Source organism: Cucumis melo, chromosome 10 (genome assembly GCF_025177605.1).
Source record: "Cucumis melo cultivar AY chromosome 10, USDA_Cmelo_AY_1.0, whole genome shotgun sequence".
Lineage (NCBI taxonomy): Eukaryota > Viridiplantae > Streptophyta > Magnoliopsida > Cucurbitales > Cucurbitaceae > Cucumis > Cucumis melo.
Window position 1 is genome coordinate 5,690,564 of NC_066866.1, and position 72,089 is coordinate 5,762,652.

Genomic DNA, 72,089 nt, shown 5'->3' on the forward strand with positions numbered 1-72,089 from the left:
CCACCATCGGCCGATCGAGGTACCCTTTGGAAACATGCCCGTGTGGGTAAAGATGGAGAATTTATGAATAAAGAAGTCGAAGAAATTGTAGGGAAATCGTAAGTAAATTCGATTACTAGCATTTTATATGTTTGAGGCATATTTACAACTTGTGACAAATAAATTTTTAATTATTTAAGATAAACTCCAGAAAGATGTCGATAAAACATATAGTGTTTCAGATAATATTTTAACTCAAGCTTTGGGGACACCTGAACATCGAGGACATGTGAGAGGTGTAGGCGGATTGATTACACCTTCGTTCTACTTTCACAAACATATTCCATCAGAACCCAGAGAAACTCATATTACTGTTGATGTAGATGCCAATTGGAAAAAGGAGAAATCACAGATTTTATCAGAATACAGTCAAATGGCAAAAAAAAAAAAAAAAAGCTTAAGTTAAAGTCTTTGAAGAGAACTAGAGAAACAAGCTTAGATGCACACTCTGGATGCAATCAGAATATTAGTGAGAAACAGTTCATCTCGACGTCCATCCATCACACGGAAAAAATCGATCTAGTAAATACTATGTTAATTTCAATTTTATATATTGTATTTCATGATTTATTATTCAACGTTGATGGTAAATTGAGATGTGAATGTAATTTTTCAGGGAAAACCATGTAGTCTTGCTGTTGGAAAGGTTGACAACATTGTTGCAACAGGAACTGTCTTCGAAAGAATAAGTACGAACGAAATAGTATATGGAGTACGACTTGGAGAAGGTGATGTGCGGGTTCTCATTGAACTTGCATGTGATAGTCATTCTCTACTACCCATACCCATTGTTGGAAGCATCTATTCTGTACACGATGCAATTGGTTTACACGTTCCATGGCCAAAAAATATCTTATAGTTATAGAAGAACAGAAAAAGGTAAAGTTTTAATTTCAAAATATGCATTTTTGCATTAGCATGTTCTCATTTTAATTTTTGACATTATTTTGTTAGACATCTAGTAAAAAGTCTTGTGAGTTAGAAGCTTTGAAAGGAACAAAGTCGAAAATGAATGAATTAAAACTACCAACGACAATAAGGTTCGTGTTGAGGCATGTAGAGAAGGATATGAAAGATGAATATCTTACTATCCCTGTCGACACTCAGGAGATTTTTGGATATAGCTTCAATGTGAACGTAATGAAAGATAGCATTAAACAGCTTTGTTTGATGGAGGGATTAGCTATTTCGGTGATATTGAGCTAGATGATGTGAGTGCGCAACTTCAAAATCTTTATTTTTCTTATTTTTTAAGATGCCTATTTCTAATATTAGAAGATTTTTCTTTTAATGTTAGATGCTTATATGAATCTGATCCAAGTATTCTAGAGGAATATGCATTCATGAATCTTGGACAAATTTTAAAAGGTTTGGGTACAGACGAGCATAGAGCTCGACACTTGTGTAATAGATTGGTATAAATCAAGAATAAATTATTGATATGTCCATTTAATTGCGGGTAAGTTAGAATCAAAGTATCATTATTTTTCATATGGTTTTTAATTATAAATATCTTTTACTAAATTGAAACATATGTTTATTATATAGATATCATTGGATATTATTTATTCTCATTACGGGCAAATACGGTGTATGCACTCGATTCGTTAAGACATGGTAGTGTTCGAGACGAGTTGAAATCTATGGTCAACACGTAAGTATTAACTGTAATTTCACATTAAGTGTATATTTATTATGTAAATTGCAGTTTGTTATATTTTCTTTATTCTGTTTAATTCAGAGGCTTAAGAATGTTTTATGCTGAAACAAACACAAGAGCTCGACTTCTTACTTGGGTTTCTGTTAAGGTATGAGTACTTAAATTATAAATAAATGATAATGTGCGTTCAGTTTAAATATTTATTTTTATTTTAACATGTGTTTTGAATATATATGTGCGTATAGTGTGCTCAAAGTTGGGCAGTACAGAATGTGGGTACTACGTGATGCAGTTCATGCAAGACATAGTAAGGCAAAAGAGCATTACAATTACAGATGTGGTATGCATTTTATTGCACCATATCTATTATAGCTATTATTCTTACGCTTAGTACAATCTAGTAATCAAATTACATTTATTTCATTTACAGCTGACGAGACAAGCACCATATACTCAATTTGAATTGGATATGGTGAGAGTGGAATTTTCTAGGATCAATGATGCACCCTGCAAACATAATTTGAAGGACAGTGGCATTTAATGTATACGTAATATATACTACTAAATTACATGATACTATGTATATTTCAATAACTTAATGAGTACTTTAATGTATACGTAATATATACTATTAAATTACATAACACTATGTATATTTCAATAACTTAATGAGTACCTCATAATCATCTTCTACCTCAGCGATTTTTTGTCCTTTTTTTCTCTTCAGTTGATTTCTGAAACAATATTAGTAATATAGATTTTAAATTATAAGATTATTTTTCATCGACAAATAACTGCACTTTACTATACACAAATATTATTTTTCATCGACAGCGATTTTTTTTCCTTTTTATTTGATTTCCTTTCTCTTTTTTTCACATTTGTAGTTCCTTGTTTTTCCACCCATTGTTTCTTATCACTATTTTTTAGTTTCTTACTATTATCCTTCTTCTCTTCCCTTGCTTTGACAACTTTCTCTTCTTAGATACGTACATTTCATATAAACAATAAAAAAGTTATATCAATGTAATGTTAGTTTCTTAGATACCTACATTTCATGTATAAGTGCATTTTTAGTTTGAGTGACCTTCCTTTTCCCCTTCGATACACGTTTGAACAATCTAGCTATTGGTAAATTGTCTTGCAGATAATTGAATATCATTAACGATATTTTCAATTGATACAGAAAACAAAATATCATTTGTACAATAAGCCATTTTCATTGAAAAACATATCATAAATAAACTCCATCAAACTCCGATGAAAAGTTAAGTGGTACTTCAAATGATGTTTATTCTTTACTAATCTACAAACAAATATAATAAAAGCATCAGCAAATAGCATGAAAAATATATACAATGAATATAAAATATACTTACTGGTTTAGATTGTTTTTCTTTGTTGTGTTTTGACATTTTTGCTTCCCGTGTTTCAAAGACCACATCCGATTTCACAAACTTCTGATCCTGGTATACAACATTTTTTTTTAATTTTTTACATTTTTTTGTTATTTGCTTGAGGTGTAAATAGTTTTTTTTATTATTTTTAAAAATCACATTATTATTTGTATAACTTATAATGATTGTTGAAATACATATTTTTCCAATTACAGATTGATTATTTAACAACGGCGTACCATTATAAACTAAAATAAACAATATAAACTAATAAATTAAATAATTTAAATAGCACATAATCAAAATGAATAAAAATTAAATTTTATGGAAATATATTAAATTTGTATAAACATATCTCGAATACAACTATATTATATAAATAACTATTAAACTAAATTATTGAAATAAAATTTAAAAATAGAAAAATGTGCATGGCACATGGTAATACACTAATATTTCATAAGGAGTTTTTGTTTTTTAATATACAACAAACAGGTAAAATATTTACACTGTATAGAATAATTTTAAAAACGAAAAAACTCAGGCCCGCAATGGAAGAATACTTCAGTCAATACACGATTAATCGGTCACACACATGCAAGTAATATTCTTCTAAACGATCGTGCACTACAATCTAAATGAATGATCTCCGATCGTTTAAGTCATGATATATGATCGTGTGGTTCTTTTTAACAATAGGAAAAAAGACTTCAAAATTAAACAATCATGTTGACCATGACAAACAATCTTGTTAATCGTGGAAAACGATTATGTTGATTATGATAAGTGATCGTGTAGTCCAATGTAAAATGATCATTAAAAACTTCAAATCTAACGATCATGTTGACAATGTTAAGCGATCATGTTGATTACGTTCAACAATCATTTATATCATGTTAACACGATCGTGTCGCCCAATATAAATTATCGTTAAAAACTTCAAATCTAACAATTGTGTTAACCGTGCTAATCGTGTTGACTATGGTAAACGATCATTTAGATCATGTCCAACACAATCATGTAGTTCGTTTGAAAAATCGAAAAAAAGACTTCAAATTTAAAATTCAAAATCAATACAATCGTTGATTGTATTGATTATTTAAAATGATATTTAAATGAATCTTTATATTTTCAAATATGATAATGAAGAAGAAGAATATTGAAACAATCGTGAAATGGCTTTAGAGAATCTTGCCAAAAATGATGAATAAGAAATAGGATATTTAAACAGAATAATAAATTAAAAGAAAATCTAGAAGAGGAAATGAAAAAAATCTAGAGAAGAATAAATCAAACGGGAAACTCTTATAAAGGTAACAAAACACCAAACTATTTACGGCCCGTATAACAAAGCCCATAAAGTTAGCCATTTTTTAAATATTTCAAGTTTTCCCTTCCATCTTTCTTTTCTTCCTCGCGATTCGTCTTTATTATGCTATTTTTTTCATCGTCTTCCTCGTGCGATTTCGTTTTTCTTATTTCCTTTTTTTTTCTGCAATTTCTTTCCATCATATTTATTATTTTTCAATTCTTTATTTACGTCATTTAATCTTTCAATCGTTTTTCTTTTTTTTTTTTCCACTTTTCCATCGTCTTTCTACTACTTTCCTCTTTTTCTTTTTTTCGCTGCGATTTATTTTCATCGTCTTTTTTGTTTTCTTTTTTTACATCGTGTACAAAAAAATAGAAAAATCTAAAAGATCGTGTGTAAAAAATCTTGAAAAAAAAAAATCATTTAGATTGGAGTAGCCAAATGTAAACTATCGTGTAAAAAAATAAACAATCGTGTAAAAAAAATAAAAGATTATGTATAAAGAAGCTTTAAAAAAATCATTTAGATTGGAGTAGCCAAATGTAAACGATCGTGTAAAAAAAATAAAAAAATTGTGTATAAAGAATCTTGAAAAAAATCATATATAAACAATCGCGATAAATTGTAGTCATATCTAAATGATCGCGTAGCCATATCTAAACAATTGCGTATCAAACAATAACCAAATCTAAACGATCACAAATATATTACGCGTGTTGTTAACGGCGTAGTTGACAGAACATTTTTTGTATTTTACACAGTAGACCTCTAGGCTTTTTCCGTTTCTGGAATTGTTTTATAGAGTGTAAATATTTTGCCCTTTTTATATTTTTGAAAAGACCCTTAAATCAAATAAATTAACCTAATTTTTATATTTGACTTGACTTTTGTGTTGCAAATAGATTAATATTTTGGGAATGTCAATGAATCAAATCCAAGAATTCTTTGAGTTTTTTTTTCTTTTTAATCTTTGTTATTGTTAGTACATGGCAAGAGTGTTCTAAATTTTTTTAGGATAAAAGGGTTTCGGATTAAGTGTACAGATATTTGTTTATTGTAATGTATTTAGATTATTTTAAATAATAATAAATATCAAATATAAGAGAAAATTTTCATAAACAAATTACTAAAATATTTACGGCCCGTGTAACAAAGATTATAAAGTTAGCAATTTTTTAAATATTTTAGGTTTGCCATTTCGTCTTTCTTCTCCTATTCGCAGCGATTTCTTCTAGTCGTCTTTATTCTTTTCCTTTTCTTTTTTTTTTTCCATTGCGATTTCATTACATCTTCTTTTCTTTTTCTTTTTTTACCCAAATCTAAATGATCGTGTAAAAAAATAGCCAAATATAAACGGTTATGTACCAAATATATTACGCGCATTATTAACGGCGTGGTTGACAGATCATTTTTTGTATTTTCCATTGTGGATCTATGGGCATTTTTCATTTTCGAAATTGTTTTATACAGTATAAATATTTTGTCAGTTTATTATAGTTTTTAAAAGACTAAAAAATAAGTCGTATAAATAAGCATTTAAGTAGCACACTTTTGTAAAAAAGAATTTGGTAGTTTATTACAAATTTTTCTTTCAAGTAATTTTTATACTTTTTACAAATATATAATTTTTTGTAATTAAATAAATGTAAAATACATTCATTAACATTTTTTAAATTTCTAAACTAAAAACATAAACAACTATTTTTCTAAAAAAACAATGAATAAGTATTCCATCATAATATATATTTTTGCCTATTTAATGCATTTGTAAATAAGCTTATGGTTAAACTAAGCAAATAATAATTCTTTTTCAATGGGTGGATTTAAGGTATGTTGACTTTTTATATTTTTTTTTAATTTAAATATTAAATTGTTACATTGAATTCTATTTTTCACGACTTTTTTATATACTAGATTATTAACATGTACATTGCACGTAGTTTTCATTCCGGTAAAGAAACGACGTCAAATATAAAATTATATATTAATCAAACCAAAAATGTAAAATTTTTATATTATTTATAAATAGTTTTGAAAGGTAAAATTCATATAACTTTCACTATGATAAAAATTTTATTATCAACAAATTGTAATGAAAGAAAAAATAAAATTAAGGGTCAAGGTGAACATAACTCATCTCGTGAATTAACGATCAAGAAATAGGTAGTTCGAATCTCTTATTCTACATCTACTAAAAGGATATAATCCAAACATTATTGTGTTGATTTTAATTAGAATGTAAATGTGAAAACCAATATGTTCGTACGTGCGTGTTTAATTTACTTATTTTTTTAATAATTAATATTATTTTATAAAACAATATGATATATTATTATCGATTTAAATTTCTTAAATGTTTTTAAAAGTGTTTAAATAAAAAAATGCAGAATGTACTTTCAAATATAATAAAAATATTAAATTTATTTATAAAAATTAGCAAAACCTACCAAATTTCCTATGCTGATTTAAAGATTTTTTTTTCTTTTCTTTTTGTCTATGTGTAAGGATGGTTTCAACTTTTGTACTTCTCATGCAAATTTATCACAAAAAATTTAGACGAAAAAATTATTGTTAATGTTAACACATGGGAGTGGACAAATACGTCAAATAACTTTTTTTGTTTAATATAATATAATTAATGTTAGGAACATAATATAGTTTTGTGAAAATTAAATTTTGAGTTAATAAATTTCTTACTGCATAAGTTGTAAAATATTAATATTGAGAAAGATGTAATATTGAGAAAGATATAAAATATTAATATTGAGAGAGAAAGAAATTAAAAGATTAATATCGTTGAAATGACAAATTGAATGAGATTGAAATAAAAATGTCAAGTTACAATTGAAGTTGCATAATTTTTCAAAATTAAATTTACATAGCTAACAAACTAAAAAATGAAAACAAAAGTCAACTCTATCCATAGTTAATAATAAAATAAAAATATGTTGGAACCTTGATTTTGACTCTCTTCATCACCTCTATTTTTTAATTTATTTGGTTTTCTTCCACTCAAGCTACAGTAACTCAATCTCGTCATGCTCATCATCGAAGCTCCTCTGCATGCAACTCGATAACGTGACACTTTCGGGCTTTGTCCTTCATTTTTCGATTTTTTCTTCCTAATTATAAAGTCTAAATTAAAAAGAAAAAACTATTTTCATCATTTTTAAAAGTCTTGTAAGAGATTTAGTCTTCATTTTCTTCTTTTTTTTTTTGTGAACAAGCAAATTTCTTATTAATAATCAAATGATTACAATGCTATGAATTCCATAACTGAAAGTATATGAAACACCAAATTTAAGGTATAAATGTTACATTTTAGGTTTTTCTTTTCATCCTTACATTGCTCACTTAGGGTGTTTGCTCTTCCATTCAATTAGAAATTAAATATACTAAAAATAGAAATAGATTATTAGAGAAATTTATGTTTAAATACAAAATTACCATGTAAGTATAAATGAAAATTCTTTTAGTGAATGGTATATTTGGTAAAAAAAAATTCTTCTCATCCATACTTTTATATATGGGGTATATATATTTTAGACCACATGTCAATTATAGAAATAAAAATATATAATATAATTACACTATATTTTGAGTAAAAACGTATAAAATAATTTTAAAAATAAGACTACAATGTAATTTCCACAACAATGCACATTAATGTTATATAGTACTTATCAAATAATATTTTTTTTAATTAAAATAATTCTTAAATAATATTAATGGGTAAACTACAAACATCATGTAACAACCAATACCATGAAAGAGAAAATTATGATATTTGAAATTAAATAATCACATAATATAACAATAGTAATTTTTTAATTTACCTACAATATATATGCTTTAAGTTTGTACCAACCCTAAAATGATGACGTGACTAACAATGATTTATAACCCTTTTATATTTTTAACGTATGACCTATGAGGATTTTGTTTAGGTTTTCACAACAAAATTTTCTAATTTATAAAATGAAATACATTTTATAGAAATGTATTGGGTATATACATCAATTGGTGTTAACAAGGTTCATATAATAACACTAGCCCATTTCAACCCTCTTACTTATAGTTATATTAGCTTAAATTTTTTTAAGTGGTTCAAACTTTTTTTTAAAAGATAGATTTAAAAAATATACTGAAAATAAAAAAGTAGTTATAATTAAAAAAGTGAAAAAAAGGAAAATAAATAATATTAGAAGTGAATATTAATACTTATTTTCTATTTAAATTCTACACCAATTATTATTTTAATTCATATTTTTATATTTTCTTTTGTAAGTATTAATGTTACATAGACATTTTCAAATATAGCATGCTTAACCAAAATATTTACAAAATATAATAAAATTTTATATTATATGAACAATAGAAGCTGATTGACATTGATAGATCAATAAGAGCTAGTACAAACTAATAATGACATTAACTATGACTTTTATCCATTGAGATTTTAGTCAAACTACGCATATGATATTTTTTGTATACCTTTTTTTCATTCTCTTATGTCATTTTCTATTTTTGTAACGCTCCAAGTTTAGGAGACGGACATGAATGAACCAATATCACATTTGAATGAGAGTGATTCTGAGGAGATGAAATGAGGACCTGAAAGTAAGGTTAATAAATACTTAAAATAATTAAAAGTTACTATCTATACTAACAAAGTGCACCGTCTTTTTTGTTTTTTGTTAGTTTGATCATAAGAACTCTAAAGTTAAGTGTATTTAGCTTAGAGTAATTCTATGTTGGATAGCCTCTTGAAAATTTTTCTATGATGCATGTGAGTGAGGACAAAACATACTGAAAAGACTCATGTTGGTTTGTACTTTGAATGGAGAAATTTCACTCTAATAAGTTTTAAAACAGTTGGTTGTATCCAACTTATTCTTGAAATAAACAACTCGCACACACTCCCTTTCAAAAAAAAAAAATCAATACACCAAGCACTACGTTTAGATTTATTGGATTTGTTGCTAAAATATTGGTATTAAATCTGAAACTCTCAGCGGATGGCCAGTAACCCAAAGAAATGAAAGAATTGGCTACATTTTTCATATGATCTCCTTTTGTAGATAAAACTATTTATATATTTTTTTATTTTATTTTATTTTATTAATGTCCTATTTCTATTCGAAATAGAGTAAAAAATATGTTATAAGAATCCTAATAAGTCTTTAAGATAAGTAAGAATGATGTTGCCAGATCGCAAGGAATACAGGGGAATGTCGGGGATCCGAATTTCGAATCCTAGGCTTAGGGCATTACAATTTTCTTCTTCATTTACTTCTTTTCTCATTTTCTCATATATTGTGTTCCAATTAGGATAATGGTAAAGAAAATATCCTAAAAACTCATTCTCTTATGTTATGTTCCAATTACGATATAATGGTAAAAAAAATATCCTAATTACTTATTCCCTATGTTGTGTTCCAATTAGGATATAGTAAAAAAAACATCATAATAACCCATTTTTTTATGTTATGTTCCAATTAAGATAATGGTAAATAAAATATCATAACTCATTATGTTGTTTTCCAATTAGGATAATGGTAAAAAAACATCATAATAACCCTATATTAAAAGAGTGAATTTTGTTCCAATTACGATATCATAATGTCCAGTGAATTTTGTCTTTTATGATTTTTCCATGAATGATAAAGAGTTTTTTTTATATATATTTAAAAAAAACTCTATATTAAAAGCACGAATAATGAAGAGTTTTTTTGTTTCATTTTTGTCCTTAAATTTATTCATAATTCCAATTTTACCCTTGAATCTCTTCGATCCACAACATTCATACTTTTGTCTTTCTCTCACTTTAACCTACAACTCCGAAAAAAAAAAACAATTAAAAAATATATCACATCTTAAGTCACAAACCAAAAACATATTCTCCTAATAACTAAACATTTTTCAAATAGTAACAAAATTTTCTTGTTTTTCTTTCATCCTCTCCATTTTTAAACTTCTATCAAATAGAATTGATTTTAGTTAATTTATTTTAACTTTGTATGTAGTTCATGATTTTTAATTATATCTCTTTCCTCTTTTTTATTTTTTTGAAATTTTTATAAATATGACAAAGTACTAAAACATTTACAGTCCATATAACAAATCTCATAAAATTAGTCATTTTCTAAATATTTCAGGTTTGCCCTTCCATCTTTTTTCTCTTTTTCGCTGCGATTTTTTTCTATCGTCTTTCTTCCTTTCCTTTTTTGTTTCGCTGTGATTTCTTTCCATCGTTTTCTTATTTGAGTAACTAAATCTAATTTATTTCTATCGTCTTTCTTCTTCTTCTTTTTTCTACCATTTCTTTCCATCGTTTTTCTTCTTTTTCTCTTTTTTTTTTTTTAACGTCGTTTAGATTAAGGTAACCAAATCTAAAAGATCGTGTATAAAAAATCTTTAAAAAATCGTTTAGATTGAAATGGCTAAATTTAAAATATCGTATAAAAAAATAAACGATCGTGTACCAAAAAATCTTAAAAAAATAAACGATCGTGTACCAAAAAATCTTGAAAAAATAAATGATCGTGTAAACAAATTTAAACGACCGTATAACCAAATTAAACGATCGTGTAAACAAATCTAAACGATCGTGTAACCAAATTAAACGATAGAATTGAAAAAATAAATTGTTTAGATTTGGTTATCCAAATCCAAACGATTATGTACTAAATACATTACTCGTGTTGTTGACGAGGTATTTTTGGTATTTTCCATTGTGGGCCTCTAATCTTTTTTCGTTTTCATAATTTTTTTATACAGTGTAAATATTTTGTCATTTTATTATATTTTTTAAATACCTCTTTTTTTTGTTAATAATTCTATTGGATTGCTTTTAAGTTAGTTTATTTATTTATTATTTTTTAATTTCAGTAACTCGTTTAGTTTTGTTTAGATATATATATATATACACACGTATGTGTATGTATGAATGAATGTATGTATGTATATTATTCTACATGGAGAAGCATGAAAAACATATAATGCGCATTTTATTACTCGTTTCTTAAATTATGTGATTTTTTTACTCAACTTTTGTTATTTTACTCTATTTGTATCTAATTGCAATGAATGTACATTGTTTTAACTGTTCTTTTTTATTTAGTTGAAATTCATTCGATAGGACGATTAAACCAATAAATTTATTTAATTTATTGATACACATAATGAGAAAAAATTAGTCAATGAGAATGTGTTGGTCAATAGCCTGCAAGTGTAATCCAATCTAGTCTCGTTAAATTTGTTGGTCGCTCTTACATTTGTAATCCAATCTATTGTCTTATCGCTCTTACATAACAAGAACCTAATCTATTTTTATTTCTCATCGGTCTTACATCTCGTTGAACTTGCAGACTATTAACAAAAGAGCAAAGTTCTCGTTTAATCCAATCAATCTATATAAGAGCAATCGGTCTTCTCTTATTGATTCAAACAGAGAAGCCATAACGGAAGCTGTTTTAGAAAAAATAGAATAAGGACCTAATGGTGACACTATTACCATCCAACCAAACTCAGTAAACACCCTCATTTATGCGGCTATTAAGCACTTTATAAGAAGAACCACCCTATACAATGATTAATCAATGAAAGCTCTTCTGGGAATGAAATGTCCCAAAATGAGCGATTTCAAGTGGTATAAAGACACTTTTATGCCATGTCTTTATAACCTTACAACATGCAGAGACGTAGTTTGGAAACATAAATATGTAGGACTACCTAAGTATGTTAGAGAAAGGTTCTATTCCACTATGGTCACTAACAGTGAAGGAACATAAATAGATTGGGAAGGTATCTCTTATGGAGATATCAATTCTACAATTCACAAGGTGTGTTTGGAAATCTGTCAACAACAGAAGCACACTACCAATATTGTAAAAGACTCAAATTATAGAAGAGAACTGGGATCTTTCTGTAAGCAATATAGAATTGACAACACTCCTCCTTTTAGAAAAAAGATTCGATTTAAGAAGGTGTTCAGAAGAAGTAGATTGAATGAATCAAATGGGTACTATAATCGCAAGAGAAAGTACCACAGCAAAAGTAAGAACAGGAAAAACTTTTCTAAAGAAAATATTGGTATGCCAATCGATGCCCCGTTTTAAAAAAAAACTAACCAAATGAAGATTGATGAAAATGAAAAGTAATCTCTGTTGAAGGTTATCAAAACTGAAGAATTATCTTCAGAAAAGAAGAAGAATTCTCTTCTGAGCAAGAGGAGGATTTGCTCAATGCCATCCTCAAAGAATCTTCAGAAGAACCTTCGTCATCCGAAAATGAGTCAGATAACGAAGATGCAATTCCCTGTTCTGGCTGCATTAATGTTCTCACGAGCACCTAGAAAGATCTCTTAGACATTGTCGAAGAAGTCGATGATAATGCAATCAGAAAAAATATACTTTTGAGACTTCGAGGGACCTAGAGACTCCCGATTAAAAGTTTAAAGATCCGATGAATTTTAGGTTTCAAGCTGTGATAAATCAGTTATCAAAAGATCATGATACACCAGTCAAAGTCACAAATCTTCAGCATGAAATCAAGGTTTTGAAAAATCAACGAAAACAGGCAACATATATCTTATCTTGAACGTGCAGACGTTGTAATTCAAGAATAGATAATTTCAAAATAAAGTGTTAAAACTCCAAGTAATGAGATCAACGTTATCAGTAAAATCTTTAATCGGAAGTAGCTAACTAAGGTTCATTGAAGATTAAAGATTATAAGTTCGAATCAACAACCCTAATCGATTCAGGTGCTGATCAAAATGTGATTCAAGAAAGAATTATTCCATCTAAATACTTTGAGATAACCAGAGAAAGTCTCAAAGAAGCTTGTAATAATTATTTGAAAATCAACTACAAGCTATTTAAGGTACATGTTTTGTAAAGACGAAGTGTGTCTAGTGAATTCATTTCTTCGCGTTAAAGGACTTACTAAGGAAGTAATTTTACGTGCTCCATTCTTTACCCAAATTTATCCATTTACAGTTTCTGATAAAGGCTTAACGTTCCAGAAATTTGGAAAATAAATTATTTATGAATTCTGTAAACTAGTAATTCAAAGGTACCTTTATTCAATAAAAAATGAGATTGTACAAAGTCTTAATTTCATTTCAAAGAAGGAAAAGAAGATTGAATTTCTTCACGATGACATAAAAGAACGAAAAATCAGTGAAGAAATCGATAAACGTTCGATTCAAATAAAGATCCAATCTATCCTTAAAAGGATCGATTCTGAGATTTGTTCCAATTTACCTAATGCCTTTTGGGCTAGAAAAAAAGCATATTGTAGACTTTCCCTACGTAGATAATTTTGATGAGACCCAAATTCCTACAAAGACCAGACCCATTCAAATGAGCAAAGATCTAGTTGATACTTGCTTTAAGAAAATATCTGATCTCCAAAAGAATGGATTAATGAGTCCATAAAAAAGCCCATGGTCTTATGCGACCCTTTACGTTAACAATCAAACAGAAAAAGAACAAGGTGTCCCTCGCCTGGTTATTAACTACAAACCACTAAATAAAATACTCAAATGGAAGTACCCAATTCCTAATTGCCAAGACTTACTTAAGTGTATCGCTAATGCAAAGATCTTCTCAAAATTTAACATGAAATCTGAAATTTGGCAAATTCAAATTAACCCAAAAGATAGATATAAAATTGCTTTCAATGTTCCTTTTGGTCAATACGAATGGAATGTTATGTCATTTGGTCTTAAGAATGCTCCATTAGAGTTTCAAAAGATCATGAATTACATTTTCAATAAGCATCAAGACTTCACAATAGTTTACATTGATGATGTTTTGATATTTTCTGAAACTATTGATCAACATTTTAAACATCTAAATATGTTCATCAATATCATTAAAACAAATGGCCTACTTAAGGTTAAGTTGTTTCAAACAAAGGTAAGATTTCTTAGATTTGATATTAATCAAGGAATCATTAAACCTATCCAAAGATCATTAGACTTTGTGGATAAGTTTCCTAATGAAAGTCAAGATAAGACCCAACTACAGAGATTTTTTAGATGTGTCAATTATATTGGAGATTTTATTAAAAACCTCCGGACAATTTGTCTGTCACTTCATGACAGACTAAAGAAGAACCCAAAACCATGGACGACTAAGCATTCTCGAGCAATCTAGTCAATCAAATCCCTGGCCAAAGACATTCCATGCTTATCGTTCGTGGATGAAAAATAAAAATGATCGTCGAAACTGATGCATCTAAGAAAGGATACGGTGGCATTCTCAAACAGGAAATTAACAGAAAATAATCATTAATTTGTTTCCATTTTGGTGTATGGAATAGTGCCCAACAAAACTATTCCACCGTAAAAAAGGAAGTTCTAGCAATAGTACTCTCCATTCAGAACCTTCAGGGAGATCTTATCGACAAAGATTTTCTTGTCAGAACAGATTCAAAAGCAAGGAAACTCATCTTTGAAAAAGATGTAAAAAATCTTGTTTCAAAGCAAATCTTTGCAAGGTGGCAAAGCAATATTATCTTGCTTTGATTTCACAATTGAGCCTATAAAATGCATCAACAACTGCATTACGAATTATCTCTCAAGAGAGCACCTTTCAAAACACAAGCTCTCAAAACCCTCAAGTGCTCCTTAAAATGCTCATAACCTCTGGCCGTCCTCGACCTTCGGGGAGGCCTCCGCCTCCCCTTCCTCCCAATCAGCCTAATCCGCTATTACATAATCAGCTAGCTCTTCTAGAGCAAACTCTTCTAAGGGCAAACACCCTATATCTCAAGCATCTGCACTCACTCCAATGTGTGCAGACAATTATGCCATGGATTTAAGCTTTTAAACGATATCCAGGCATCGTCACAGTTCCTCACAAAGGAATCTAACAATAGGATCAACTCCAGATCCTTTAACAACTTTATTGCATCCAACAAGTGCTGCAACATCAAATAGGTCAGCCTTTAAGTCTCAATCCTATGCCCGAATGGTTAAACCAGCGATGTTTATGCCAAGACCACCGATCACAGGATATCAAACAAAAACAATTTTGGAAGATGTAGTAATTAAGTCGGAATTCGACGAACCTTCAGTTCCAGAAATTTGTTCCCAGCTATACCCCTATGGGTTCGATTTCTTTTTGAAAGATATCAAGAAAACAAGAAAATTTTACGAGTTCATTTTGGTCGACATAGTCTTTTTCGAAATCACTTATATTACATATCAGAATAACCCAGAGAAAATTGTTTATTCCAAGCTAAAAAATTTTAGGATTCTAACACCATCTCATTGGCCTTAAGGGATGTTTATTCCCTGAAATTTTTTAAAACCGTTTAATCCTCAATCGTACACGTACCGAGCTACATGGAAGCTTGGTACAAGGTACTTCCTGGTTTATTACGTTTTGTAAGAAATCTTACAAAATTGGTTTCAAAAGTGGTAGAGCTATTTCGGCCTAACTCCGAAAATCTTTCCAGTTAAGGTCCAATGAGCCTACCACCACTTCTCAACAAGCATCTATTCGTCTGCATTTTTGCTGACGTATAAATTCTCACTTTATTTTCAAGTGCCCTAGATATTCTGTTAAAGTCACCAGCTTTCATCCAAAGCAAAGTTAAAACTCTTGGGAAAGATTTTGCGTGTCAAATTGTGGGATAAGTATGACTATTCCCATATGAACGAAGAACAAATAGCGAAATGGTTCAAAACCAACTCATCTCTCTTGTGAAGAAGAAAACCAATTTCTTCTTGCAAAGAACTCAATAATGATCTCCATTGCCGGAGCAAAGTCTGAAGTAGACCTCCAGACAGTCATGGAAGCAGTGGTCAACAATACTTCTGACGACAACAAACAAGATAAACCTTAAGATATCGCAAATCTCTCAGATTCATCCGTCAATGATATCGGTTATGATAATGATCCTTATTACAACTTCAATATTTTCGACCCCTATTTGGATTCCCAACCGGGATGAAAAATAGATTTTTACTTTTGTATTATTATTAAAATAATACAAAAGTACATAAATAAATTGTCCTTGTAAATTTTTTATGTTTCCAGTCTGCAAGTGCAATCGTCGATTTGGGTAATCTCCGATTGAAGGGAAGGTGATGGAGATGACAGGTAATTGAGGCGGCATGACCAACCGCAGGCCAGCGCAGTTAGTGAGGATTGTTTTCGGTTAGGAATTCTTACCGCGACCAGCAAATTCAATGAGGCTAGGATGCTTGGGCAGTTGATGGTGGAGAAGCCGAGAGTAAGTCCTTGGATGTATTCTATCTCATAGAATTTGCAGTTGTCGCATGGTGAGACCAATCCCGACCATTCAGATAAAGTCGGGTGACATCACCTTCTTCAAAGAAGAAATTACCAAAAGAGACTTGAAGATACTGACAGACATATCATTTCAGTTTTTCTTTGTTTGTATAATTGTATTTTGTCCATTTGTAATTGTGCTTTGTTTGTTTGTATTTTAGCTTTTACAAGTATCTTTTCAGATTACAAAGAGATAAGGATAAGTGGGGGTCCTGTCCCACCCAAATTTTATCGTAATCTTTTATTTTCAAAAAGAAAGATTCTAAAGAGATCATATGTCATACAAGGGTTCTGTCCTGTCGACCACTCTTTTGTCTATCTACTTTTATAAATTATTGTTGACACATGTTATAACCTGTATGGATAAATGATATCTCGGTGGGAGATATATCTATCTATATAAGGGCACACCCCTCAACCCTTAATGGTATCGTTAAAGACTAGTCCCTCATTTGAATTTCCAAAGAGAAAAATTAATTTGGATGCGATATATTGTTGATGAGAAATAAAAATAATAATTTTAAAAAGATTGCAAAAATCCATTGAAACAAAAAAGAAGAAATAAATGGCATGTGCTCGATTCATCATCATTACAAACATTTTTAGGTATTGGATCGGAAAGGAATCAAATTTAACCAAAGAAAGAAAATTTATATAAGGGAGATACATCTATCTATATCTCGAAGGATGCTAGGCTCACTGAAAATATTAATATGACATAAATTTTCTATTGGCGATAAGCGGTAATATTTTGATATAATAAATATATGAGAATTGACAAAAATGACAAATTTGACAAAATATTTACAAAATATATAAAAAAATATAGATTATAACAATAATAGACACTATATGCTTCTATCAGTCATATTGATAGACTCTAATAGAAGTCTATCATTCATAGAATCCAAAAATTTGTTATATGTTGTAAATATTTAAATTTATTTTACTATATTTAAAAATGTCCCATAAATTTATGTATATTCTCTTTTCATAGTTTTGTCCACTTAAATAATTTTCTTAAGTAATCAAAGACAATCATGCAAATTGCAAAACTTATTATTAATAATAAAAAATAGGTTAAAATTATATTTTAATCCCCAAACTTTGTATGTCCCTAAACTTTTAAAAATGTCTATTTTGGTTTTCGAACTTTTTTAAAAAAATTATTTTGGTGTGTGCCATTAGAATACCCTTAACATTAAATAAACCAAAATTGAAAACGAATTTTATATTTCTCGTATTCCCTTCAACTCCCCATTAAGTACTTATTTTATTTTCGAATTGAAATCTCAGAACAAATCATAATAACAACACATTGAGTAGCATAAAAAATATAAAATAAAACTCTCTTATTGATTTTAACCTCAATGGCAAGCTAAAATAAACTATAAAAATAAAATAAATATAAAGTATGTATAAACTAAATTATGAAATAGGATAACATTTCCCTAATGAATCATAAAATAAAAAATTAGAAAAAATAAAAATAATCACTTGAATCACAAGAAAAGCAGTTTCGTTAAAGAGTTAACCGAAGGGAAGGGCCTAAAATCTATAATCTTAAAAGTTTTTAGACAAATTTTTTTTTTTTAAAGTTGAAAGATTAAAGACTAAAAGAGACATTTTAAAATTTTATGATCAAAATAGATAAAGGTATTGGAAGTAAAATAAGATTTAAGCAGAATTGACTCGTACAACTGTTCATATAAATAAATTAGTCGAAGCATTTTACGAAATTAAAAAGACGTAAAAGGAAAATTTTGTAGTAGAAAACAGAAAAGGGCAAAAGAAGTCGAAACTAAAAATAATCAATCCTCTTATGCTCTTCCAATCCCAAAAATCTCGTTCTCGCTTTCCTGAATCTCCCTCCCTCTCCCGATTAGGCTTCAGTTCGAATTCATCCTCTTTTCTGTGTTCCTTGCCACTGATTTGCAGTTGGAATTCTTCGAGATTCTTGTACTTTCTTATCGTTTTGCAATTAGAAAAATTAGTTTGTTTTGTTTTTGCGCTGTTTTAATTTTCTTTTTTCTTTTTCTTTTTTTCGCTCTGATCTCCTCGAAATTTTGTTCCCGGATTTCTTTAATCGATTTCTGATCGACTGAATCCGGTACGAGAAAGTTACTGCGTTTAGTGCTCGATTTTTCATTGTTATACACTTCAGGAATGATTGGGGACTTGATTTTGGCATAATTTTTGCGAGTCCGTTAGGGTTTTGCATCTTTGCGGTAGAAACAATTGGTTACACTAAATTACAAACCTTAATCGTTGCTTATAAGCTTTTGCTGCGCTCCGGGATGCTAATTTGACGATGAATCAAGGCGGCAATACTGAAACCTTTGTTCCAGCGCAACCTAGTTCGCTCGAGGTAATATATCCATTTCATTACATAGGGTATAAATGTTATACATCGCGTGTTATTTGTATTGAACTTTGTTGTTTACTTGGAAGTTAAACTGGATATGAAAGTTGAAACAAAACGTGCTTGGCCTATTCAGCAAGTTGGAAGTGTAACCGCTTTATGTTTTGATATTTTACAAAGTCTGTTGTTATGCCCATAGGAGTAATGGAAACGTGGCCCGTTCTTTTTGTTCTCTAGCTCTATATTGATTCTTATGTTATTTCTTTTCTACCTTGAGATCCGTTGAACTTGAACCTAAGTACTTATGCACGAAGAAGCATTTGCAATAGTTGGAAATGCAATTTGAGAAAAGGCGAATAAAGGTGGCCGAGTATATTGTTTATTTTTTCATTCTTTTGGCATGACTGTCTGAATTAGTATAACACCCCAACCAATTTGTGTGGATATGATTATATTCTGGTACAATCACAGAAGATTTGGGGATGATAGAAAAATGTTGGGACCTTAGAATGATTAAGATTCTATTTACTTGTGGCGTATACAAAAGTTTCAACATACCAAGCGGTGATTTTGGCTTATCCTCGCATATGACTATTATTTTATTTCATGTATGCGTGTTATGTTTATTTTATTGCTGGTTGTTAATCAAAGACACAAATCACTATTTTTGCAACCTCCATTGTTATTTAGATTACAAGCTCGTGGATTTCTGTGTATGAGGGCAATGCTGACAAAATATGTTTTTTTTTCAGATCCAACACATTGGCGATGGAAATCAATCAGCTGCAACATCAACATATCTTCCTCTGACACCTGCTCCAGAAGCCATAACATGGGCCAATCACAAGGTGGATGGCAGTTCCAATGAGAATGGGTTGCTCTCAAATTCCACTTACCAATATAATCAACAAGTGCTTCCACCTGCAAGAAATGTGCAAGATGGTCTAAACGTGTCTTCTGTTGCTTGTAGTTCATCAAGTTTTGTGACATCAAATGCGCCGCAAGATTACAATGCCTATGCTCAATATTCCAATTCTACCGATCCTTATGGTTATGCAAATGCCGGTTACCAAGGTTACTATAACAACTATCAGCAACAACCCAACCATTCTTATTCACAGCCTGTAGGAGCATATCAAAACACAGGTGCTCCTTATCAGCCCCTTTCCTCATATCAAAATACTGGGTTTTATGCTGGGTCTACAAGTTATTCAACCACTTACTACAATCCTGGTGATTATCAGACAGCTGGAGGTTACCCAACTAGCAGCTATAGCAATCAGACTACCTCATGGAATGGTGGCAATTATGGAAATTATGTTCCTAATCAATATGCTCAGTACACACCTGATTCGAGTGGAGCTTACAGTTCCACTTCTACAAATGCAAGTTCTCTACAGTATCAGCAGCAATGCAAGCAGTGGGCCGATTACTATAGTCAAACAGAAGTTAGCTGTGCCCCTGGGACTGAGAAACTGTCCACTCCGAGTATTGCTAATGCAGGGTATCCGGCTCATGGTTCAACCAATTATCCTGCACCAAACAGCCAACCTCCTCCACCGTCATATACTCCATCATGGAGACCAGAATCTGGTTCATCTGAACTGGTTTCTGCTCAGGTTTGAATTTCGTTTCTACCATGTACATGATTGGAATTACTTCTTGTGGAAGGGCATGTACATCGTTTAATGTTGCTTAGTGTATATGTGTTATAATTGATGCAAGGTTTATTTGTTCTATCTTGATCATATATTTCATGCCTCTGTGGAGCCGTGATAGGATGGCCAAGTGGGTGATTCTGTTACCACTAGTTCTGTTAGTTTAACCACAATGATCTATATTATCTTTCTGCTCCCTCTCTTTTTTTTTTTCAATTTTATTTTTATGCCTCTCTTTAGGTCTCTTTAGTTGTTTGGACCTTGAAGCATGCTGTCTCCTGTAGACCCTCGTATTTAATTTTTGACTTTGATGGTTTGATATAAAGTTGGCCAATGGTTCCTGTTATTTTTCTAATTGTTGTTTTTTTTCCTTCTGGAAACTCGAATTTCTGCTCTTAGTAGTTATATGATTTGCATTCACGTTGATTACTTTCTTGGTATCCTTCATTGCAATTTATTGCGGGCAATGCTTAAACTATGTGGTTATCTATATTTATCATATCTGCAAAGGTTATTTGGTCAGTTGAACCATTATTCTTTTGCCCTTTTTTCCAGCCTGGTGCTGTAAGTAGTGGTAATCATGATGGTTACTGGAAGCATGGGGCTCCAAATTCTCAAGTGCACCTTACTAATGCTACTCAACCTCACTTTGAAAAGCCTCTAGATTTAAAAAATTCTTATGATAGCTTTCAGGATCAACAGAAAAGTGCAGGTCCCCAGGGGCCCAATTTACAATATCCAGCTCATTTGGCTTCACAGAGTTATCAGTTACCCTCACAATCTGTTTCACCTGTAGAAGCTAGAAGGACCAAGCTGCAGATTCCAACAAACCCTAGGATTGCTTCCAATTTAAGCATACTAAAAACCAGTAAGGATAGCTCCACAGCTGATGCCCCTGTACAACCTGCTTACGTCAGTGTTTCGTTGCCGAAGCCGAATGAAAAAGAATTGTCCAATGATACTACAGAGTCTGCGCTGAAGGTTCTTTTCTCATTTTACTAATTTCTTTCTGAAAATAAATGCACTAAGCCATTGGTTATAACAATATACTGGTTGTGCTTAAACTACGTAATGTATCTTCAACATGTTAATCCAAAACTCAACAGCCCTCACGCCTTTTTTAAGTAGTCTTATAACCAAAGATAGGCACCAATGACTATTCTTTGTGTTTTTCATCTGTTTGGTGTTGCATGTGCTAAATAAAAGACAGCAAAGCTCTTCTGAACAATAGAAAATAGTGAAATTACAAGAGCGTAATGCTTCCTATCTGAGTTTTAGCTATGATTCCACTTATACTTTTGAATATGATAAAAGAAAAAGGTAAGAAATCTTCAAGACCTGAGAGCATTGTGAACTCGGAGTTCTAGATACATTCAAGGGTTATGTGATTTTTTTTTTTTATTTCTTAACACTGGAGTTCTAGATCCCTGCCACAAGACTTTGATTTTATTATATTGTAAGATGTATATTTAATATATATATTTTACTTGCAGCCTGGAATGTTCCCTAAATCATTGCGCGGTTATGTTGAGAGGGCTATGGCACGATGTAAAGATGAGAAGCTGATGACATCTTGTCAATCAGTTTTAAAGGAGGTACTGTACTTTGATTGAAGTTATTCCAAAAAGCATAATAACTGTCTGAACTTTTATATATTATCTTCAAGCTTCAATTTCGATCAAGTATGCCATTATCTTAATCTTTCAGTTGATTCATTTGTGTCAACTTTTTCCATCTAATGTACGTTAGCCAATTATCCTGTTTTTGAAAAAAAATTAACCCTTTATCCATAAATTTTAAAATAATTATACTGCTTTAAGGTTCATTTTTTGGTGGCTTCCCATAAACTATTTATTGTATGAGCTACACAGTTACCCATCTTTTCTTTGGGAGCATCTAAATATTGGTTCATTTGGCTGCCTTTGCCTTTTGTGCCTGTTATTATTCTTCATATTGATCTTTTAGTCTTCATTTGGTTGAGTAGCTCTTTCTTTTCATCTCAGATGATCACAAAAGCAACTGCTGATGGCACGCTTTATACGAAAGACTGGGATGTTGAGCCTCTGTTCCCATTGCCAAGTGCAGATGCAGTTAATACAGAGTACATACTCCCCATCTCTCTAAGCCTAAGTTGGTGCTTTTTGAATTGATGTATCCAGCCTTACCTGATGTGTTATCTAATGAAATTTTGTCCTCTCCTTTTTGGCCTCCCTACAAAACATTTGTTATATGAAATAGTAACTGTTTTTACTTTTTTATATGATATTATATCATCATTGCATAGAAGTTGTAGTAATTTCAATTCGCACGAAGAATCTGATAGAACTTGCATATATTGAATATACAGGATAACTGAAATTCGAGGTACTTAGACCCTCCTTTCTTGAGACCACTCTCAAGCCTACCTTGAGATCACTCTCAAGCCCTAATTCACTCACCAATTATTACCCTCGTCTTCATTCATCCACTCCCTCTATTTATAACCTACAAATATAACTAATTTCCTAACTAGAAACTATTATGCCCTAATACCAATCCTATCAGAATCTTGGGTTGACTGCTTATCATGGTTTCTTTTCCCTCTCGTCATCTAAGGAAGTGGCTCTTCTATACTTCTTACAACCCAAAGAAATAAAAATGTGCTGTACCATGGGTTCTCTCTCTCGCTGCTGGAAGCTTTTAAGCCAAAAGTATACCTTTTAAAACATATGGATATGATAGGGACACGAGAGTTTCCACATTCCTCAATCAATGGATGGAACATTGTTATTTAACCCGTATATTTTTGTTACCGTAGGTATTAGATATTTAGGGTTGCTTTTGAATGAAATTCTCAGGTACAAGTGGTCTAAAATTTAATTTCAGTGCTGATATCAGTTACAAATTTTCTCTTTGCATTTATGGTAAATATTTGAGTTTCCATTTGTCATTCGTATTCTGCAATATGGAAACATAATATTAGGTTCAACTTTTTGCAGCAATTTACAGGTTCCAACTCCTATTTCTTCATTGTCCAAGTCCAGGAGAAGCCCAAGCAGAAGATCCAAGAGTAGATGGGAGCCTTTACCAGTGGAAAAACCAGCTGAACCACCTCCTCCTCATAATAATGGTGCTGCTGCGAAATATGGTGGGTGGGCCAATGTTAGTGAAAGGGAAAAGAAGGTAAAGGTTCATTCCTTACTTGCCTATGGTGTTCTGTAATTCTTGTCGTTATTACACTGGATATGATATCTTTTCTCTTTGTTGCCATTTTCGATATATGGAATGTTTATAATTTATCAATGTTTTATTTATAATTTTGTTTCTTAAATAGTAGTTTGAGCTGATTGATTTTAGAAATCGCATGCAGACTTTATCTGGAAATTCTGATATGAAGGATGTGAGCAACTCAAGATTTCCTCTCTGGGATCAGAGAACTGTGGGCAAAATTTCCCAAGGACCAGCAAAGAAGCAGCGAGTTGCCAATGGGAGTCCACCAGATAATGACGGGCCATCAAGTGATAGTGATAAGGAGCAAAGTTTGACAGCATACTACTCTGGGGCCATGGCACTTGCAAATTCGCCTGAAGAGAAAAAGAAACGGGAAAACCGATCCAAGCGTTTTGATAAAGGGCATGGCCATCGCGGAGAAAATAATCACTTCAAACCTAAAAATGCTGGAATTGGAAGCTTGTATACTCGAAGGGCTAGTGCTTTGGTTATTGGAAAAAATCTGGAAAATGGTGGTGGCAGGGCTGTTGAAGATATTGACTGGGATGCTCTTACCATTAAGGGGACTTGCCAGGAAATTGAGAAACGTTATCTCCGTCTTACTTCTGCTCCTGACCCGAGCAGTGTAAGTATTATTTTTAATATATGTATATGTTTTTCAGGACAATGATGATTGAGATGGAATGAAAACAGTAGCTGGTAATTTTTTTTTCTACGAACTTATATGGTGTTCATTTTGGATCTTTACTTTACAGGTAAGACCCGAAGAAGTTCTGGAAAAAGCTCTCAATATGGTTAAAATGTCTCAAAAGAATTATCTATATAAATGTGATCAATTGAAATCCATTCGTCAGGATTTAACTGTACAGAGAATTCGGAATCAACTAACAGCGAAGGTATATTTGTCATCTCTCTTATCTGTTTGTAGATTGTATTGTTTCTAAAAAATACTATATGGTCATGTGGAACCATTTTGATATTTGGTGAAACGTCTTAGGTATACGAGACTCATGGTCGATTAGCCTTAGAAGTTGGTGACCTTCCCGAGTATAATCAGGTTTGTGGAAATGTAATTGCTGGAGTAAATTGAATACACTGTTCAATTTACTTTTTTATCTATTATTACTGTAATTATTATTTACTTTTTAAAAGGGATAACTTCAATCCACTGTTTAATTTCAAAGTCCAATATTTTAGTTCTGTTCTTCAATGATCTTGGAAATCTTTTACAGTTTTTGAATCCAAAAAGGGATTTGTCTAGAAAGATTCAACTTTCAAGTCTCCATTTTCTGTTCTTTCAGTGTCAATCACAGCTAAAGACTTTGTACGCTGAGGGAATAGAGGGATGCCACATGGAATTTGCTGCTTATAACTTACTCTGTGCGATCTTGCACTCTAACAACAGAAGAGATCTTTTATCATTGATGTCAAGGTCGGTGGGGAGTCATTTCTTGTTTTTGTATGTTTCTTTATTTTGTTGATTGGTGCATCTAGCATTATGAAAGATTAGTCCCTTGTCTAGTAAAATTTGAATATTTACTGTTTCTGGTTTCTCTGGATTTAAGTTCCCCTAATCAGATCACGAAAATACTATGTGAACATTAAAAAATTATTCCTTGTGGCTGTCCCTTCTAACCAAGGATGTGTGCCAAATTACGGTTTTTAATTCATTCCTCGTACTAGCTGCTACAAGGGTGAATTAAAGTCTCTAGATTGAGAGTGTACCCCCCCCCCCCCCACCCCACTACCCCACCACCACCACCACGGGCCAAATTTGGTTAGCATGTGACTGATATTTTTAGCGAAACATAGCTGCTGTAGTATTAAAAATTATTAACGTTTATTACTTGAATATGGATTCCTGGTTAAGTTTTTGTGGATTTAACTTATAGAATTTTATTTGTATTCCGCTTGGCTCCAAACCTTGAGACTAAAGTTGATTTTGATGTTGAATTTTCTTTTCCTGAGAAAAGGTTGTCAGATCAAGCAAAAAAGGATGTAGCTGTGAACCATGCTCTCGCTGTTCGTGCCGCTGTCACCTCTGAAAATTATGTCAAGTTCTTCAGACTGTACAAAGCAGCTCCCAACTTAAATGCATGTCTGATGGGTGGGTCTCTTATATATGAAAGTTGCTTAATTGAGAAATGTTATGCTGGTAAATGGCAATTGATTTAAAGGACAAGCTGTTAATTTCTCTTCCCCTCCTTGCAGATCTCTATGCAGAAAAGATGCGTTACAAAGCCATAAATTGCATGTCTCGATCATATCGCCCTTCTCTACCTGTTCCTTACGTTGCTCAGGTCTTGGGCTTTTCGACTTCATTTGGAGATGAAGTTAAGGATAAGGACATGGATGGATTAGAAGAATGCACGGAATGGTTGAAAGCGCACGGAGCTTGCCTCATAACAGATAGTAATGGAGAGATGCAGCTTGATGCAAAAGTAAGTTCATTCTCACCTCTATGATTTACGTTTGGAGTAATCGCGTGTTTATTTTTGTGTAATGAAAAACCAAGGGCCTAATTACAAGAAAAGCCCACTAGAAGAGAATACTGTATACATCTTGGTTTGTTTTAAGAAGAAAAACCTAGAAAGCATTTAAAAGTATCCCACTGAGAAGCATGGAGACTTGTTGAAGTCCAAAAACTCCTAAGGTAAGGTTATGCACTTATTTGAATTTTCTTGTTGGTCAAGAGCTGGGAGAAGATAAGGTCTTTAGTCATGATTACCATTGAACACTCATGTGGTTTAATATCCTAGAAGTTAGCTTGGCAACCAAATGTAGTAGGGTTAAATGGTTGTCTTGGAAGAATAGTCATGGTGCATGCAAGCTGATCTCGACACTCGTTGATATTAAAAGACAGATAAATCACATTCCTCTCAAGTCAGATGCCAGTGAGCATTTCCTTCTCTTCCATATCTATCTCCCCTTTGCTCTAAGTTTTAAGTGGAAGGGTCACTAAAAAGAATAATTTGGTTAAAAAAGTACAAGCACGTAGACAGTGATTCTTCTTAGCTATCCTGGACTATACGTATGTATTGTATGTATATCATCGTCAACATGTCTGCTTTTGGCTAAAAGTACATCGGGGTGTTACTTTAGCTCATGCAGGTAAAATTTGTTTTATGGGTGATGTGAATGGGATGCATAATTTGGAAAATGTACGTGTCATATATATCTCGAACTATCTGGAAGTGGTTTATAACATGAACATGAAAATGGCATATCTCATGTTTGAATGTGATGAATTGATTTCCCATTTGCAGGCTTCATCTACAACTCTGTATATGCCAGAGCCCGATGATGCAGTGGCTCATGGAGATGCGAATCTTGCTGTCAACGATTTCTTTACACGAACATCCTCATAAAGGAAAGAAGTAGCCGCATCTAGTTGTTCCTAGCTTGTAAGAAAAACTGGACACTTTTACTGTCCACAACAAGCTGATGTACAAACCACAAGGGATGCTTCATATCGACCGAACTTTTCACAGGAAGATTACATTACTCCGGGTCTCCCGACTGTAACAATGTAGAAGATGATGGACAGGTACAGTGTTAAGATTTGAGTGAAACTATGAATATATATGTGGGCTTAAATGGGGGAAGGAAGCTAAAAATACATTGTAGCAGAGAATAGCATTCTGTTGAGGAATCAATCAAAATTGTTCATTATTTATTGGTATTATTAGCAAAGATGGATAGAAATAAAAGTAAAATTGTATCTTAATATTTCTATTACGATCTTATGTGATTAGAATTTTTCTATTATTCTTTTTCTCCTCAAATTGAGCTCTTTTTGTTTTGAAATTTTGAAATTTAAGCTGTCATCAGAACCTCACGTGATTAGAATTTTTTGTTTTGACATTAAAAAAAAACTGTAATTGAAGTAAATATGAAATGTTATTAAGCATGGTGTTTGTAATTAAAAAATTGTTGTTACTATATGTAGTTTAAAGCTCGTTCGGATTGTACAAATTCTATCGCTTAAAAATGTTGTGTGAAGTACTATCAATTAGATCAAATTAATTTTCAAATTTGTGTTATCATATTAGTGAAAAGTAAGAACGGGCAAAAAGAGTGAATGACGTTTGTATGAAATTATTCCTTTTTACTAAATTTAATGGCAAAGTATGTGCTCAGAAATTAGATTATATTTATTTATTGAATGGTACGAACCTACCATAATTTTAAGAATTCCTCGTTGATAATTATAGGGAAAACTCACATTCTCAATCGTTATACCAAAATCACAATTAGATAACGGAGCCATTTAATGAAAGTCGAGATACAAATTAATGGGTGAAGTAGCCCTCTTAAGATACATTTTTCTAACACAAAAATTTGAAGTTGAGATTTAAACCCAAGACTCTGTCCTGAAAAACATACAAATAACAGCCAAACTTGTTGACAAAATTTATATGTGACAAATAACGTAACCAACTAACAAAGTTAAGTGAATTTTGAGAGCCAGGGGTGGTTTCCTATTCCACTGAAAGGGATCCAGTCCCCTATCCTAAGAAAATGAGTTCTTGCTTGAACCAATAAAAGCTCAAACCGTAGGTGGGTAGGGTTGAATGAGTTCTTGCTTTAAATAGATCAGGCTCGAATTGATCAATTGAGTTTCATTTCCTTTAAAATCAATTGGACTTTAAGAACATCATTAGTAAATGAAAGTTGAAACACAATGAAAACCAAGCTTCTTTATTAGCACGATTTTTCACAATAAATAAATACAATAAAAGTGTGAAAATTTAAATTTATTTATTGCTTAGAGAAACCTGCCATCAGAAAGAAAACCAATTCTATAAATGCGTATATATTGAACAAAAAGAATAATAAATAAATAAAAACTTAACCTTATTTTAGTTCTTCATGCTTCATAGTTTATCAAGTACATTTTACCAAGTTTTTTTTTTTTTTTAAGTTTAGAAAATTTAATATACATATACACGCATATTAAGAAATTTTGACAAATAGAAAAACCGTCAAAACTATTTATTGAAAACTTTATGTTACCGATAGTATATCAATAATAAACTGCTATAAGTTTCTATCACCGAAAAACTACTATTAACCTCTACTCATTAGAAGATTTCTATCAATTTCCATCACAAACAGATATGATAAGCTTTACCATCAGTGATATACACTTGTATGAATTGAATCCCTGACAGACTTCTATCTTCTATCAACTTGAATGGTAAAAAATGTAGAAAGTTTTGCTACACCTAAAAGTAATTCAACCCATTTTTCTATATTTAAAAAGCCTCCCCTATATATATATATCACTCAGTTTTTACTTTTGAATTTGGTTAATACTCAAATCATTATAAGAAATGGAAAGAAAATAACTTGATTTCAAACTACTGATTTTTATGTTTAAGTGTCTACATTTTAGAAATATTTCCGAAATCAAAGCTAACTTTTGAAAACCGTATGTTTCTAAAAATAGGTTTTAGTTTTTGAAAATTGGTTAAGAACTAAAATGTTAAAATAGAAAATATAAAAACAAGGAGTAAGAAGTTGGAAAAAGCAAAAAACCAAAGACAGTTACCAAAGGGGAACCCAAATAGTTACCGTCAGTATATGAGTCCAGAAAATTTCAATGTATAAAAGCAAAAAGAAGGATAGAGAAGCACTTGAAATGAAATGTTTTATTGATCCGACACAAACTTCAAAAGCATTATAGAACGAACCAAACCTCGAAAAAGATATACTTCAAAACACTTTCAGCTAGAATGTGTTTATAATCATTTGAAAATCCAGGAACCGATGTAAAATTTTACTAAAATGAAAAGCATTTGACCCTTAATCACAAACTCAACCGATGAAATTCAATTGGGTCAGAGCTTTTTCGTCATGGGTTCAAATCTCCTATGAACCTACAATTGAAAAGAAACAAGAAGATAAAACAAGGAAGAACCAGAGAGTTTCACAATTACCCTACGGAAATTAGTAGTTTAATTATAATAAAAAGAAGGGTACCTTTTTGTTTGAGTAGAAAGTTATTTAATGCCACCTTCCTTCATTTAACTAACCCAACGGAGTGGATTTGTCAAATATTCCTCCTCAGTTATGAAGGTGGAGAAAAGAAAAGAGACACAACTCTAGATTCTATAAAAAAGAACTACAAGGAAATGAAGACTATAAGACGAATATTGGACACAATACCCGTTTCTTGAAGATGGTCTTGGGCGATACCAACTGATCACCAACTACTACAAACATATTTCCCATATAGATGTCGATTGCAACTCATGAAATCCGCAAAATTCCCAGGAACTTGTCGGAAAGGTCAGTCGGAACATAATGAAATCTTCCCACCTAACCAATTAATAGAAACGGGTAAGACTGGCAATACCGTGATGATATATTTGCTTTTAACATTTTTGCATTTCTTGCTTCTTGACCATACAAGACACTGAAGCAAATCATCAGCAAGTCGCATCAACTAACACTGAAGAAGTTGAATTATATTTGATCATCGGAAAAGTTAACGGCAAAATCCCAGTAATGACCAACACCAGCATCAGCGAAAATCTTCCTAGCAGCTGCCTCAGTCATGCACTCCTGGATAGAAAATCTATTGAAGCTAGATTTGGCAACACTTCCTTGCCATACCAATGAACATTTGTTAACGGGCTTATCGTCAGTTTCCTCCTCTTCCTCCTCTTTCACAGAAGCAGCCCAGTTTATACGCCTGAGCATAAGTTTTGCGTACCTCTTGATGGACTTGCTTCCCCCTTCAACAACCAGAACACTGATGCCATCGCATATCACAGCACACCCTGTCAATCGGTTCTCTCTAGCATTAACGTCAACTTTAAACCGGGCCTGTGGGTGTGATAGATCGTTGATCTTGTAAACAGACACAAATGTCTCAAGTGAATTTGAATCATCAAATAGTTTACGTTCTTTCTTCTCACGGCGCTCTGCAGGGGTAAGTTTTCTTGCAATATTTCGATCTATGTGAGCTTGCTCCCTCTCAGCAGCTGCAGCACGAATCTCTTTCTCAAGTTTAGTGGGATCTTGGGTTGCTTCGGAGCCAAGAACTTTCATTAAATTGCTCATTTTAACTTTCGGTTTAGGTGGTTCTATCAGGCCTTGTCTAATCATTTCCTGTCTATCTTTCTCCTTTGCTAGACGACGCTGTGTACGGAGTTTTTTCTGCTCCTTCTTTGTTAGCTTTAGGGGTTGAGGAGGGGGAGGAGCTGGCTCGGCAGGAGGTTCGATAGGACGAGGATGCTCCACATATATGGTAATCTTGTCCTTCCTTAATTTGTCATCGGCCACAAAACCATCTCCCAAACCCTCATATGTGCTGGAATGCAAAAGTGGGACATCCCTAGATATTTTTTAAAAAAATTGTATATCAGAATTGAATATCCAAAGCCATCCCCTTAAAAGCTAAAAATTAACAAAATGCTAGAAAATTAAAATGACTTTGCAAGAGAACGGGAAAAGGATACAGTTCGCTTAACTCTTAGCTTACAAATTTTTACATAAAAAAATAAAATAAGACAGTTCAAGAAAGACCATAATAGAAAATATCCGCTTACCACCACTCAATTTCAGGAATCGGGTCTTTTGTTTTTTCCTTCACCACTCTCTCTGATACCTCAATCAAATTTGGATTTATATCAGGTGCAGCCTTTGCCTTGGCCAACTGTGCCTGCTTTTCTTTTCGTTCTTTGGCTTGTGCCTCTCCAAATTTACTCTAACGGAAATAAAAGATTTTTTTTAAAATCAGTAATCAGGCATTCTTTTACCAAAGACAACTATGAAAGAAACTATAATTACCCTCAATTTTAAGGTTTCGGCCTCCTTCGACCATTTCCCTTCCTCAACAAACTGGAAACTCATTCTCTTTGGCCTCAGCAGTTTAGTTTTATTTATACCCATTCTCTCATCAAAATGAGGGTTTGAATCTGGATCCACATCAAGTTCAGGTTTAAGGATCTGAAATGCATCCTTTTTTTGCTTGTTGATGTTAACCTGCGAAGTTAGAAATGTATACAAGGTCAATCCATTCAAAATTCAATGTTAATAAAAGAAAAGAAAATCTCCAAAAGAGATGCAAGTTCATTCCAAACCTTAAGAGTGCTAAGGTTGCTGGGTTTGGTTATATTGACAACATTTCCTTGTTCGTCAATTTCCCTACCAAGTGCGTCAAGACGAAGAACAGGGACCTTGGTTGGCTTCTGTGGAACAGCAACATCAGTTGCTATGTTCCCTGGAAACAAATTTATAAGAGGAGCAAACTCTGGATCCTGGCGAAATCCCATCCTGGCAGCAAGCTCCTGAGCTCGCTTGACAGCTTCAATATGGGGTATAGAGGTAAGGCCAGCAGGAACATTCATACCACCATCAAGAGCATTGGCAGCAGAAGGGAATGTCGACGAACTAGACACCACCCCAGTTGAAAGAGTTGTAGCATCATTGGTAGTTGACAGTTGACCCAATACACCAGTGGGAGGTTTAGCTTTCTCCTCCAATTTCACAACTGAGCTATTAGCAGAACTTGAACCCCCAACCTTCTTCATCTATAAGATCAAATAGTAACAGTTGATACACAGAAGAAAAACCGAATACACACATGCACATATGCATCCATGTATATGTAAAACCAACATCAAAGTGCGGGGAAAATAGCTAACATGGATCGAAGTATCTCTGTTGCCTAACTTACCAGGGGAATTTTCTTCAACTTCTCCGCTAATTCTTTCTGCATCTGTAAAGCTTTCTTAGCTTTTGCTAAAGCATCAAGAGAGAGATTTCCACTTTTCCCAGCAGTTGAGGATGTCCCATCTGTACTAGATTTTCCATGAACCTCATGAGATCTGGTAATACTAACTCCCTTATTTTCATTTGTGGTAGAAATTGAAGATACCTTGATAGGAAGGAAAGGACTAGGATGTAACAAATTCTGGGGCACACTTGCTGATGGTATATCGGTAGGTTCCACCATAGATCCCTGCATGATTATGACTTTAGTTCATTAAGTTCATTACTAGCAGTCTAGCACTAGCCAAAGGCATCATAATCATGGAAGAGTTTCCTCGATATTATAGAATTAACCCATGTATACAGATTAAAAATACAGATGCAAAGAAGGTACGAATCACTATAAGGAACCTTGAACCAGACGGGCCGTTATAAACCAAACAGTTTACAAAATTACAAAATATGTCAGCTCTTACACCCAACAAATGTCAAATAACACTCAAACTCACTCCCACTTCAAAACTAATGGCTAGAAAATTGCCAAGATGATTAATATAACAAAGAATGAATAAATGTCCTGACTTGGACATAAATTGTTCAAAACAGAATACAATCACCATAAAGCTTAAACTTACAAAATCCATTTTGGTGACTTAATTAGCATAACATAATCAAAAAAAAAAATCTTGAGCTTATACCCATCTATGAACAGCACCATATTACAACAAGACTTGAGAATATAATTTGTCCACAGCTAAAAAAAATTCAAGATCCCATGAATAGTACACATCCTAGCACTGACAATTCTTAGGCTTCATAACGTTTATAGAGATATGAGTCTACTCACATGAAAATTACTTCTCAAAAAGAAAATTTCAAGCCTAGAGGTCACACAATGACGTTCACATAAATTTATGTATATATACATATTATAAAAGATACCGCTTTATTGAAGGAACAAAAAACAAATGAGGACACCCTAAAGGACCTACACAATCACATTATATATATATATATATATATATATGTATGTATATACACACATATGTACATACAAATATCCTGTCAATTCAAGAAGATAAGGATTAATTATATCCTGCCAGAAAGGGAGGAAAGAAAGAAATGCCAAGCGAGGACATCAATTATAAGGGATGTTAGAGCGGGCCCAGCCCAAGTAGTGACATAAGCCTAAGGGGGAGAAACAACAGAAAGTAGCAAAGAAGTGTGAAGTCATTCGTCAGCAAGGAAATTCCTAAGAGATACAGTAATTCTGGAAGTCTCCTCAAATGTACTTGGTTCCATTTTTCATAAACAAGAAACGCTTTCCCCACCATTGATGATTGAAAACAAAGTGATACTAGGATAAATTGCCAAATGAAATGTATAATAGTAAAACACAATGCCAATTATATATGGCAGAACTTGATTGCTAGAGCCCATTTGATAAACATTCGGTTTTTTGAGATTGTATTTTTCTCACAAATTCTTAATCAAGATTTTCATCATCCCGAGAAAACATTTGAATTCTCAGTCAAATTCTAAAAAACAGCAATTTTTTAGTTTTCAAAACTTGGTTTATATATTAAAATTTAGACAACGTAGAAAGAAACTAACAGGGGGGAAAGAGTGTTTTATAACGAAATGGTCGACAAACAGGTTCTAGTGAACGCTAGTGAACAATTATCGGTTCTACAAACTGATGACAATGCTGTACGAAAAAATTATATTGGTGTAATTCATTACAATAAAACACAGCATATGCAAAATGAAACTTACATTCCCCAGTGACCTTTTTTCATCAGTGGTGCCTCCAAACTGAACTTTCCCATCCCCCACGTCTCCTTTGGACTTGTATTCAATCACTTTCGCATGCTTCTCATCAACATTTCCACCATTATCTTCTTCCTTCACTCGATCCTCAAACCGCTTCCGGTCCCTCCTTGCCCTACCACTCAAGTTTGCTCCATCGTCTTTTTCACCGTCAGCAAATCTCCTCCGCTCCTTTTTCTCGTCCATCTCAGCTCCATTCACTTCATTCCCAACTTCCGAAGCCCTAGCCCTCTTCTCCCCGCCATCAAACCTATCCTCACTTCCTCCCCTCTCCTTCCTCTTGTTTGAACGTACGGAATTCTGAATTGGCTCGAACGACCCTTCCCGTTCACGCTCATTGTCTGATTCCTCGCGCCTCACCTCACGAAGCTTGCCACGCTCTTCGCTGCCTTCTCTCAATCCTCTAGGTTCATTCGACTTCTCTCGCTTAGACGAATCCCTATCCCTACTTCTTTCTCTCTCCTCCCTAAGTTCATAAGACCTTTCCCGCTTAAAATCGCGGTCTTGGGAGCCTTCACGCTCATCAGGAGACCTATCACGCCGATGTTTGTGTTCACGAGGCTCATGCGAACGCTCGCGCTTCGAATCACGGTCCGATCGATGGTGTCGCCGGCGATGGTGGCGATCGGACTCACGATGCTTTTCATCCTTGGATAAATGCTTATCCTCGGTATCCCGACTTCGATGCTTGTGGTCTCGATCGCGTTCTTCTCGAGAACGCTTGCTTGATTTCTCCTTCTCGGAAACCCTATCCATTTCCAGGGCTCCAAAGGCTCTGAACTTGAATTTATTCCTCTTTTTCTTCTTCTTCTTCTTCGCCTTCCTCTCTCTCTAGGGTTTCGCTCTATCTACTCTCCTGATGAGTGAGAGAGTTCGTCCGGGCCGATGGGCAGCGCAATTGCGGCTCACGTTTATCATGACGGGTTTTAGCGGTTCTTGTGAACCGGTTTGTTATTATATTATTGTATTTGTGATTTTTGAACCGTGGCATCCATAATCTTTGTCCACCACCACTCCATTTGTTGGAAAAGATGAGTGATTATTGTATCCATCCAAAAATCAATATGAATCCACTATTTAGATGTTTATAATCGTTTAAAAAATCAATCTAAATGAGTTTTTATTTTTTAATCCTTGTTAGTTATCAAAATAAATTATCCTGCACGTAAAATGAAATCTCGTTACTCGCTTCTTGCTTTCGTTCCCTCTTTTTTTGTTTTTTCGTTCGTGATGGTTGAATGTCGTGTGGCACAAGAACGAGGGTAAGAATAAAAAGTAGGAGCAAAAATTGAAAAAGAGGGATGAAGCAAGATCATGACTACAAAATGCTAGAATGATCAAATGATAATTTGCTCCAACAATGCATCGGGATAATTCATACAACATTACTCTTGAGGTAACTTAGTTTTGAGTGATGGGTCAAATCTCATTTGGGTTCATTTTCTTGCGCCTTATAGTATAAAATCCAGAAAAAAAATCTTATATTACGAGAGAATACGTACTACTCTCATTAATTGATTGTCTCATCGACATTATTTGACAATGGTATACGGTCCAGTAACATTAACTAAAATTCTAAAAGAACAAACCTTAACTAATTATTTGTGAATGACAAATAGAAAGGGTAGAACACAAAATTTAAAATTAGAATAAGATCATTAGAAATTTTGCCCAAAAATTGATTTTTATTCCCCTTAGGAAGAAGAAAAAGGAATCTTGGAAATGATTGTAATTTATCGGACAATTCAATTATCACCCCTTCACAAATATATTGTTCAATCTTCTGGACTAAACTAAAGGGTAACTTATTTTTATGATAAAATAAAAAAATCTAACAAACTTTTAATACTTCAACCAATCAATTTAGGTTAAAATTAACCAGAGAACTTTCATAATATTTGTTTTTTTACAATATTCCTAAAAATATCATCAGCATCGACATTTCGTTGATTTCGTAAAACTAATATCTTGACATTTCGATAGACATTTAGATTTAGCAAAATAGTGACATAAGATGTTCAACCAATATCAATTTGATATAACATTGTTAAAGAACAATCAACCAAATAAATAGCTATCAACCATACATAACATATTTTTTTTTGAAAAAAGGCGAACTTTAAGATTCAGTAGGTTGGATATGTTACTTTTATGGACAAACGAAACAAGATAGGTTGGATATGTTACTTTTATGGACAAACAAACAAGATAATATTCATTTGAAGTGTTCAACTGCATGCTCAGGCTAAGATTCCAAACATATTTAAAGAAAACAAAAGGTTATTATTTGTAAATAGACTTATTTACAATCAAACAGGTATAGAATTTCTTCAACTGTTTTGTTCTTCAAAAGAATTACATGGCTATAACCAAGGGAATTTGGACAAATCAAATTTTTTCAGTGTTTATATAAAGTATATGTATAAATCCACAAGCACACCTCAATATGAGATGCACATAACAGGATTGAAATCCTTCACTTTTATACAAAATCTACTGATGATGATTTGAGTGTAACCTATCTCATATCATCCCTCACCATTTGAGCAAATACTTTACTCATCGACATACTTGCTATATCAACTGCGCTTCCCGTGCTGAATTGAGTCGTTGATACGCTTGCCTCCCAATGGTTGGAAAGATCAGCTTGTGAGGATGATTCCTTTCCATGTCGGGATTTTTCATCCCCTTGGAGTTGGAGTGCACACTCCAGATTCCACAGAACGTTTCCCATCGTCGGACGATCCATGCCGCATTCTGCCAAGCATTTCTCAGCTGTTTCAACATATTTTTTCAATGATTCTAGCTTGATTTGTTCGATAATGCGAGCGTCTACAATCGCCTCTAATTGATCTTTGTCCTTCCTTCTCATTACCCATTCAATTAAATTCACTTTTTCCCTTGGAAGAGATGGATCAATGACAGGCCTACCACAAAGCACTTCAAACATAACTACCCCAAAAGAGTACACATCTGATTTCTCGGTCAGTTGCTGCGTCGTTAAATACTCAGGATCGAGATAGCCAAAGCTTCCTTTCACTGCTGTACTGACGTGAGTCTTGTCAAATTCAGGGCCAATCTTCGAGAGTCCAAAGTCTGCAACCTTGGCCATGTAGTTTTGATCAAGAAGAATGTTTGCAGTTTTGACATCTCTGTGTATGATTGCCTTTGTGGAGCCAGTGTGAAGATAGTGAAGTCCTCTAGCTGAGCCAACGCAAATATCAAGCCTTTGTTTCCAGCTTAAACTTGGAAGTTCAGATCCATACAAATGGTCCTTGAGGGTCCCTTTTTCCATGTACTCGTAAATTATAATCATCTCGTTTTGCTCATCGCAGTACCCGATCAGAGAAACTAAATGACGGTGGCGAAATTGGGATAACATCTCGATTTCAGTTTGAAACTCTGCAAGACCCTGCATGGATTTAGAAGTTCCTCTTTTCACTGCCACTTCCGTGTTGTCCCTCAACATTCCCTTGTAAACTTTCCCAAACCCGCCAACTCCAATGGCTAAACTTTCACTAAAATTATCTGTAGCTTCCTGAATAGCTGCAAGAGAATATCGATAACCGAACTTTGAGTTCAAGAAGGCAACGGATCCAACGGTATAGTTGCATTCTCTACCATTCACACCCAAATTTTCCTCTTCCTTCAAGTGACGGACAAGTGCTGATCTCCTTCTTCTTCTGGAAAGCACAATGACAAGAGTGGCCAAAATAGCAAGAACAACCAGTCCAGCAACTAAGCCAGCTATAAGACCAACTTTTACATTGGAACCTTTCTTTGAGTCTAAACCAAAGGAGGGTTCATCGAGGCTCCTCCGAGAATCACTTATTTTCATAATCTCGACCCCGTTAAGAATGGCAGTTGAGAATTCATGAAAATTGGTAGGGCCAACACTTATTTTGAACTTAGAGCTGTCCATTGGACTGGCTATGGTGTCCAGGACATGGGGTGTACCTGGGATATTTGAAGTGACATTACCAAGATCAAGATGATCTACCTTCCATGAATTAACATAAACATTGAAGATCATTGATCCGAGAGAAAGATCAATAATATCACAGAAATGATAACGAATCAGATATTCATATCCTGGATCAACGTCAAATGACCAGGATACATTGACATTAACAAAAGTATCCGCATCAGCTCCTAACCGAGTTGCCGTTCCATACACAAGACGAGGAGCCTTAATTTCCAAACCACCTGTCATATTCACTTTTGTGAGATTTGACACAAACTTTCCAACGACAACCTGATCATTATGCATCAAAAATGGACCATCTGCAACCCAAAGACGCGAGAGAGTATCATTATCCGGAAGCACGGTTTGATTGCCCATGTTCACTCTAGCAACTGTCTCCAGTGCCCTGTTCCCCAAACTATTTTGAACCTTCTCAACGCCGGTGACAGTCAAGGGAATCAGTTCATCAGGAACAGAAACGACTTCCAAGGCATTGATGAAGGCAAATGAATTCACTATGGGAGTAAATGTAAGAACAAGATTACTAGAGGTGAGATTCAGAGAATATTCCTTAATTATCGAGCCGCTTTTGATTTGAAACTCTTTGAGAAGTGTGATGTTTTGAGCAGAAACTGAGAATTTAGCTAAACTCAAGCTAAAGTTCCCAGAAACAAAAGGGTAAAAGTAGAGGCGGATCCAGTGCCTACCCTGTTTCTTTATTTTGAAGTTGTATAGAAAAGTTGTTTCAAATACTTTTGCAGTTTGAAATAGAGATGAGAACATGTCCAATTCAGATGAAGTAGATACTTTACTTGTAGAGGAAAGAGATTTCCCATTTGGGTTGTTATCAGATAGAAATAAACGATCTCCCACTGTATTATTGGAGGATGATCCACAATCAATCAGAAAATTATCATCAGGAGTGAATTCTGATAAGAGAGATGATGATAAACATAAAGCACAAAGAATCCAGATGAGAAACTTGGCATTTGAAGCTCTCATGGCGGCAGATTTCAGAGAATAAATTCGAGAGTTACAATGAAGATGATCAGATTACAGAAGAGAATTTGAAAGAACCCGGTTGAAACAGAACAAATCCAAGAAGGCAGAAGGCGATTCCAAGGAAAACAAATGATCAAAGAGCGAAAGAATCAATCATCTCAGAAGGAACCCGTTATTGTCCGCCATTAAAGCAAGAGTAAGAAACAACCCAGAAGCAGTTTCACTCTTAATACCAATCAACACTCAAAAAGTCTTCACTCGATCAAACAATTTCAGATGCAGACGTGGAAAAAACTCCAAACAAAAGAATCCAATTACCAAAATAGCAAGAACCCAGAATTCAATTCTCAGAAATAAACGAAGTGAACAAGCAAAAGAATCACCTCAGTTTTGAACTAAAAAAGGAATCCGTTACCATCCACCAATGTTGTAAGTACTAAGAAACAACCCAGAAGCATCTCACTCTTAATAGCAATCAAGAACTCCAAAAACTCAAGTCAATGAAAGTAATGATAGAAGCCAGAGCGATAAAGACAGATTAAAGTTGGTCTGATTCAATTTCAAAGAACCAAAAAGCGAAACAATAAACAACCCATCACGTTATGTTTGACAAATTCACAGAATACGACTGAAAAAGCCAAAAGGGAAATGGAAAGATCGGATAAGCAAGAGTGGGGTCAAAGAAATTTGAAGGAAAAAAAACTCGATGGATTAGAAAGAGGAAGACAGCTATGGCAAAGGGAGAGTGGAAGAGAAGAGACTCATTGAAGGCCCACAGTTGTTGGAACGGCCATTGTTAGGTATGAAAATGGCGGAGAAGCTTCGTGTTGGTGGGAACAGTGGAAAAGATATGAAGGAATATTTTTTGTCCGGCAAAATTAATTAAAAAAAATTCTATTCTTATAAATAATAATGAAATTCTATTTTAGTTCTACTTTTCTTCTTTTGTTTTTGATGGATCAACGTCTATATTCCTTTTATTTTTGTTTTGGTTTGAATATTATTTTATACTTTCATAGTACTTAATTTTGGTCTATATAACTTCTAACCAAATCAATTTTTAAATGTTTGGGTTATATATTTTCAAAAAGTTTCTATACTTTTTTTTTAAAAAACACGTAACACACTACCTACTTTAACCTTTTTGTTTCAAAAGTTGATAAGATTATTTAAAAAATATTAAAATATTCGAAGCGAAGAGGCCGTTAAAATTGATTTTTTTTGAAACAAATATTTGAGATTTGTCATTTTCTCTTATTGTCTTTCTTCCTTCCATTGGTACGATTTTTTTTTCTTTTCATCCTCTTTCTTATCTTCTTCTTCTTTTTTCATTTTTGTTAATTTTTTTCAAGTAATAGTCAAATCTAAACGATCTTATACCAAATATTACGTATCGTTGATTTGACATTTTTTGTATTTCTTATTATAAGGACTTTTTTCGTTTTCGAAATTGTTTTATATCGTGTAAATATTTTGACACTTTATTGTATTTTTACTTAAAATTGTCTATTTTGTTTCTTTATATTTTGTAAAATTATGACAATAATTTTACATGTAACAAAGCATTTTATTATTCCAAAGTCACGATGATTATGTTTTAAGAAGTTTGATTGTGTATAAACAAAAACTTAAAATTAAGGAACCAACAATAATTCCCAATGATTAAATTTACAGATTCAAAATCTTGATTTTATATATAAAATATTAAAATACAAATAAAACAAATCCCAATAATTGTTATTGAATTATATGAATTCTAACGCCATATCATTTAGATAAACTTTTAAAACTAAAATTAAATTGAAAACAATTTTTTAAAATCTTTTTACTTTCCATATATTTATGGACATACTCATTAAATTGAAATTCGATATCATTATATTTTAAGTTAGAGCTAAGAAAACCAGCAAATTAATCATTAATGACTATTTTAGTCTATTAAATAAAGTAAACATCACTAAATTGACATTACAGTTAATTCAATTAGGACTGTTTTCTTCATTCATTATGGTTGGAAATAGATTTTCATAATGGGCACATGAAGATGATGACATTGATTGAAATAACATAAAATCAGATCTAAAGTTTTCATTTTAATGTAGAGATCAGGTTTTAGGTTATAATTACTATAATTGAAATCTATCCAGAAAAGGAAAAAAAAAAAAAGAAAAAGCAGATATTATAACTATTGTTGTTATTATTAAGAATAATAAAAAAAGTAAGAGAAGTAGTCGGTGTCAGGATTACGTAATAGCGCGTTTTTGCCAAAGCGACTCACCCTACCACTGTGCTTGATTGATGGTTTAATTTGATAGGGACAGACACACTTTTTCTTCTCTTTTTTTTTTCAAATATATATCGAATTTATCCCTTTTTAATACAAATTAATGTAATCGTCGTAATTTCAATAATTTTTAAGGGTCGTTTGGAGTACAAACTATTACAATATTATAATTAATCATTTAGGGTGTGTTTGAGGGAAAGAAATAGTTATGGAGGAAAAAAATTATAATAATCCTAGGATTATGATAATTCTAATGTTATGATAATATGTGTTTGGGAGAAAGATTATTATTGGTAGTGTTATGGTAATATGTGTTTGAGAGAAGAAATATGAAAGGTAGTGTTATAATAGTATGTGTTTAGAGGAGGGATTATAATAGTAGTGTTATGATAATATGTGTTTGGGGGAAGGGTTATGATTGTAATAATTTAAAAAACAATAATAGAATTTTGATTAGGTTATTTGGGTAGGATAATGTAGGGTTGTAAGAAAGTAAAAATAGGATAAGATGAGATTATTTAGGGATTAGGATAACCTTTATCCCTTTTATCATAATCCTTGGGCCAAACCGTGTTTGGCCCAATTTCCTAATCCTTTTCTCCCTAAAAACTCCACCCTAAACATACCCTTATTGTTACAATAAATACTATTTAAAAGTTTTCAATTAGCTACCGTTAACACTATTTCAAAACTTTCGTTTGCTACTATTTTAACTATTTTACTTTCATCGTTTTTTATTCCTAATTACTAAAGGGTTTACTGTTTCTTTCTCAAACTAATACAGATTATGCATCAAATATATATTACTATAACCTAAACTAAAATAAGTTACACCATGAATACAAACTATCGTAATATAACTATGATAATCTACTATTATAATGACCAACTTCTTACCTCAAATATCCCGTCAAAATAACAAATTAAATGGAACAATTGAAGAACCATACAAGAAACAATATTTTCAAAATATTATTATTTGTTGGGGGGTTTGAAAGGACAAAACATTCCAACACACACATAGACCTTTCCAAGTGTCATCTCTGGCAATATCAATGTCTTTTCTTTTTTACATATCTCCACCTTTTATTGCGTTTTAATCAAGTTATTACAACTTTTGTTGTACCATGTTATGATTTACAACTTGCGTTTAAATCTCTTTCTTATGATTTTAGTTGTTTTTTTTTCCTTTTAAAATTAAAAAAAAAATATATATGTTTTTTAATAATACAAGAAAAATATTATTTTGATTCGTACACCAACTTTAATCGTGACGTGTATATAAAGTATACCGTAAACATTATTTTCAAATCCATTTATATTTTCGTGGTATTCTCTCAAAATTTTCTGTATGATGTGTTTGTCGAGGCAACTTCTTTTGTTGAAAATATATTGTATTAACATTTGTTATCTTTTTCTTATTCCCCGTTTTTCTTATTCTCTATTTTGTTCTTATTCTCTACTTCTACAAAGACAAAAATGTATTCAAATGTTTGGGGTCTACAAGATGCGAATACAAGCATCTGAACTGATCCTTGAACATAAAAGAAAAATACAAAAAAGTATTGAAGATTTTTCTCTTGTCTTTGTGAGAGAAGAAATCATCAATTTTAGAGATAATTTACTGACAAGAAAAATATGCTTTGCATCATCATTCCTATACTTTAAAATGTGTTTGTCAATAAAATATTTCGATATTTCGATTTTACATCTAATACGTTCCCAAGTTTTAAAAAGATGTCCGATAAATTATAATTTTTTTTTTAAATTTCTGTTCAATAATTTCTTTATTTTCAATATTTGTGCCCATTGACAGAATCATGAAAATAAAGTCTAGGGATTAAATTGGTAACCTATATCCTAAATGTAAATAGAGTAATTATATTAACTAAAAAAATATGTAGAAGTTTTGAAAATAAAATAAGAAAAAATATATAAAGGATATGTACAAGAAGATGAATTTTCAACGATAGGGTTTGATTGTTATATGGCAATCCAGAAGGCAGACTGAAGACCAAACCTGCTTTCAACGCTGTCTCAAAAAGTTAAATAAATCAAATAAATGCTTTCAACGTTCCCAAATCCGGCGGCAGTTCACATTTTTTTAAAAATGAAACCATCTATTTCATTTTATTTACAAAAATATATTTTAAATCAATATAAACTATTATTTCTATTTTAGATAATAATATGTTTTGATCTAATATTTTGTTAACTTAATTTAATTTTGTTTTGTTATATTTAAAAAAAATGTTTATTTTTATTTATTTATTTTGTTTGATTTTATTTTATTGGTGGTGTTTGTATGAGTGATAATTTTCTTGTTGTAATGTCAAAACCCCAGAGTGATTTAAGTGTGTGTATTTATTTTAATTGGAAAAATGCCTTTTGGAAATTCAACCCGTTTGACTTGATAAATCATTTTACACATGTACATAATTTTCATGCCATAATATCAAACTAGTGACCAGTAAAAAAATAACTGAGAAAATTTTAGAATATAAAAAACAAATATATAAACCAATTAGTTTTTCTCACCTTAAAATTATTTAAATTGTTTAACGTTAGTACTGTGCTTCTCTTATATCATCTATTAACTAAATAATACATAATATTTAGTTTCTCCCATATACAATACGATAATCCAATTGAAATGTTGCTCAAACTACCATGCATTAAAAAAATGAGTTCAAAGCTTTATTATTGTAAAGAACGTTTCTCTTAACTTTTAGTTCTTTTCTATATATATATATATATATTTATGAGTTCGAGTCAACTTATATACATATCGATTAATCTTATGGAATAATTGATTTGTCTTTACGATATTTGAGGATTAAGCGTATATTGATTGGTCAATATGAATGTTTAAAAGAGTCGATGAAGAAATATGTGAAAGTAGGGAGGAGACAGATTGAAAATTTTTGTTTTTGTGGTTGTGTTTTTGAGTCATAAGAAAAGTAGTATTTATACTTCAATTTTAGATGTAGAAATTTAAAATCCATATTAATTATAAAATTACAATCAATACATTCCATATTGTTTATAAAATATATATTGGTGACATTAAAATAAGTCTATCAATTTTATATGTATTTATCGTTGAATATACAATTTTACTGTACTTTACAAATTATAAATATATTACGTTGATTTTATCATTTATCGTAATTTTTCTTTTTTTTCTCATATTCGATACAAATGCAACTATTTTTAGAAGAATCCTAGTAGAGATAAATATCAAACTTTCAATATTTTTTTTTTTTAAAAAAATAGTATTTAGATAAGTTGATTTTAAATATATGTATATATGGTAAACAGAAATTAAGATATAATTATGTGTTAGCGGTCAAAATTAGTGAGAAAAGTATTTGACAAGACAACCCATATTTTAAAGTAAGATTGAAAAAGATAGTTTGGTTGTTTAACTTAATAACAGACAAATGATTATAATATTGACAATTTGCAGATTTTAACCAAAAGTCAAAATCTCTTTTTTTTTTCTTATTTTTTTTTTCTCCGGCCTCTCACGAGGTTGAATATAAATTGGGTAGTTTCACATTTATATTTAACTTAATTAGACAATTTTAAATTTATTATTCCATATTTAACTCTCTAACTCATTTAAGTCAAATGTATTTAATATCTACATCATAAAACAATATATATATATATATATATGATCCAAACCATCTTTAAAAATTAAATTAAGTCTAAAATTACTATCTCTACAAATTAAATTAAGTCTGAAAATTATACTTTCATTTATTTTCATTGTTTAGTTTAGTTAAGATTTCAAATGTTAATTACATGTGAAATAATGAGAATAATTTATTGAAAAAATATAGTAAAATAAATATAAATTTAAAAAACAAAAACCAAATAGTTATCGAATGAATCAATCTATTAAAGTTCTATTTTAATAACTTTGATTACGTTATTCAAAATTTTTATTATTAATTAATATGTTAAATCCAGGATTGATAAGAATAATTAATACATAGATTACTCCGTTCTAAAAAAAGTAAGGTCAATCATGTAAATGAAATACTAACCACGATAAACCTTTTTGGTTTGCGCTTGTAATTAATATATTTTTTATAAATAAAATATATTAATTAATCACCATTCAATTAATATAGTTATTTTGTCTAACACATTACAAATATAATTGATCTTACTCTATTCTCTCATTTTATAGCATTTGTAAAAAAGGCTAAACATATATAGAATAATAAGAAAAGGGCTGGAGTTGCTTCCAAATTTGTGGAGCTCAACAATACCCTTTCTAAACATATCATGTGACAATTATTTATTTATTTTTAATTAAATAAATAAAATGTGTGTACGATCGGGCAACCTGAGTTCCACCTAATTACGATTCATATAAAATTGGATATCTTCTATAAATAATATATATAACAATTATATAAATAATAATTAAAGTATATATATAGGAACGTTGAAAGAAAATTATAAATACCGATAAACTTTTATTATCGATAGATTTTTGATCAATTTTATTATATCTATAACTTTTTTAAAAATGTTGCTATATATTTTAATATTTTAAATTTAATTACTATATTTACGAGAATAACTATTAATTAACCAAAATAACTCATGTTGGGCTGGCCTCCATTAAACATGAAGCCCAAACTAAACTCAGCCCATGAAGATTTCTAACCTTAACCATGAAATTAATAGGGGAATATGTGGAATGACAAATACAACAATAGAAAATAGAAAAATAGTAAATTGTTATTTTTTTTTATTTATGACAAACCTAACTATCTTGAATATTTTTTTTACTTTTTTGGACTAAAATTACCATCCACGAATGAAAACTGTCTAAATACAAATACATTTTATTTTATGAGATCGAAAAATCAAATAAAATATCACATATCAATTACAGTGTATTTGTAAACACACCACTTATGATAATTATTAACTAAATCAAAAAATTATTATATTCTTTCAGAGATCTCTAAACATATTCAATTGGTTTCAATATCCCATAATTATTCCGATTTTTACCTTTAAATTAATAAAAATAACTTCACTGTATTTTGTATTTTGAGTTTAAAATTTTAAGAATTCAACCTAAGAATCTAAAATTAATACACGTATTTTGTATCCTAATAATTAGGGAATATTAAAACTAATGACATGTGTTTCGGGATTGTTCAAACAATATAATATTTTTTTTATTTAGTTAAGAATTATTGTTTACAAATATACTGTATTCGTGATATGTGATATTTTGTTTGATTTTTTTTTATCTCAACAAATACACCGACATGGCAGAATTTAGGAATCTAACGTTAGCAATGCGAAATTAATGATTTTTCATAAATAATTTAGAAAATAAAAATGTTAAAATTAAGAGAATGTAAACTTAATTTATTATGTGTGTTTTTTTGGTAAATAATTTAGAAAATAAAAAATGATGAGAGTGGGAGGTTGAATTTTGGCATGATTTTAGGGAAGGATTGGTACGTGGTGCATAAAAAATTGAATCTTTTAATTTTTTCGTTAATTTCTTAATATTTATCATAATAATTAATTATTGCATTATCTTTGCGATGATTTTACGGGAGATTCAATTTTGAATGTATAATTCCAAAAAGGAAAATATTGAATATTTGAAATTCTTTTTTTTTTTAATATTTGATTGTATTGACATGATTTTAGGAAGGGTTGAATTTTGAATCTAAACTTAACTAATTTACTAAAAATAATTATTTGCATTATATTTGTCATTATTTTAGGGAATGATCGGTATGATTTTTGTTAATAATTAATATTTTAATATTTGCATTATCCTTGCCATGAATACGTTCTAAAATAATGGCAAATATAATGCAATAATTAATTATTAACAAAAACATTAAAAAAGTAAGAAAAATCATTTAAAAGATTCAATTTCAAAGCTCACGAAAAATACCAATCATTCCTTAAAATTATGGCAAATATAATGCAAATAGTTTTTAGATTCAAATCTCAACCCTTCCTAAAATCATGCCAAATACAATGCAAATATTAATTATCTAGAGAAAAAAATGTGAAATTAAGGAAAACGAAATTAAAAGGTTCGCCGGAAGACAATCAACTGGAATGCTCATGGCCGTAGAAGCGTAAATTTGAACGAAGAACGTAGCAAAGGATATTGTTTTCGAAATTTTTAACTGCAGAAATCCAACGGAAGGTTGAAGAACGAAAACAATGGTATAAACGATCAGAAGGTTGAAGATCGGTGGAAAGAGGTCTAGGAACGGTTCCGATGAAAAGCAATCGGTGATGCAAACCGATTAAAAAAGGAAGGTCGTGCGTATCTGGAGCGACGGTGGAAAGTGTTTAAAAAACGGAAGAGAAAGCTATTGTATTTTAAAAAGAAAGAGGGAAGAAAAAATTAGGGTTCTCTTGGAGATGTAGAGTGGTTGCATGCAGAAGATGTAATGTTTTACAGAAGATCATTTCTTTTTTGGAGGAAAATTAGAATATTGAAGGGAGTGCTATATATTAATTATAGGGTATTTGTGGTTTTTCTTACTATTGTATTTAGGAATCTATATTGTCAATTAGGTAGGGGCATTTAAGGCATAATTGTATTATTTATTACGTGGAAATTAATTGTTTTACTATTTTGACAATTTAAAAATAAAATTGTCATTTATCAAAAGTATACCTTATATTTTGTTATTCTTCTTATCACCCCAAATTAATATTAGAGTATGTTTGGCGTGGGGTTTTAGGGGAAAATAATTAAGAAATTTGGCCAAATACGGATTATAATAAATGGAGTTTAGGGTTATGCTAATCCCTAAATAACACTATCTTATTCTCTCTTTTACTTTCTTACAACCCTACATTATCCTACCCAAATAATTCAATCCAAATTCTATTATTGTTTTTTAAATTATTACAATCATAACTCTTACCCAAACACATATTATTATAACACTACTATTATAATCCCTCCCTCAAACACATACTATCATAACACTACATTTCATATTCTTTCCTCCAAATACATATTACCATAATACTACCAATAATAATCTTTCCCCCAAACATATATTATCATAACATTAGAATTATCATACTCTTAGATTATTATAATCATTATTCCCATAACCTTTTCCCTCATGGAAATGCACCCTAAAAGTAAAGAAAATATTATAATTCCCTTCAACATTGATAAAGGTGAAATTAAGGGTTATAATAACTTTCATACGTATACATTGACTCTTTCATATGTCTAAAATATGAACCTAAATTCTATAAAGTGCTCTCGGCTGTTGAATGTTTAATCAAGATTTCAATCTAAAGTAAAAGGCAACTTCAAATTTAAAAAATATATGCTCAAAATCATAGGAAAATTAATATTTAAACTTATTATGTTTTTTCTTTTCATCAACATTTTGTTTGGTCAAAAGAGATAATCACGTCAAGTTAGCTAAAACAGAGACACAAAGCATCAATACAAAGGACAAGAAAGTAAATCGCATCGACGGTGTGCTGTCGCCAGCGACGATGTCGATGATGTCGCTAGTGACGTTGGTGGCGTTAACTTTGGTGAAAACCTCCATAGCAGTAATCAGTGGCGGGAAGGGAACGGATGAATTTGCTGCGGCGAGCGTCACGTTGGCTGTCGACGCCTTAACATGAACTGGAAACAGAGTAACCACCGTACATTTATGAATGCTAGTAGTGATTGTGGACATCAACACTGAATCGATGAAGATATTCATGGTTCTATTGTCCTCGGAAGTGAAATTAAGCACTTTAGTAAAATAGAGAACGAAGTAAGCCAATTGGGAAGGCGAGGAGGAGGATTTGGAGAAATCGACGGTGAGGATGATTGGAGAAGAAGCGTTGACAGATTCAATGGCTTCCTGTAAGACAAACAACGGAGGATCGTTCTCTGGTGATTTGGAATCGGGAATGGCCGATACGTTTTGGCAATTTGGGGGAGTTGTTCCCGATGTCCACATCCTCTCGTAATCATCGATTGAGAAAGCACTATTTCTCGAGGAAACAGAGATGAGAATATTGTAAATGGATGATAAATATAATGGTTAAAAGATTTCATAAATATTTCAATCTATTGTTGGAATATAAACTATTCAGAAATTTTAAAATTTAAGAAATAAATTTTTTAATAATGTATTTTTTTAAAAAAAGGATAGTGGCAAATGTATCAATTATATTTAAAATAATTAAGTACATAGCAACGTTTTAAAAAAGTTGCAAATATGACAAAATCTATCAATGATAGAAGTCTATCACCGATAGACCATGTAGCAAATGTTGGTCAATCACTCATAAACCATAAGAGTCTATCAACGATAGAAGTATATCACTAATAGATTTTGCTATATTTGCAATTTTTTTAAAATATTGCTACATATTTAATAATTATTCTAAAAATTGCTACATATTATAAAAATACTTTAAAAAAACTAATGTAGAACATAATAGCGAAATCGTAGAGTAATGTCAAAATTTTAAATTGTTCTAATCAATTACTTCAATATTTTTTTCCCTCTTGTTTACTCTAATTCTTCAATACACTCCTACTTATTTTATTTAACACTTATTTATCTAAAAAAATATATCTACTAGTTTAGATAAATAGACAATAACAAAAAAATAAAAAATAAAAAACAATGTAAGCTTGTAATTTAGTAGTTATGTGGTTTTTTAGTGTAATAATTGTGAGGATAGAAAATCAAACATTTTATATCTAAGATGAAAGATTATATTAGCTCATCAAGCTAAGACCACTTTAATATTGGATGAAAATTGGACTAATGGAAGACAATTATGTTTGTTTTAAAATTAATTATCTTTTTAACTCCAGAATGTTTTGAATAAATTAATCAATCATATTAACAACAATAGAAGCATTTTTTTTTTTAAAAGTTTAGAATGGTACTCTCAAAATTTTGAAAGCCTAAGTTATTTTTGCAATAAAGAGTGTTTAAAAACTTATTTTAGTTAAAAAGGTATTAATTAGGGTTTATGAGGTTGAAAACTGATTCCAAATTACTAAATATCCTCCTCCATAAGTACTAAAAAACAAAAGAATAATTAGAACTTTCTAAATGCAGTTAAAAAATCATACTCAAATTCATCATCTTTCCCGTAGTTAATCCGAGCAACGAGCCGAAACGTTTCGTTCGATTCCATCTTCGAGTACAAATCATCCCCCGTCGGAATAGCCTGAATCGAAGAAATGAACGGAACTCCGCCATCTTTCCTCTCTGCCAAACACAGATTCATAAGTCCAGATTTCTCCGATGTATAAACTAATTCCTCCATTACAATCTCCGTCGCCGATGTCGGCTCGATCGCCAACATTTTCATGCCGTCCAGAACCAAATCGAATGCCGGCGGCCTATTCAGGCCATCGTAATTGCCGTAGAGGAATCCCGATCTGACAAGGTAGCGTAGATTTGGTTTATACGTATGAAATTTGTAACAACTCTGTTGGGTGGTCGAGGAAGGGAAAGATCGGAGCGTGTTCAAAATTGCGAGCGGTTGAGTTTGATTTATTCGAATTTTTTTGTTGATTCCGACGTTGGTGTAGAAATCGTCGATGTCCCATAGAAGTAGAAAGTCGTCGAGCGTCTCATCGTCGCTGCCACAATCGACGTTCACCCAATCGACGGTGGAGGTGACTGAAAAAAGAAATAAAAAGAAAAAAGAAAATTAGGAAAATTTTAATTAACACCATAATAGAAGGTAAAAAAAAAAATATAGTTGTAAAATAGTAAATAAATACCGATTAGGGACTACTAAGTGGTATTTAGTAAAAAGATGGTTATTCTAATCTTAGATAGTTATGTCTACGAACATCATTTTTACGATATGTACGAAAGACATAGTAGTCTTTCTCGAAAGGATTATTTTATAGAATCATAAAGATGAATGACTAAGCTTTTAACTTCCTTTCAACTAAAGAAACCAATTTAAACCCTAAATTAACATTTTTATTAATTTAAGCGTTGAACATTCATAAATGCATCAATATATTTAAACACTACATATATCAATTTAAACCTTCAATTTTCACAAACATGTCTAAGTAAAATATAATTGATGATTTAAATTAGTACATTTATATTAGTATTTCAAGATTTAAATTGATATATTTGTAAAAATTTGGAGTCTAAATTGATTCAACTATTATTTGATGTTTAATTGATACAACCACCAAAATTTTAGGTTTAAATCGATACAATTATTAATTTAAAATTTAAATTGATAAAAACCCTAAAGTTTACCGGGTATAAATTGAATATTTTCCTAAAAATACGTTAAATATTTTTCTTAATCAATCTGTGAGAAAAAACTTATAGTAAGAGTTGCAATACTTTTAAAAATTGATCATTAAATTTGCAAACCTTTTATAAATTTGGATTATGTGGTCGGTTGAAATTGAAAATTTAAGGTTAAAATTCAAAAAAATATGTATTAGTAACCATAGTTTTCTTTATAAAGTTAATAAGAATAATTTTATACTTTTAAGTTATTAGAAATTTAAGTCATTTTGATAAAATTTTGGTTTGTTTTCTTCCCCATTTCTAGCCTAAGTATTCGATAAAAGTTAACTTAAAAACACAACAAATCAAATTGTCACATATCAAACTAGTCAAGACATTTACGATATACGTACTTAAAATAAACAAATAAAAAATAAAATTCGTATAGAAAAAAACCTACGACTACAAACCAACATTAATGTAAACAATTGACCTAACATATGTACTTTAATGAGATTCAAAATCTTCGCCCAAAGTTTGTTGGAAAAGAAACCGTACAAGCTATCTACTCGCTTCAAATCAAATTCCAACAAAATTTTGATTAGAAAACGTAACAGAGAGGGAGAAACAATTTACATGTACAGTAGGCAGAGAAGGCATGAAATGCCAAGAAAAGAAAGAACCACCAAAATTAAATAATGTTTCATTCTTCATTTGAGTTTTTTCCTTTTTTGTTGTTTACTAGGGGAAAGTAAAATTGTTTTGTGGTTGTGTAAGGGAGTGAATGGGTTTGATTTTTGGGAGATATATATAATTTACAATATAGCGATAGCTATTAAAATTAGTAGATATAATTAGTAAAGCAAACATCGTTATCAACAGCAAGGTTGATGAAAACAAGAGCATATGTTACAATTTGAAGGCAACTTGATGTAATTTCCTAAGAACTGTAATTATCACACTCACTTAGGTCTACCTGCTTTATAATATATAATGTGAAGATGATGTGTAGTGAATATTTGTTGTTATTTATTTTTTGACTTTATCTATAATCAAGTTTATAATTCGTAGGTTCTAAATTTCACTCTTATGTAATAGGAAGCGGCATGTTTACGACAAATGTTCCTAAATTCTCACGTTTTCTAAATTTAAATTTGTTATTTTTATATTATATTCTATTTAATTTAATCGAAACTATTTGATATATTTTGATTTTTTTAAAATATCAAATCATTTGTTTTATTTTAATTTTACGATAATATCAAAATTATTTCTCTATCAACGAAAAATAACTCATGGTCGTTTAAATTTGACTATTATTTTATTGTATTGTTCTGATTTGGATAACAAAATCTAAACGATTTATTTTTTAAATTCTTTAGTTACGATTTATTTTTTAAATTCTCTATATAATTTGGTTATTTAGATTTAGTCGATTTATTTTTTAAATTCTTGTTATAAAATGGATAGATCGTTTAGATTTAGTTATTTGCCAAATCTAAACCACCTTCTCTCTTTTTTTTTTTTTTAATTTTGTACACAAAATTTGGTATTTTTTACTGTTTACTTTATTTAATCTAAATTTAAAGAAAGGAAAAGAAGAAAGACAATGGAAAGAAATAACAGCAGAAAAAAGAAGAAGAAAATATGGAGCTAAAAAAAAAGATGAAATACAATAGAAAAGAATAACTTGAAATAGTTAATTTTATGAGTTGTGTTTGTTATATCTATAAAAAATTAACTTAAATATTACTCCAATTTCATTATACATATTTATAATATGGGTCATTTAGACGAAAGGTCTTGCTCCCTTCAATCCAAGATTCATCGATTTTTCTCCCCCGATTTCTCTTCTATTTATCATTGTTGGATTTTTTTTTCCTCTTAAAATTATAAAAACATATTATAATTTTACTAAATAAAATATATTATATTGTTGTCATTCTGGCGCACTATCTTTCTAAACTTGTATGCTTGATGCAATTCATTTATATATAAATCTTTTAGTGTTATTGCTTCAAGTTTGAGATATTTTATGCTTTATTTGAGTGTTTTTTTTCCTCTTCCTCCCAACTATTTCTTCATCTTTTTTTTGGGTTTTAGGATTCATGGTGGGAATATTTATTTAAAATTTAATAATTTCGTAGAGTTTATTTTAAATGTATGTTGTATCTATTTTAAAAATTGAAGAATTAAAATAGAATGTTTATTTTAAATGTATGTTGTACCTATTTTAAAAATTGAAGAATTAAAATAGAATAAGATACATTGTTTATAAAATTTTAACATAAAAAAAAAATGTTTGTAGTTAGGCTTCACAGAAGTATAATATCAAAGTTCGTTTAGGCCTTGAGTTTTAATTAATTAGTTTATTCCAATATTAAATTTTTACCTTGTACTAACTTTTTACATAACGTCTTGAGCAAGATCACTTCGTTGCAAAATGTTGGAAGTGTAATCAAATTTTTATATTGGCTTCATAAAAAACATAAAGGAAATATCACCAATATCTAACGATTTAAGTGAGAGACAACAACATCCACATTCGGTAATTTTGAAAAACATACATGAAAAAGCTAAGATGATATAATACCATTGTAGATACGTGGAGGGAGTCGTTGTCCCTCACGAGTGATATTATAACAATGTCGTGGACAATAGTCATGTTACATCACAAACAAAAAAGTATACATTTTCAATGGATATATAGTAATGGTAATAGATGATATATTAATCTTTATTAGAAAGGTGAGGTGATCCAAAATGAAAAAAAAATAATTATTTTGGATAATTTCTATCATTCATTTAATAAAAATGTCATTCAAAACTTTTAAAAAATATTTTGAAATACATGAGAAAATTATCAATGAACTTATCATCTGTTTTTTAGCAACATTCTGTTTCATCAAAAGATAATCGCATGCACGCAGTTCATTTGAAAAGAAAAAGAAAAAGAAGAGATAATCACAATAAATTGACCAAAACAGAAACACAAATCATCAAAACAGAGGACAAGAAAGTAAATTGAGATGGCCCGTTGCTGCCAGCAACGCCGCCGGTGGCGATAACTTTGGTGAAAACCTCCATAGCACTGATCAACGGTGGCAAGTTGGTGGGGGAATTTGCAGCGGCAAGCGTCACGTTCGCTCTCGACCCCTTAACATCAACCGGAAACAAAGTAACCACCGTACAATTTCGAACGGTAGTAGTAATCGTGGACATCAGTACCGAATCGATGAAAATATCGATGGTTCTATTATTCTGGCCAAAGATATCCGCCACTTCGGTGAAATAGAGGACGAAGTAAGCCGATTGGGACGACGAGGAAGATTTTGGGAAATCGACGGTGAGGATGATAGGAGAAGAAACGTTGACGGATTCAATGGCATTCTCTAGGACGGACGGTGGTGGATTGTTTTCCGGCGATTCGAAATCGGGAGACGCCGCTACGTTGTTGCAATTTGGGGGAGTCGTTGCCGATTTCCATATCCTCTCGTAATGATCGTCGACTAATAAAATCCTATTTTTATAAAAAGCCTTATAGTCAGACTTGAATTTCTATAACGGAAGAAATTCGACAAAAATAATTCTCAAACTAATATAAATAAATTTTCAAACACTTACATATGTAGTTGGAGTTAGCTTACAGCAACATTTGGGTTAAAAAGAAAATCTTTTAACATTTAATATCTTTGTAAATATTTCAAAACTACCCTTGAAATATATGAATTCTAACATCGGAACATATAGAAATAGTTTAAAAGGATGAGGTCATTTAATATTTTTAGTACAACAATTATAAAAATGGAAATTCAACGTTTGTTTTTCATACAAAAAAATCAAAATTATCAACTAAACTCAGTTTGACTTTTTTGTCCATCTTAGTTTCATTTATAAGGACACTGCCATATAATTTTCATATCTTAATTTTGGCTACGTTCTATAGAAATTCTACGCAAATAATAATCATTTGTGAAGATTTGGGGCCGGATACAATGCTACTTTAAAAATTATAGGAATAGTTTTTAGAAAAACATTAAAGTTTAATGGTTGTTTTTGTAATTTAGGATAATCTATATATAAAAATTAAACCTAAACTTTGTATTTTGCATGAAAAAATACCCTTAGCTTAAACTTTGGACAATTGGTTTTTAATGGAAACTATCAATGTTTTGTGGTGAAAATATCCAAAATTTGAAAGTTTAAAATATAACCTAAAACTTAAGAAAAAAAGAAGAGACAGAAAAAACTAAAAAAAAAAAAAAAGAAAAAAAGAAGACCTTTTTAGTATAAGAACACAAACCAATAAAAAACCCTTTAACTTTTATATATTTTTCTTTCATCCCTCCTTCAATAATGTCTTATTTCCTTACTTTATTTTTACTATTTGTCATCTAAAAAGAAGAATATATATAGTGGAAACACCAACGAACCTTAAAAATTAAATGTTGTACTTTAACTATTAAGCGAGTGTTAATACTCAAAGAGGATTTTTTTTTTGTTAGCATCATTTTGGTAAATTTTGATGGAGGATTTTAACTTAGGGATTGGTAAGGTTTTATGTTTTAATTTGAAGCTTTAGTTTATATTTGGTTGTTGAAAGTATTGGTGTTAAGAATTGTACGCACACTAAAAAAATATAGTAGTATTTAAGCGGAAAAAAAATAACACTTCCAACAAAATAATCATTATACAAACCTTATAAATTTTTTAAAAGAACACGAATACAACTTTAGAAATCGAGTATTTTTGCAAAGTATTCATTTTTAGTTATGTACTATTTTTAAAACTTTAAAAAGTTAGAACGTTCTTCACTAACCGAGTTTTTGACTAACATTTTTATAATTTATCCCTTTCTTTGTATATCTGAAAGTTAGTTTTTATAATTTAGCATATAATTAAATAAAAAATTCATCAGAACTTTCCAAACGGCAGCTAAGAGTCATACCCATCTTCGTCGTTAACCCCATAGCTAACCCGAGCAACAAGCCGAAAAGTTTCGTTCGATCCCATCTTCGAATACAAATCACCGCTCGTCGGAACAGCCTGAATTGAAGAAATGAACGGAACTCCGCTCCTCCGTGCCAAACACAGACTCATAAATCCAGATGTCTCCGATGTATAAACCAATTCCTCTATTATAATGTCTGTTGCCGATGCCGGCTCGACCGCCAGCATGTTCTTGCCGTCTAAAATCAGATCGAACACCGGCGGCTGATTCAGGCCGTCGTAATTGCCGTAAAGAAATCCCGATCTTACAAGGTATCGTAGATTTTGTTGGTAAGTGTCAAATTTGTAGCAACTCTGCTGAGTTGAGGAAGGGAAAGATCGAAGTGTGTCCAAAATTTGGAGCGGTTGTCTTTGATTTATTCGGATTTTTTGGTTGATTCCAGCATCGGTGTAGAAATCATCGGTGTCCCATATTACTATTTCGTCGTCGAATAAAATATCATCGTTGCCACAATCGATGCTCACCCAATCGTCGGTGTTGGTTACTGGAGAAAAAAAAAAAAGAAAAGAAAAGAAGGAAATTTTCGATTTTAAATTGAGGAATTTTCGTAAATAACAAAAACTTTGAAAATATTTATAAAACACAACCAAACAAAAATAACCCAAAGAAGCTACGGATAATAGGATGATTTGGCAAATAGTTTTAATTTATTTGTAATATTTGAAAATGATCTTCTCAAATTTAAATTTATCATTCTATTTAAATTTAGTTAATTTTTGGTTTAATTACAATATCTTTTGTTAAATTAGTTTAGGAGTATTTTATCAAATTATATGAATCAAGGACTATGTGAAATTTAACCTTATTTTTCCTCTTAGTTTCACTGTATACATACTTAAAATAACTCAAGGGGTTAGGTTAAAAAGAACTATTTGTAGTTTATCCTTTTTATATATATTGTTGATAGATGTTGATAGGTATCGATGTATGTATTTTAACATTGATTGACCTATCATTTATAAATTATGAAATTTTATTATATTTGTAAATAATTTTATTAGTTTTGTTATTTAATTTTTTTTTCCAATAACGTTAACTATTGATTTTTAAGGCAAAAAGAGTAATTTATATTTTTAAAAACATATTTTTTAAGATTAAAACGAATGGTTTTATGTTTTAAAATTATTACAAATCAAAGTTATTTTAATAGCTTTTTGCGTAGGTTAATTATCACTTAATAAAACTTGCATTGAAAAATTATAAAACATCACAAACCAACCGATAATAAGGACTCTATAAAATTAAAAATAACAAATACCATGTTATCAAACTAGTTAAGATTTTTACAATATACGTATATTTGTAATAAAACAACCGTATAAAAAGGAACGATCAAACCTACAAAGATAGTATGGGTGTAGTTCAATTGACGGAATGTATACACTTTCAACCACGAGATTAATGATCCAAACTCCTCACACTGAAATTTGTCGAAAAAAAAGATCTACGAACTATATATCCGTTTAAATCAAATTCTAACAAAATTGAGATAAGAATATATAAAAGAGATAGGAGCAATTTACTGAAACAATGGATGGAGAAGACATGGAATGCCAAGAAAATAAAGAACCACCAAAACAGTGCTCCATTCTTCATAACATGAGGATAAATCCTTGAATTTGAAATCATTTTTGGGGATTTGGGTTTGATGTTTTTGGGGAGATAGATTTATAATGAAGTGATAGCTACTAAAATTAATAAATATAATTAGTAAAATAACATTATTATTAACAACAAGGTTGATGAAAACAAGAGCATATGTTTAAAATGTAATTCCCTAGGAAGTGTGTAATTAATCACACTCAATTGGGGCTACTTGCTTTTTATATCAAAGAGAAGACAATGTACTAAATGCATATTTATTTACACCTTCTATAACCAAGTTCAAAATTTGATTCTAGAATAAATACAATTGAAATTTGTTGATCGATAGGTTGAAGAAAAGCGAAATATGAAAAGAATAAGAAACAAAGTATAAGAAATACAAATATTTTGTTAAGACATTTGGTAGTCAATTTGTATGATTTTGAATTTTACTTTACTAAGGAAAACAACCAAGAGGCTCCTTATGAAAAAAGATGAATTCAATTAAACATACACTATTAGCTTGAGTATAACTTAAATAATCAAGACTCATACCTTCTTTCACCTCAAACTATTATGACTAAGACGTGGATTTTCACCGGAAAGTATAATTTTGAGAGTTTAAAAAATAAGCAAAGCTAAGACAACCTATGCCTGAGGTAAAAAATATAATATCATTGTGGAGACATGTCTCATTGCCTCTAACAAGTGGTATTAAAGCTATACCATGGATAACATGTATTGTATGCATTGTTGTATGGCAAAGAAAAGTGAAATTTTTCAATAGTATGATCATGTGATATGTGTTTAAGCTTTATCAGAGAGGTGACGTAAAAAGAAGAGTTAGTCAAGATAAAACTAGTCTTTTGTTGATCTAAATAGGTGAACAAAAAGATGACTTTTTGATGGGAGTTTACACGGTCCTTTGTTCGAATATAGACTACATGGTTCTTTGTCTGAAGAGACAATTGTTTGAGGTATGATCAAAGTTCCACCTGCTTATATAATTGAAGAGGACCATGACCACCAACGGTAAGCAACAACATATGCATTGGTTAAAGGTCATTTTAGTGATTAAAAAACAAAGCCATCAAATTTTATATCCGAAGCCAATAAAACAAACTGATTGCACTAGCTAGCATCCAAGTTTTACAAAAACCCAAAAGAGAAGTTTTGTTGCATGGTTTTACAAATCCCACCTCTTTTAGCTCCACGAAAATAGGTCTAAGATAGGCAATAAAGAAGTTTCTTCAATGCACAATATTGATTTCCTTATTTGCATTTCATAACTGTACACACAACTTTTTTTTACCTATCCAACAATGACTTGACTTATTTATTATATGTTAACATCAATTATTGTTTTTCTGTAAAAATAACTTCAATTAACGTTTAGGGTGCGTTTGGGGGAAGGGTTAGTGTTATGATAAAACTAGTGTTATGTTAAACCTAGTTTTATCATAACCCTTGTTTGGGGAGAAAGGTTTATAAATATAGTTTTATGATAATATGTGTTTGGGGGAAGGGTTAGGTGGGAAGAGTTAATGAGGATTTTATGATAAGATGTGTTTGGGGGAAGGGTTAGGTGGGGAGGATTAATGAGGATTTTATGATAAGATGTGTTTGGGGGAATGGTTAGGTGGGTAGGTTTACGTGGATTTTATGATAAAATTTATTTGGGGAAATTGTTATATGGGTTGGGTTAATAATTTTTTTATGTGGTATAATATTTTTTAAATTACATTGTAAATATGATAAAAAAAATTATTGCATACTTTTTTACGAAAGCATTGAACTCATCTTATTGCAAATAATTTATTGTATGTGTAATGTTATTAAATTAGTACAGATAGTTGTCCAATTTAAAATTAATTTCTGAACATATTGTGAAAAATTTATTACAATTCATTTTTTAGAAAGACAAAATAATTATTTCGTATTTCTAATCGGCGATAGTGATATCCTCATATTTTAAGCCTATATAAATAGCCGTTATAACGCTTTGTGAAAATTGTGACTATTTTCCTTAATTTTAAATAAACATTATGAAGGAAAAAAAATAGTTCTTTACAATAGGAAATGCATAAATAGTCAACATCATACAGAAAAAAAAGGTAAAGAAATAATAAGCAACCCAGGTCCGTAGAAACATAAACTATCTCGTGATGTCTCGTAGGAGGACTCTACAAAATCCCTCCCTCTCATCCTCAGGCATGAGTACGAAACTCCGAAGGTCGTCCATACGAGACAAAAGATTCCTTTGCAATAGCGCCCTATCCAAACTCGTAAGTTCTGGCATCTCACGCAATATGCGAAAGAATTTCGTGCGCACATGGTTGTCATTTGCAAGGGTGCGTGCAGGCCACTCCGAAATCTGCCTGAGTTGCTCGTTTGTTTGGCCGAGCGCCAGATGTATCGCTTTAACATCGAAGTCTTGCTGACTTCCCCTCTTCCTCTTAGATCCACTCGATCCGGTCCTATCCTCTGAAGCGCAAGAAGATTGGAATGCACGTACATCGTCCTGCGAGAGGTCAATCCCCTGGCTGTACACGGGCGGGAACTTCTCGTTTTCATCTCCCATATCAAATTTGTCATATCCGCCACCAGGCTCGTTAGACCCCACGTCGACGAATGTCTCAGCGAACCGACCCGTCATCCTATTGCGATCGAAGACATATGTAAGTTCGTCGTAATACGGGAATGGTTTGTTCAGGAGTCCCTTCGCTGCAGAATGCGACTGGGGGGAAAAATATCACGTATGAGTACTGATTGAAAATTGTTAAATAAATGTACATTGTGAACGTTGTGTGACGTTTATATTATTTTCCTTACCCTAACCCAATTATCAAATAATTCTTTCTCCGCAATGATACATTTCTCTTCATCGTTCACCCAAAGCCACTGCACGCTGGCCCCCGCATTTCAGCGATGGCCTGAAATGTTTGCTTCAATGTCTTAATTCTACAATCAATTACAATCATTGCTCGGACCTGACATCCAGGTAGTTTCTCCGCCATCATGCGTACCAACTGCGCAAGGTAACCTGGGCGGAACGTACCATTATCTGATTTCCATCCCCCCATTGACACCAACTTCATTAAACATTCCACAAGAGTGCCCTCCTCCTCCTTCGTCCATACATGTCTCGGGGCACGATTTGAGGTTGACATACTGAGAATGAGAAATTAGAAAAAATACATGGAGTACGTTAGTAATTTCACAATTTAACAGTTAAAAACAAAAGGCATAATAGAAATTCATGGCACGCGTACATTTCATATGCAACACCCGATATTACTTTTTACAGTACATTTTAGACATGATAGAATTTCAACATTACAATCGAAAACTTGTAATGTAAAATTGTTTTATCTAAGCGTTACGCAACTGCCAATTAGTGAACATCGATTCAGCTAGTTCGTCGTGCCACTGAGACCACTCGTTTGTTGTCTCAATGTAGTGAATGTCTTCTGAAGTGGTGGTCGTCGCATACGTAAAGTCCCACTCGTCCACGTCGTCAACGTCCTTGCAATATGTCATTTCCCTGTTGATCAAATTGTGAAGCAAGGCACATGCTAGTATGGTGCGACACTGGACTTGTAGGGGATAGTATGACTTCCCACAAAGAATGGCCCAACAATCCATAAAAACACCGAACGCGCGCTCAATGACATTCCTTGCTGAGGAGTGCTTCATGTTGAAGTACTCTTTTGGATTTGTTGGCGCATTTGCAGCACCACGCCACTCTTGCAAATGATACCGTTGGCCTCTGTCCGGGACGAGAAACCCCTCCGCGTTTGGATAACCCGCATCGCACAAATAACAATATCATGTTATTAAATCATTCGTTTAAGCACTTTAAATAGGTAAGTGCTTATTATAAATAAGATATACCCTTTAGCACTTGTAGTCTATTTTCTCGTGAAAGGGCATCACGTAGGATCCGCGAGTCTGCTGCGGATCCTTCCCAACCGGCGAGGACATAAACGAAATCCCCTTTCGTGTCACACACCCAGAACGTTTGTGGCAATTTTTCCCTTACGCGTTCTGAATTTAGGCCGATCTCCAGCAGGGACGTTGACCTTTATGTACGTCCCGTCTAACGCGTTAAGGCAATTCTGCAGGTTTAAATAAAGACGCTGAAATAAGTGAGACGTACGTAAAGGTCAAATACAGTGAACTTCTATCATGCCCACCTGGAAACACTTCCAACGTTGATCATTGCAGTTATTTGTTACCAGAACAGGTCTCTTTATCAACTCCTCGTACAGTCGAACAACAGCCAATAATACAATGTTAAAATGTTGAGATACTGTCTCATCGGACCGTACAAATTTCCGTTGGATGACGCGGTTCTTCACGTCATGAGCAAGGACGTGCAAGAACATTGCTACCATTTCCTCAACATCGACAATCTCTGTCGACGAAAGACCGGCCACATTTCTAAGTAAATGACATAAAATTGCGAATGTTCGCCTGTCCATCTGCATGCTCTACCGACACACAAGATCTGACTCGTGTATCATGCGAAAGTACGCAAGCTCCCTAATTCTATGGTGGTGTATCGGACGGTGTATGTGGGAGACACTTATTGTTGTTCATTAATAGCTCCAACGTTAGTAACATCTGACGTTGGGCCAACGTGAATGCAGTTAGGACTCCAATAAGTGTTTGTTGATCCATTACAATGTATGTAAAGTTTCCTAAAAAATATGTACTAAGTGAATTAGTACAGTATCGATATATAGTGTGAAAAGATCCCTAAACTTAGTAATATCCCTATTTACTAAAACCATAAACATAGAACAAAAAACTTGTTTTAAACATTATTTCAAAAAACGGGTTGCAGTAAAAATAGTATGTGAGATACGTACGTACTCGTGACGATAGTGTTTAAAAAAAAAAGCCAAATTTGACATACGTATGTGTCATAGTGCATACAAATTTCAAGTAATTATACACATATTTTCCAAGTTGATGAAATGTGTATTCCATTAATTTAATTTAATTACTATCAAAATTTATGATCATATCGAAAAAATAGTATTAGTAAAAAGTTGTTGATATGCAAATTTATGATCATATTTCAATTAATTAAACACTTGTTTTCAAAGTCGATAAAAGTTAATGAAATTATTTCTATTACTTAGAATAATTGGTAATAAGGCTAGAACTTTGTACTTGTAAAAAACATTGTTAAGTAGTTGTACTTATTAGGTAGTAGAAAAGTTTTTATATTTTTTAAATTAGGAATTGTTGTTAATTAATTGGATAGTTAATACGAATTGTTGTTAATATTTAATTGGATAATTAATTGAAATTTTCTTAAATAGAAATTGTTGTTAATTAATTGGATATTTTGTAAATAGAAATTGTGCTTACTAGATAAAAAAAAAGGAAGATATTTAAAAAAGAGGAAGTTAATAACTAGAAACTGATTTAAAGCAAACAATATTTAACAAAATTTAAGAAAATGTTCTATATACACATTATAAATCGAAACAAAATGTTCATAATAAAATTATACAAAACCCCAAAAAAATTACAGTATACAAAGCCTACAAACGACCATTACAATAGTACCTCTTCGAATAGTATACTCGTGAATTGCGACGTCCTACATAAGACAAAAAACATGGTTAATATTTGTACATAACACACGATATAGAATGTCAAAAAATAAAATAATATTACATATGCATACCTTATATGACGACAAATCTTACCCGAAATCAACATTGAATGGGGAAATCGATTAATAATGAACATCCAAATGATATCAAAAAGAAGTTTTTTTTTTTTTAATTCGTAGCCTCAGAGTTTTGAAACCATTCAAAATAATGAATGGAATTCCATCATAGTGAACACATAAAAAATAAAGAAATAAACATGAAATGATAACATCCAAAGAAGGAGAGAAACATATAGCAAAAGAAGGACAGAAACATATAGCAAAAGGAGGACACAAACATATAGCAAAAACAGAACAGAAACATATAGCAAAAGGAGGACAGAAACATATACCAAAAGGAAGACACAAACATATAGCAAAAGGATGACAGAAACGTATAGCAAAAGGAGGACACAAACGTATAGAAAAAGGAGGACACAAACGTATAGCAAAAGGAGGACACAAACGTATAGCAAAAGGAGGACACAAACTTATAGCAAAAAGAGGAGACAAACATATAGCAAAAGGAGGACAAAAACATAACACAAAAGGAGGACAAAAACATATAAGAAAAGGAGGACAAAAACATATAGCAAAAGGAGGACGAAAACATATAACAAAAGGAGAACAAAAACATATAGGAAAACCAAAATTGAAACATATATGGTAACTTAAATGAAGAATCAGCAAACAAATGAAGAATTAGCAGAAAAAATAAGGTAGAGTAAATGAACAGAATCGGAAAAAAAAGAAAAAGATAACTTACAAAAGAGAAGTTACAACCAGAGAGAAGATACAAAGAGAGACAACAATGCAGTGAATGAAAAGAGGAAACGTGATTATATATAGGGGAAAGATGAGGCAAGTTGGGAGGGCTTTAATGGAGGCAAACCAAAAAATAAACAGGAAAGTAATGGACTGCAAGCTATCCATCAATAAAAGACAGGAAATCTCTGCTAGAACTGACATAAAGCATAGAAAAGTCCAAAGAGTCAAAGCTTATGTACTGAAAGCTATACCAAAACCATACAATATAAACAGATGGAAGACACAACACTGGAAGCTATACAGAAACCATACAATGTAAACAGATTGACGAGACAACAGTATGCAGCCACATAATTTTGAACCGAAAGGACGGAATAAACAATACTATGGAAGAAAAATGTATAAAGAACTTCAAACAAAATTCAACACCAATGGTATGAAAACAATACAGCAATGTAAACCAATGTAAAAGGTAAGGAAATGTTATCAAAACAATATACAATGTAAACACAAAAGATAGAATCGAAGGCCAAAAGAAGGTACAGCAATGTAAAGCTAAAGCAATAAGACAGAATGAAGGTCACACCAGTTTACATACATATATGGAAAACACTCATGCTAAATTGTTTCAATCAACATAGAACAGAATGCAAACAAATACATAAATTCCAAAAGAAATCAGTTTGAATTGAAAATGGGAACTCATCATCGGCTAAAAAAAATTGGATTCATAAGACTTCAATACCTACCTACCAAGCTCCATCAACATCCAATGGCAGACAACAACGGTGTGAAGTTTCTGTCTTATCAGTGAAGGGAATCACCAAATCGCAAGCGAAACACCCAACTGCAACAATGGAACCGCGAGCAACAAGGAGTAAATTAGGGTCACCTTCAATAAAATGACTTTGGAGGCAAAACCCTAGATTCCAAAAGGAAATCATGTTTGGAGCCAATGACGTTAAACGGTCGGCTTCAACAAACACATAAAACCTTTCGGGAGTGAAGGATAGGAGAGATGCAGATAGAGATTCGGCATCACAAAATCGGATTTCATCACGAAAACACAATGTATGAATGAAGGAAGAAAATATACACAAAATGCGGGTTAGGATCCATCGATTTTGCATACAAGGGAGAACATAAAACGATAGAAGGAGAAGTCGATTTCATTACGGAGAACACATAACGAAATAATAAGGAGAACTCGATTCCTTGAGGGAGAAGACGAAACAAAATGAACGAAATGGATTTTGGATGAAGACGAAACGAAACGAAACAGAGGGGAGAACACAGAACGAACAGAAAAACTCGATTTCTTGAGGGAGAAGACGAAACGAAAGAAGGAGAACTCAATTCCTTGAGGGAAAACACAGAACAAATAGAAAAACAAATGAATTTTGGATGAAGACGAATGGAGGGGAAGATTTAACACGGGTTCAACACGGAAATGGAAGAGATCTATCGCCGGATTGAGGGGAACGACGAAATCGTATTAACGAAAATGGGGAAGACACGAATCGGCAAATGTTTGCGGCAGACGAAATCGAGTTAAGGAAACCCTAAAACTAGGGTTTCCTTAACCTTCGGCCCAAACGGGGGTTAGGGTTGGGCTAACCTAAGCCCACAGTCCCAACCCTAACCCCAAACGGGCCCTTAGTGTTATTGCCTATTGACATTTTACTTATACGCATTTATTGAATTAAGTAAACGAATAAAAATATGAAACCATGTTAAAACTTTAATTATATTTTAAATGACATTTATTTGAATATGATTTATTTCATGTCTATGATGTAAAATAAAATATTTGAAATTTATGAGGTAAATAGGGCCTAAAAAGTGAGTAATCATGATTATTTTTTCAAAAGTACAAATGTAAGTATTTTTATATATAAAAAAGTATATATGTGTTAAATTTATATAAATAATAGGCTATATCATATAAATTACCCACGAATCTTGCTTTATTTATATTTTTTAAAATATTCTTTATCAATATCTAAATATATTTTGGAATGAAAAACCATTCTTAGATGGAAAATCGACATACGTAGATATTATTATCTCGAAGTTAACCAAACAAGTGTTGTATTGTCTTAGGTAATCATAAATTATCTTTTTTTTTGGTCTATCATTATAAAGAATATAAATTTTAGGCAACAACAAAATTTATAAATATAAAAATTTTCTTCACCTTTATTTTTGGGTTTTTGCAAAATATTTACAATTTTAAAAAGAAAATACAAAAAATGCATCCTGATTAATTGGCGCCAACCTGTGTGATATATTTGGCAATTAATAGTTTAGATTTTGACTATTATTTTTTTTAAGATTTATGATCGTTTTTATGTTTAGATTTGACTATTATTTTTCTAAGAATTTTTGATTTTATGAAAATTTTCATTTTATTAAAGGGATGGTAAATATTTCGATTATGTGTTATATTTATGAAAATCAACCTTTATTTTCGGTTAACAAAATTATTTTCGTAATAAAAAACGTGGCAAGTGACGGTTATAATAGGGCCTGGCCAGGATAGTACTATATGAAAATGGGCCGCGCGAGTACAATATCGGCCCAGGTTCGGTCCATCCGTTGAAAATTCGGAACGACGGCGTTTCAGTTCCTCTGCATCGCTGACTTTCCCCAATTGACTTTGATCCTTCCTCATTCCGGTGGAACACTTTGCGCCATTTTCTGCAGAACACATAAACCCCTAAAAGCTGTCTTCCATGCGGGAAAATCATCTTCCTCAATAGCCAATTTCTCCTTCTTCATCATTCAATTGCTTATTGCTAACCAAAATCTCGTTACAGACGAAGAAGGATTTTGGAATGTCGTGGCTAAAATTGGCTGTGAGCAAAGCAGTGGAGGTTGGGAACAACAATAACCTCACTCGGGTCGTAAAAAATTATGCCGACACCGTCGTTCACCACGCCGGTCAGGCCGTTGCCGAGGGTGCCAAAATTCTCCAAGATCGCATTGTACTTCCTCTGTTTCATTTTCATTTCTTTTGTTTTTTCTTATTGATTTTGTTGGGTTTGTGTCATTTTAAGCTGTGGTGGAATTTGGAAATGTTGAATGCCTTGTAATCTCGTTTAATTTGTGCATTTTTCTTCAAGTTTATATCTTTTCACGTTCTTTTTCTTCGTTTGGCGTCATTTTTTAGCTTGTGGTGGGATTAGGAAATTTTTGATGGTTTGTTTATTATTTCGTTTAATTTGGTTCATTTTTCTTCGTCGATATCTCTCTACGTTTAGCTCTTTACGTAAAGTTTTTGAGTGTCACATGGAGGCTTTTAGAAATCGACTTGAATTTTGGAAAATACTTTGTGAAAACAGGAGAATGGGGTGAATTTTGAGATAGTACCTTAGGGCGATCAATTATGGTATTTGAACATTGAAACGGAGAAATGGAAAATGAAGTCCTGAATATCGTTCGATGGCTTTCCATGGAAAAAAAGTGCAAATCTATTTGAGTTTCTGGGAACTGTCACCTAGAATTGTCTTCATAGAACTTTAATAAGATTCAGTGTATCCATCATCCAATCTAATATTGATTTTATTTTTCAACCATTTAGTACATTTCGAGTGTCTGGATCTGCTGCTTCTGCTTAGCTGCTTACGAACTTCTGTGATTCAGTTTTTTTTCCGGCTCTTATTGGTATAGGGGGCACGGAATTTTAGAAGTATCAAGCAGACTATACAAAGATTGGAAGAAGCTGCTGTGTCTTGTAGGGGCCCTGAAAGAGCTCAACTGTTGAAAAGATGGTTGGTTGTGCTTAAAGAGGTTAAAAAATTATCTAACGCTCCCTCGGAGGAGAAAGCAAAGACCCTGGAGCAACATCTTGCTTTTGAAGATGCGAAGGAGAGCCCAAGAAAACCTGCTATTGTGAGTAACATTGTTTGGACACCTCTTCGTTCAAGTATTATTATAAATACTTCTGTCAGTTACCTGTACCTAATGGGCACATATCGTTCATAGTTGATGCATTTTTCAAAAACCTTGGTGTGTTTTCATGAATTCCACATTCTAACCTCGTGAATTTTAAAAATTGACATGAAAGTTGCGCTTTGCACATTGACTTTTCAATGTTATGGAGATCCCCAAGGTTTCTGGGTGCGGCAACTAGAGATGTAAATTAAAATTTTGACCTTTATTTAACTCTAAACTCTTTGACCTTTATTTATGAGAGGTATTTTTTTTGTTCAACAATATACACAGAGCGAGGGACTTGAATCTTTGACCTCTTGGTCAAGGGTACATGCTTTATGCTAGTTGGCCCATGCTCATTTTGGTGATGTTTTCAGTCAATTAACTTGTAATTTCAACAAGCCACATCTAAGTATTAAAATTTATTTCTGGATCACCTAATCATCTTTCCAAAATGTGAAAATACTTATCAATAGTAGTGAGTCTGCAAAATTATACTTCTCTGTTAGTTCTGACCTTTACTATTATGAATAGGTTTTGTATTACGATCCTGATGTTGGAGGGGAACCAATGAACTTTTGTGATGTTTTTCTTCAAAGTCAAGCTCTGGAGGGAATTACATTATCTATGGTATGTTAATTTCATTGCGTCCTCTCTCTAAATCTGTGGCTTGTTCCTGGGAAAGCTGCAGTTGTGCTTGTTTTGGGTGACCTTATTGCTCTGATATTTTGAATGCACCAAAAAGGACAATACGATGTATTTGTTCATTGGTTGGAGGTTTCTGTGTAGATTTTGACGAGGGATCAAGAGTTTATTGGACCAAAATTGAATGATTAATTTTAGCTTTTGTCTAGGATTGAACACTCATACAAAAAGATGTGTGCTTTTGATTATCAAATTTGTTGATGAAGAGATACACAAATCATTAAATAATATGAATAATCGCTTGAGAAACCATTTAAAAGACCAGTCAGTAATTTCTTATGATTATGAATATGAAATTTGAGATAAGGAATATCATTGCATGGGGGGTAGTTAAAACATAGTTTTTCAAATTTGTCTGGCTGAAAAATTATATGCCCGATTTTTCTTATAGACAACATAGGTCAATACTGAATAGGGCATCTAAGAGTATTTCTTTTATTTCAAAATTGATTTTGAAATTAATGTATAGCCATTTTTTTTAATATTCAGAAAACGGAGAATTAATGTAAAACTGTGCTATCTCAGTGCTGATTGATGTAATTTTTGTTAAGGGAAATATGGAAATTTATTCAAAAGCTTCAAGTTTGTGAATTTCTTCCTTTTCAGCTATTGAACTATGCATGTTAATTAGATTTTATTCAAAGTGGAGAGGTAGCTCATGTTTTTTGTATGAGATGAGTATATAAAAGGTAGTACTATGAAGTGATGATGGAAACAAGTCTTATCTCCACTTTCTTTGAATTGACTTATGAATCAGTTAGATTCATTGAATATGGAGGAAATATAAGTGAGACATCATATTTTGAATTGTTAAGTTTCTATTTTATCATTCACCAACTTCTGTTTTTTTAATTGGTCATGAAGGCACCGGCAAATTAACTATTTTCTGTGCCACAGATTCTTGAAGCGCCAAATGAGGAAGAAGTGTCCCTTCTCCTGGACATGTTTGGGTCTGTCCCTCACTTAAAGCTAATAGTTTAGATGGTTATGGCTGTCTTGAAGTACTAATTATTAGGAACCCAAGAGATGCATAGCTTCAATTTTTAATTATGTTCATATTCGTTTCATTACAAAAGATTTGTGTCATCTTCATGAAGTTATGGGGATTATTTTATTTTATTTTAATATTTCTTATGAGATGGAGATATTTGAAGTTCTATATTTAAGTCATATTACGATGAGGGGCCCTGACCATCTTTATCCTTACTTTGCTTGACATCAATCTGTTTACCCTGAATTTGACTATTGGCTTCCAGTCAATAAGTTATCTGCTCTAGCCTTGTGCCTCTGTTCCAAACCTTATCTGATCTTGTTTTTGTTCTTGTTCTTTTTAAATATCACTTGTTTGGTTTCTGATGGGGATATAATACACTAGTATTTCTTTGAGATCAGCTTTTTATTGAGACATTTCTAACAATATTTCCTGCAGATTATGTCTAGTTGGGGGGAAGGAAGTTCATAATGCAATAGTTAGCAGCATACAAGATCTGGCGAAATCTTTTTCCAGCTATGAGGATGAAGTATTGGTAAAAGTTTTAAGAATTTAAGCATATATTGTCTGCCTTAAAGTTTTGAAATCCACTAGGAACTCATCACTCTACGATTTTTTTATTTATAAAAACGATTTCTTCTTATTTTGCGGAGGATGTAATCATCCAAGTGTAAAGAAGCACAAGTTGTAACTTACTATGAGTTCCTTATGCTGTCAACAATCCCTTTTGGAACCAAATATCTCAGGCGTAGCAGCTAATTGCTTTAGAGCTTCTTCGTTCTCTATTCATATTTTGATGTTAAGAAATGTTATATTCTGAAGGGTAAGAGATGTTAAGAATAGCCAATGGCAACAATTATAACCTAATGAAATAAAAGAGTTCCACGACAAGTTAGGAGAGAATAGGACGTCTTCCTTTTGTGGGGTCTTTGGCTGAGTTTCGTTCCATTTTGTGGTATTTTGGTGTGAGAGAAATGATGACAAGTTAGGAGAGAATAGAAAATATTTTCCTTTTGTGGGATCTTTGGCTGGGGTTTGTGTCACTTTGTGGGTTTTGGTGTGAGAGAAACGATAGAATGTTTTCTGACTTGGAGGGGTCTTGTAGCAATGTTTGCTCCCTCCTGTTTGATTCTATGTTACTCTTTGGTCTTTGGTGATCAAGTCTTTGTAACTACTCATTAGATCTTATTTTGTTGTTGGATTGGATCCCCCTTTCGTAGTATGTCATTTGGTTTCCTTTTTTTTCTTTTTCTTGCCGGGGGAGGGGGGGGGGGGGTGATTCTGTTTTTTCCTCGATCAATGTTCGAAAAAAGGAAAAAGAAAAAAAAAGTGTTTTTTCTTCTTTAATTTTAAATTTATTTTCATATTAATATTAATCATCAGTGTGCTACAAATT

The 72,089-nt window shown here is 31.8% G+C and overlaps 5 protein-coding genes across 10 annotated transcripts in view; 2 read left to right on the plus strand and 3 right to left on the minus strand.

The window, feature by feature from the left end:
* Nucleotides 1-18,442: 18,442 nt before the first annotated feature.
* Nucleotides 18,443-27,717, plus strand: LOC103500169 (SAC3 family protein A). Of its 3 annotated transcripts, XM_008463383.3 has the most exons (14): nt 18,458-19,087; nt 19,834-19,955; nt 20,052-20,700; nt 21,295-21,720; nt 22,233-22,334; nt 22,743-22,840; nt 23,718-23,901; nt 24,089-24,574; nt 24,705-24,845; nt 24,947-25,006; nt 25,251-25,381; nt 25,923-26,056; nt 26,161-26,390; nt 27,216-27,717. In XM_008463383.3, the coding sequence occupies exons 1-14, from the start codon at nt 19,031-19,033 to the stop codon at nt 27,315-27,317; spliced, it is 2,922 nt and encodes a 973-aa protein (XP_008461605.2). In that variant the 5' UTR covers nt 18,458-19,030; the 3' UTR covers nt 27,318-27,717. The 3 variants fall into 3 exon arrangements, 2 of the variants coding, with proteins under 2 accessions (XP_008461604.2, XP_008461605.2); XM_008463382.3 differs by having other exon boundaries at nt 18,443-19,087; nt 19,834-20,700; XR_007824454.1 differs by lacking the exons at nt 25,251-25,381; nt 27,216-27,717 and having other exon boundaries at nt 18,457-19,087; nt 19,834-20,700; nt 26,161-26,310.
* Nucleotides 27,718-29,577: 1,860 nt separating this feature from the next.
* LOC103500170 (protein RDM16) lies at nt 29,578-35,407 on the minus strand. 4 transcript variants are annotated; one of them, XR_539988.3, is made up of 7 exons: nt 34,450-35,407; nt 32,639-32,923; nt 32,043-32,492; nt 31,750-31,944; nt 31,509-31,666; nt 29,935-31,294; nt 29,578-29,831 (listed from the first exon to the last, which is right to left on the minus strand). XR_539988.3 is itself a non-coding variant. In XM_051091351.1 (7 exons), exons 1-7 carry the CDS (start codon nt 34,500-34,502, stop codon nt 30,421-30,423), a joined length of 1,938 nt encoding a protein of 645 aa, XP_050947308.1. In that variant the 5' UTR covers nt 34,503-35,392; the 3' UTR covers nt 29,880-30,420. The 4 variants fall into 4 exon arrangements, 3 of the variants coding, with proteins under 3 accessions (XP_050947308.1, XP_008461606.2, XP_050947309.1); XM_051091351.1 differs by lacking the exon at nt 29,578-29,831 and having other exon boundaries at nt 29,880-31,294; nt 32,639-32,762; nt 32,840-32,923; nt 34,450-35,392; XM_008463384.3 differs by lacking the exon at nt 29,578-29,831 and having other exon boundaries at nt 29,880-31,294.
* A 1,358-nt stretch (nt 35,408-36,765) lies between these two features.
* On the minus strand, nt 36,766-40,333 carry LOC103500171 (probable receptor-like protein kinase At2g39360). The gene has a single exon (XM_008463386.3). The coding sequence runs from the start codon at nt 39,467-39,469 to the stop codon at nt 37,022-37,024; it is 2,448 nt and encodes an 815-aa protein (XP_008461608.2). The 5' UTR covers nt 39,470-40,333; the 3' UTR covers nt 36,766-37,021.
* Nucleotides 40,334-49,138: 8,805 nt separating this feature from the next.
* Nucleotides 49,139-51,472, minus strand: LOC127151466 (uncharacterized protein At1g24485-like). Its single transcript, XM_051091353.1, has 2 exons — nt 50,887-51,472; nt 49,139-49,781 (listed from the first exon to the last, which is right to left on the minus strand). The coding sequence occupies exons 1-2, from the start codon at nt 51,126-51,128 to the stop codon at nt 49,202-49,204; spliced, it is 822 nt and encodes a 273-aa protein (XP_050947310.1). The 5' UTR covers nt 51,129-51,472; the 3' UTR covers nt 49,139-49,201.
* Nucleotides 51,473-67,712: 16,240 nt separating this feature from the next.
* Nucleotides 67,713-72,089, plus strand: part of LOC103500172 (protein MLP1 homolog) — a 12,873-nt gene continuing 8,496 nt past the window's right edge. Inside the window, exons 1-5 of the mRNA XM_008463387.3 lie at nt 67,713-68,048; nt 68,734-68,955; nt 69,532-69,627; nt 70,600-70,652; nt 71,132-71,228. Of these exons, the coding sequence (XP_008461609.1) occupies nt 67,899-68,048; nt 68,734-68,955; nt 69,532-69,627; nt 70,600-70,652; nt 71,132-71,228 (618 nt within the window). The 5' untranslated portion in view covers nt 67,713-67,898. The remainder of the gene's footprint in view (nt 68,049-68,733; nt 68,956-69,531; nt 69,628-70,599; nt 70,653-71,131; nt 71,229-72,089) is intronic.

What these genes read in the sequence shown, in the direction of transcription:
- LOC103500170 (XM_008463384.3), bottom strand. Translation starts at nt 35,259, where the DNA reads ATGGATAGGGTTTCCGAGAAGGAGAAATCAAGCAAGCGTTCTCGAGAA. An exon ending in AAAAAAGGTCACTGGGGAAT is followed by an intron (nt 32,924 to 34,449) that starts GTAAGTTTCATT and finishes ATAATCATGCAG; the next exon opens with GGATCTATGGTGGAACCTAC. An exon ending in CCGAAACCTTAAAATTGAGG is followed by an intron (nt 31,667 to 31,749) that starts GTAATTATAGTT and finishes TATTTCCGTTAG; the next exon opens with AGTAAATTTGGAGAGGCACA.
- LOC103500171 (XM_008463386.3), bottom strand. Translation starts at nt 39,469, where the DNA reads ATGAGAGCTTCAAATGCCAAGTTTCTCATCTGGATTCTTTGTGCTTTA.
- LOC103500169 (XM_008463382.3), top strand. Translation starts at nt 19,031, where the DNA reads ATGAATCAAGGCGGCAATACTGAAACCTTTGTTCCAGCGCAACCTAGT. An exon ending in CTGCTCCTGACCCGAGCAGT is followed by an intron (nt 24,575 to 24,704) that starts GTAAGTATTATT and finishes TTTACTTTACAG; the next exon opens with GTAAGACCCGAAGAAGTTCT. An exon ending in CTTAAATGCATGTCTGATGG is followed by an intron (nt 26,057 to 26,160) that starts GTGGGTCTCTTA and finishes CCCTCCTTGCAG; the next exon opens with ATCTCTATGCAGAAAAGATG.
- LOC127151466 (XM_051091353.1), bottom strand. Translation starts at nt 51,128, where the DNA reads ATGAAAATGTTGGCGATCGAGCCGACATCGGCGACGGAGATTGTAATG. An exon ending in GGGAAAGATGATGAATTTGA is followed by an intron (nt 49,782 to 50,886) that starts GTATGATTTTTT and finishes CTCGAGAAATAG; the next exon opens with TGCTTTCTCAATCGATGATT.